This window comes from Sorex araneus, chromosome 8 (assembly GCF_027595985.1).
Source record: "Sorex araneus isolate mSorAra2 chromosome 8, mSorAra2.pri, whole genome shotgun sequence".
In the NCBI taxonomy this organism is placed as follows: domain Eukaryota; kingdom Metazoa; phylum Chordata; class Mammalia; order Eulipotyphla; family Soricidae; genus Sorex; species Sorex araneus.
This window is the reverse complement of record NC_073309.1, coordinates 25,216,866-25,288,954: the sequence shown is the minus strand read 5'-3', so window position 1 is coordinate 25,288,954 and position 72,089 is coordinate 25,216,866.

Sequence of the window (72,089 nt, the reverse complement as noted above, 5' to 3'; positions counted from 1 at the left end):
ACAAACAGCTCTGGAGTTAAAAAAAAAAATCAGATACCATTTTCTCTGCACAGAGTAAACACAGGACAGATCACATAGCATGTGTATCTTAATAACCTGACTTGACTGAGATGAATGGATTCACGTTCAGTCATCATATAAGCCTATTAAATATTCTAGGAGGCTGAAGCATACTTTTTAATGGATGTTGAAACACTGAGAGAGAGAGAGAGAGAGTGTGTGTATGTGTCTGTTTATGGCTCTTTAAATTTTCCAGTTTTACTAATTTAGGAACCATTTCACATTGTGATTCAGATATCAACAGAGAGGCAGAAGTCTCTAGAACATATTGCACCTCGGGCTATTAGTTTTCTGCAACGGAATATTGGCTGGTCACCTCTGAGCCCAGTTAGGAAAGATAAACAAGAACTATTGGAATTCTGGTTTCAGCATCTCTGAAGCAACCCGGTGGAAACCTGCCCTCGCTCATGGTGAAGGGCCAAGGCCATGGGTGCCAATTGTGCGACTCTCCTGTCATTTGGGCCAACTCCACAGAGCTTCAGAAACTTCTGCCCCTTACTGCACTCACATTTCTAGGACGGAGGATCCACAGGGCACGAAGTGGAGGTTCCCCAAGCCTACGACTTCGCAGGCCTTGGCGAACCGGCCCCAGGCCAGGGTGAGCGTCACCAAATGAGGAGGATTTCCCTCGTCAGCATCTGGGGAAATGACTGCAAATGGCCAAGAGCCCCAGTGAGAGTTGTTTGTTCTGGGCATGGAAGGAGGAAATTGTCAGAGGAAGTGAAATAGGAAATGAAGAGATCAAAGGGAGGAGGAAATGAGATTGAATTGAGCCCTTTTTGGATTCACCTTTGCACTCCTCACCCATGTGAGGCAAAAAGATTAGGCTGCGAGCAGCTGGGTTGAGAGAAACACTTTCCAACGGGTGCATCCTGCAGTGGGACAGCTCCCACATCCCGCCTTGCAGGTGGAGCTGGGCGGAGGGAGGCCAGAGCCTTCGCTTTCCCACAACAGCGCTGTCCCGAGTGTCCCCAGCAAATCCCCAAACGGAGATTTCACCCAGAATACCCTGCAACTCTGGGCGGGGAGGAGGATGTTGAACCTGAACTCAGACTCCCACAGAAGGAAATGAGGCCTCGCCCAGAACCAGACACGTTCGTCATGCCACTGTGGGAAAGGGGTTTGCAAAGGCTGAGCTTGTGCTGGTGTGGCTGCTGGGCACAGGGACATTCTGAGTGGCAGGGAATCTAGTCCTGCGCACCAGACTTTGTTCTGGCCTCTATCTCTGGTCATTCCCAGGGGCCGATGCCTCCCCTCCCCTACTGGACTGCTGCTTCCTCAGTCAGGAGACAGGTCATTCAGTGAGAGTTATTGGGGTGGTGGTCACCAGAGCAGACTAAAATCTCTCCTTTCAGGCAGCAAATGTTTTAGTGGGGCAGCAGGCAACCAAATACAATCAACACGCTATAGCTATGGAATGTTCCACGGTGCAAATATGATCAACGTGCCATAGTCATGGAATGTTCTGTGGTCGCAAGAGCTAGGGAGAAAAGTGAAGCAGGGATATGCATGAGAAAGTGTTTGAGCGTGAGGATCCAGGAAGGTGTCCCTGGGAAAGTGATATTTAAGCAAAACTTTGGAGGGGTGAGCCAGAATCTGATGGAGAGGCATAGGGGCAGAGAGAACATCTCTCTGAATTTCTCTCCTTCGAGCAAGTGGGAGTGGCTGTGGTCTGTGATATGAGTCAAGAGTGAGTCCCAAGGAAAGACTTTGTTGATCTCTTTATCTGGCCAACTCTTGAAAACTTACCCATTTGGAATGGTATCTGGGATTTTTCTGCCAAGCCTCCTTTACTTGAAGATCATTTCCACACCATGCATAAGCTGCCAATCACATGGCTCCACCCTCCCTGGTAAGCAAGTGACTCCAGCTGTCCAATCAACAGACTCTGTCTTGCAGAAGTGGGATTGCCCCCTTAGCTGCATTTCACATGTGCCCTGGAGTGGGGGAAGGTGTGCTCCTGACTCCCAGATCTAGCTGTGAGGGGATTATAGATATTCAGGTCTTGTCTTTATGGAGGTTAGATGAGGACTTATGTCTGGTTATAAACGTTGGTGCCAGGCATCTAAGTAATTCATTTGAGATGCTCCTGCTTATTCAGAATTGTCCATCGACCAAGATTTCTTCTCTCGATTGCCAGCAGCTATCATTGTGCTGTAAGTGGCTCCTCACTTCCCTCCCAGGCTGGATTCTTCAACCTCTTTGCCTGTCGTCCCACCTTTCCTCTGACCTGTTCCTGATGGTCATAAGCCATCTGGATTTCATGCTGAATTCCCATGATTCTGAGCTCCCCAAACTTCATGTGTCACCTTAACAGTTTTTGTTTGAATCACCTAGCATTACTTTATTACTTAATGCATGTTTTAAAATAGATTTACAGCTTTTAATTAAACAGTTTGTTTTCAAATAAACTTCAAATCATAATTGTAAAGTGAAGACTAGCATTTGGTATAGGAATATTAATAATGACACACAGAAATAAGTGTCTAAGTCCTAACTAATTTTGTCCCTCAGATTCTGCCTGATACCTGTCCCTCTTCTATGAAGACAGAAAATGGCAAGAATTAGCCAAGTTTTATATATTTATTTATTTATTTATATCGCTGGAGCGATAGCACAGTGGGCAGGCCGTTTGCCTTGCATGTGGCCGACCTAGGTTCGATTCCTCTGTCCCTCTCGGAGAAGCTGGCAAGCTACCGAGAGTACCCCGCCTGCACAGCAGAGAATGGCAAGCTACCTGTGTGTATTCGATATGCCAAAAACAGTAACAACAAGTCTACAATGGAGACATTACTGGTGCTTGCTGGAGCAAACCGATGAACAACTGGACGACAGTGCTACAGTGCAGTGCTTTTTTTAATTATTGTTATTGATTCACCTTGAGCTACAAAGCTTTCATGTTTGCGTTTCAGTCATACAATGATCGAACACCCATCCCTCCATCGGTGTACATTTTCTACCACCCATGTCCCAGCATCCTTCCCCTCCCCCACCCCATCCCAACCCCTCCCCTTGCCTCTATTGCAGACAATTTCCCTCTTACTCTCTCTCTTTATGTTAGTCAAGTTTTAAAGACACATTTGTTACAAACTTAGATTACCACTTGCCATTATTAACTTTAGATTTGAACGAGAGAAATTGAAATGAGTTACTTTTCTCATCAATTTATTCACTAATGTGGTGCCTATTTGCAAATACAGGTAACTTGAATGCCACCAGATAAACACGAAATATTTATGCCCTTCTGTTTCATCTCGTCTTGCTCTATCTATACTCAGATTTTTCCACTCTAGATTGGCCATACATCTCTCAAGTGCACAGGGTAGATGAGTAATTCTTGCTAGTTCTATACAAGAACTTACATGCTGAGAACCATTTAGTGACACTCTGTGTAAGCTTGTATCTTGCTCAAATCTAGCTGGGATTTCAGTCTGGAAGTCTTGGCAGGTGGGGTCTTTTGAAAGGAGACTCTCTAGCATTCTCCCATGTTCATAAAAACCTCTAGGTCGAATTCTCAGAAAGTGTCACCTTCCCTTGAACACTCCCCAGAGATGAGTTTTCTGGAAGGACAGTATCAGACAGATTCTCTCTGTCCCCCTTTTGCACCCCCAACTGTACTTTTCACACCCGCTATAGTCCTGCAGTAGGCCAGATCAGCTCCACAGTCCTCCCTCTCCAGATGAGATCAAACAGTCGAATTGTTAATGCTGCAATGAAACTGACCCAGAATATGGCTCTCGTGCCTATCATGGCATATGCTGCATTCTGAGCTCAACCTTGATCCTTTTCCATGAGCGTTTTATGATGAGATCAAGTTTCAGAGGAGAAGGTACACAAAGGCTCCCGAGTAATTTTGTCTCATTAATAGCCTGGAGACATTCTAAGTCTGTCTTCACTGTCCTGCCTGGTTTGTTTAGTGACCAATTTTGGAGTGGGGAGGGATGGCAGAAGGGGAAGTATGTAGAAGACAAATTGGTAGTGCAAAGTATACTTGAGGCCATACATCCTTTTTGTGAAGCGAGACGAGGCAAGAACATTGATTGATCAGAAGGATCGATTTCTAGCCTTCTTTGACTAGGAAAAAAAAATCCTAAGTTTTGGTTTTGTTTTTAAATTAGCTTGATGTTTGACATTTAAGAACAATGCCATATATTGCAATAGTGAAGGCCTGCATAGAATCTCAATGAACCCCTCAACAGAAGTGATTTGTTAGCAGGCACTTGAGATCACCCGCGACAATTCATTTCTGTAGAGTAATGTAAACTAATTACCTACAATGCAGAAGCGGGGATGGCGCCTGCATGATAAATTGCAGAATATTGCATTATAAGAAGAAATATTAATTCACATAACATAACATTAAAATTGATGACAAACGTTTCCCTTTTTTAATTGTTTAATTTTTAAATTACTATTGTCTTACAGCAGCCGGCATCACATACCTCAAGAGGCGCACAAATGTATTTGCCTGAAAGCATATTCTTTGCAAGAAAAAGAAACCAACATGGTTGTTCAGAAAATGAGTGTCTCTCAGTTCTTTCTTTCATTCTATGGAAATTTATTTTCTCTCCTGGGAAATAAATTTTAATATGAGGAAGGGTTTTTTTTTTCCCCTTTGCCTATTAGTCTGTTTTTCATCAGAGAAATTCTGAAACTTCGAGTAAGATGAAGGAAGCATAACCATTAAGAGAAACACAACATTCCAAGAGTTAACATTCTGACTGGTGGATGGCACATTGCACTTTCTCTCTATCACCAATTGTTATTTGTCCCCATTTTCTGTCCCTGAGCACCTAAGATAAAACTGACAACTTGATGGAAAGATTCCTATCACTTAGTTTTCTCCATAAGTACATCAGGGGGAAATGCCTAATTGAATTATTTACTTCTTTGCTGTTCCAAATGAAATTAACACTGTAGGTCCAGAATGAGAGGCTCTTGCCAAGAATGTCAATCAAGCAAGTGGCTCTGGGATCATTATGCTTAGATTGAATAGGTGGGGGAGGGCAGTTTCCAGGACTTCATAATGGCAGCTCAAGAGCTGAGTTTCCATGCATACCAATTCATCCCTGGATTTCCCTACCATCGGGACACCTGTGACATCTTGGAAACTTTGGACATGGAGCTGGGAACAAGTCCCTTCCTTCCCACGCACAGGTGACTAGGCCAGAGGTTCTGACTCAAAGGCATCAGATATCTAGACAGCTTTATGAATAGTCTGTGCCAAAAGTGATGCCTAAACTGAGATGAGTTGATTGATTTGAGTCCTCTCTTGGGAAAATATGCTTAGAGGCTGAATAAGTGAGGTCATGCAGATGGGCGCCTTGTTCGGTGGGCTGGTGGCCATATTGACCCAGATATCAGTCAAGGGAGGGGGGAAAAGGGAAAGATAAAGAAGATAGGGAGGAAAAGAAGGAGTGAGGGAGAGGGAGAAGGAGAGGGAGAGAGAGTGTGAGAGAGAGAGAGAAGTAAAAGCATAGATAAGAAGTGATGTGGCTCATGGGGGCTAGATAGTGATTACTGACTACCTGGCCCAATGTACAACAAAACTCCCAAAGCTGGCTGTCCAGTCTTAATTGGCAGGGACCACTGTAATCTTGCAGAACCCCTTTTTCATTTTTCTTTATTTCTTTGCTGTTCTTTATTTCTTTGCTTTTATTTCATTTTGTTTTCTTTCTTTCTTTGCCTGCCTGTTTTCCTTCCTTCCTTCCTTCCTTCCTTCCTTCCTTCCTTCCTTCCTTCCTTCCTTCCTTCCTTCCTTCCTTCCTTCCTTCCTTCCTTCCTTCCTTCCTTCCTTCCTTCCTCTCTCTTTCTTTCTCTCTTTCCTTTTCTCTCTTTCTATCTTTTTTCTCTCTCTTTCTTTCCTTCTTTCCTTCCTTCCTTCCTTTCTCTCTTTCTTTCTCTTTCCTTTTCTCTATCTTTTTCTCTCTCTTTCTTTCCTTCTTTCTTTCCTTCCTTCCTTCCTTCTCTTTCTTTCTTTCTTTCTTTCTTTCTTTCTTTCTTTCTTTCTTTCTTTCTTTCTTTCTTTCTTTCTTTCTTTCTTTCTTTCTTTCTTTCTTTCTTTCTTTCTTTCTTTCTTTCTTTCTTTCTTTCTTGCCACACCTGATGATGCTATGGTGCTCAGGGCTTACTCCCGGCTCTGTGTCATTCTTGGCAGAGCTTGGGGACCATATGTGGTGCTGGGGAACAAACTCAGGTTGATTGTATACAAGACAATCACCCTACACACCTTACTATCATTCTGGCCCCGAAGTCTCCATTTTCATTTTCATTTGCACTAGCCTGAGAGGCTTTCTGTTCCTTGCTCCCAAAATCTTCATGGCCAGCACATCCTTGAGGAAGCACATAACCACATAGGCTGTTACTTGACAGTCTTCTCTTTCCACTGCTATCTCTTCGCTCACATAGCTCTTTGCTTGGAGCATTTTCATTCTGCTTTCCTTTTCTAAGTGCATGATTCCCTTCTCTTATGTCTTAGCCAGGGACTCTTTCTCCAAGCTTCCTAACTCACCATAAGTCATGTTCCCTGTTTTTCCCACAGTCCTTTGCTGTGGCTCTCACCATGCATGCAACAATTAATCAGCATCTTACTTGTCCAACTTCCATAAAGGCCCATTTTTTTCTTTTTCTCAAAACTAGGGACCACTCCCAGTGGTGCTGGAGAGAGGGCTGAAGAGGGGTCACCTGCAGTTAGGGGGGGGCAAGGCTCGTATGGGACTAGGGATTGAAATCTTTGCATAAATTGGGTATGTATTCTACCACTTGAGTTCCTCGCCAGATTCCCATTTCTTAAATTTAAAATCCTTAAACTGGGGCCAGAGCAATGGTACAATGGGTAGGGCATTTGCCTTGCACGCGGCCGACCTGGGTTTGATCCCCGGCACCCCATATGGTCCCCCAAGCACTGCCAGGAGTAATTCCTGAGTGCAGAGCCAGGAATAATATCTGAGCATCGCTGAGTGTGATCCAAAAAGCAAAAATAAAATAAAATAAAATCCTTAAACCCTGAGGGACTCCAACATAAGGTTCAAAGTCTAAAAGTGAACTCTTGGTCTTGTATATACGTTCTTTGGCTTGCTAATTAAAACACCAATATTCTGCCACCATAGACACACACTGTCACATATTCTCACTTATTTCTCACTCTGAGCCCAACATTTCTATTAAAGAAAACCAAGACACCAAGAGTCTACTTACACTGGGTTAAACACACAATTGCCAAGCTAGATAAATATTTGCTGGCTGTGAGCACTGCGTAGAATAATTTCCTCACTTCAGACCTTTACTTGAGTATCTTTCTGTCAAAATTGTCTCTTTTCGTTCAAATTTGACTTTTTCCCTCTGGAAAGAAGCATGTTCTTTCTCTAGGAAGTGTCTAAGTAACTTTCTGACTTAAGTAAAAAGGACAAGTGCCCCCAGGCCTCTTTGGACTGAGGACCAGCAGGCAAAAGTCAGTTGAAACTCTCTCATCTGCCATCCCTTCAGCCTCACTGCCTCATCTGACTTCTCAACTTAGTCTTGTCCAAAAACTATCCATCAATCATCTAATATTTACTTAAAAATCGATTACCTTATTTATGTTAAAATTATTTTAAAAAGTAGACATTTGATCCCTCTCATCAACAAAACGAATTCATATCCCCAAAGTACAACCACACAGAAAGGCAGTACAGGGCCAGAGAGCTAGCACAGGGGTGGATACTCTTGATTGCTCATGGCTGATCCCAGTCACATATATGTCTCCCCACTGGCAGGAGTAAACCCTGAGAACAGTCATGAGTAAGCCCTGGTGTGACCCCAAAGCCAAAGAACAACAGCAACACTAATGATAAAAGCAGCAGTTTCTAGCTAGCTGCTATTTACTCTCAATATTCTAAATCCTCCGTACTCTTCACTAAAACAGAGAAGTGTTTAAAAGTGTTAAAGACGTGTTAGAAGTGTTAAAGCCACATAATGAGGTGCACTAATTGATACAATCAGAAGAGTTTTGGGAGAACTGTTAAGGGACCTGCAAATTTATGTGATCAGAAACCCCATTGAAAAGGTGGATTTGTGTATTTACCTACTAAAAGCAGTGTCTCCCCCAGCAACCAGTAGCAAGTAGCTCCTGACTCTGTTTATAGACCCCAAGGATGCCTTGGAGATACAACTAGAATGCAACAGAAGGGATGACTCAACTAGGGATGACTAAAAGCTACAACAGGCCACTAAGAAGGAAGTAGCGTGCCACTCACACATGAAATAACAATCCCTCCCTTGTGCAAACTGGGCAAATAGGAGCAGCAGACAGGTGGAGCATCAAGGTAAGCAGCCATGCACACAGAGGTGTCTGAGCTGGTGAGGCTACGTGTGTGTGTGTGTGTGTGTGTGTGTGTGGTGTGTGTGTGTTGGGAGGTGGTGGAGGGGGAGGATTAAATTTAACCAAAGTCAACAGTTAAAAGTATGCGTGCAGAGACACTTCTTGGATAATGATACCAACAGCACGAACAGCTTGGCAGCCATGGCCTCTTAATCCCACTATGTCAGCTGGAACCTTGCGTTCCTTGGACGTACACATTCCTGGTAGGTGTGCCAGCTGGTTTCCAAACACTTGTTCAAAGCATGTCCAAGGGCTTTCTTTTGTTGCGTTCCTCTAGCCCTGTTGCTCCTGCTGTGTTTTATTAGGCAAATATAAAATTAACAACACAGCAATAATTATTTCCTAAACTGGTTCCAACACAAATTTCCAATTTGAGGTCAGATGTATTGCCTAATAAAATTTTTACAGCGGCAGTCAAATTGGGGTAGTTAATTCCTGGAAAATACAATTCTTAATTCTCCAGAATTAGTTTTAAGTCTTGATTCATCCTATAAAGATGAATGTGTATTACTGCAGTTTATACAAAATGTTCAGGCAGTAATATCCAATATAATAGCTTGCATAATTTCAGCTAATTCTTTTCGAGGTATTTGACCTACTTATATTTTCACTGAACCATATATCACGGCTTTAAGATCATTGTGTCTGATCTTTCTAAATTGCCCTTTCTCGAACCGTGTGAGTATTGCTTAATTTTATGCAGCAAAACACAGAATCATGTCAAAGAGGAAAGAATAATTAGAATAACCATGAAGCAAGATTCTATTTATACTCCTATTGCTACCAGTCATTTGTTACTTTAAGACCTATGCCTTAATCACACACTCTGAACTCCTGTTAAATTTAAGAAATTTCATGTACTCAAAAACTCAAATGAGCAGTCATCCTTTGAGGGAGGACTGGCCAGTGGTTGGAAGCTTGCCACAAGGGGAGCGAAGGGCAGTTAGTATAGAGAAGAGACCAGAATGAAAATAATAGTTGGAAATGATTATTTTGGATAGGAACTTATGTTGAGAGTAGGTAAAGGGACATACCTGATAAACTTTCAGTGTCTGTATTGCAAATCATAATGCCAAAAATGAGAGAGAGAGAGAGAGAGAGAGAGAGAGAGAGAGAGAGAGAGAAGAAAAGTAGCTCTCAGAGGTGGGGACTGGGGGGCGGGAGGGAAACTGGGGACATTGGTGGTGGGAAATGTACACTGTTGAAGCGACAGGTGTTGGAATATTGTATGACTGAAACCCAATCATGAACAACTTTGTAACTGTGTATCCCACTGTGATTTAATAAAAAATATGTATAAATTATTTTTTAAATCCTAAAGTAAAAAAACCTCAAATGCCTTAGATTTTATTTACAAAATTTGAAAGAATAGTAAACAAAGAAGGTGATTTTTAGCTAACAGAGCACCTACTATGTACTAGGCTTTAACTGTTTGCCATACGTTAACATTTTCCTCATTATAGAATTCCAAGAGTCATGGAATTTTATACCCATTGCATGGGTAAAGAAAAAAAGAGGGACACAGAGATAGTAACTTATCACCTTAAGGTAAGTTGTATCACAGTGACTGAGCACAGCAAGCTCAGGATATCTTGCTCCTGAATCTTTCCTTATATACTATGTATGCACCAGTGCTGGTCATTTTGCAGTCTTGCATAAGAGAAAGAATCAGGTCTGAAGTGAGCAAATGATCACAACTCCCCTGAGTAGGAAAGTCCGTCTTTTCTTTTTAAACCATCTGTTGAAGGAACAGCAGAGAATGCCTCCCACACAGAGCTTTCAGGGAAAAGAGAGCTGAACAGAAGGATTGTGTCTCAGTTTGTTTATGATTGGTTTCATTGAAATCCTGTTTCCTAAGTACCCAAGACAAGCTATGATGTCAACAAGGATCTAGAAAATTCTCCAAGACTCCAAGAATTCTCCAACTCCTGGACTTATCTTCAGCAAGGAAAAGGCAGGCCTTGTTCTTGGTAAGACTCAGGCTGCAAGTTCAGTCATGCTTCCTTTAGCCTCCAGAAATAATCTGCCCCTTTGCTAGAGTCTTGGCACATAGTGGGAAAGGGGTAGAGGGCCAAATTTCTGGAACTTGACAGATCTGGGTTGATTCCGGTGAGGCGACTCCTTAGCAATAACGCCTGAAGGGAAGCAATGAATGGGTTCTGAACCATCATTCTCCACATGCATAATATCACACCTTCCTGCCCAGCCCACCCGTCCTACTTTCCAAAGTGCTCATTCCTTCGCCAGATAGGGTTCTTGAGTTGGGAGCAACAGAAAGCCGTGCTGACCAACCTAAATTCGTTAGAGAGACACGGAGTGACCACATTATAAGTGAAAAGCTCAAGAAGTAGCCAGAAAAGAGATGCGAACTATAGCTGGTTCTGATGTCAGCAACAGCTGAAAGAGATAAAGCTGCCAAATCTACTGTACTTAGAAGGCGCAGAAGAAAAGTCCATTCTTCGCCCTACTGTCCCAGCTCCTTTTCACCCAATTCTTCATCTATTCCAACAGACACTGCATGCCTCCTCTGCGTGAAGCACAATGATGGCTCTAAGAATGTGAAAAGGCATAACTCAGTCCCTGCCAAAAAGTCAGCCAGGCCCTCACTCAGAGCATTATTTTATGTTGTTGAGAAATACCCAAATGAATCATTCATCTCTGAAATAAATGGCTAATGTCAAAACATTTACTAATGCAGACAAAGCTGACTGAAATAAATGGTTGAATAACCCATTGTTTGAAAATCTACAAGAGTAATATATATTACAATCAGATAAATCAAAATTACAAAGGATTTTCTGCTGCTTTTCAAAATGCTTGCCAGAAGTTGGTCAGATGACAGTAAGAAGGATAATCAGTTTAACAAGTGGTTGCCAGTTACCTCTAGGGAATGAAACTGGGGTGGTTGGGGGCGGGGGCGGTGCAGAGGAAGGAGGAAGCCCACTTTTCTTTTTATAATCTCCTGGAGTGATTAGGAGTTTATACTTAATGCATTTATTTTGGAATAATTAAATAACTAGTTTAAAAAAAAATACACTTCTCACTACAGCGACCTGATTGAAAATCCCCAGCTTGGGTTAGGTTATCTAGAAAAGAGGGATTGCAGGATTTGGGACTGGTGGGGGGTGGGGGAGGACGTGGGGGTAGAGGTAGAGTTAGAGCCTGGGTCCACTCCCTTGAGCTCGGTTTCCCTGTTCATACCTCTTGTCTCTATATCTCCTACCCTGTGGGTCTCTGGCCACAAAGTGAGAATGTCTACTGATGGCTAATTCTGGCCTCACATTCTCACAGCTGGTGAGGATACAATCCCTTTCCCCCTCCCCCCCACATACACTCCTTTCTCTCTCTGTCTCTCTCTGTCTCTCTCTGTCTCTCTGTCTCTGTCTCTGTCTCTGTCTCTGTCTCTGTCTCTGTCTCTGTCTCTGTCTCTCTCTCTCTCTCTCTCTCTCTCTCTCTCTCTCTCTCTCTCTCTCTCTCTCTCTCTCTCCCTGTCTAGACCATCAGCATGGAAAGGCCCTGAGTTTGCTAAAGGTCCCCCTGCCCCATCCCCCAGGACTGGGACTAGAGGCATATACGTGGCTGAGCTCAGGTGAGATGGATATGAGACCCCTTTTGACAGTAACTCTCATTGAATCCCCAGAGTGAGGAGCGTTAATCACAATGTGGCTATGAAGGAGTCACCTAACACTGGACGGCCCTCCCTGCAGGAATTCTCCCCTAACAACTCTAACCTGGTTCTTCAGACCCTGTTCCTCAAACGTCTCACACTGAAACTGACTCAGAGGACACCTGAGAAACCGGATCTTTTATCTTAGGCAAGTTTTCTCCTGAGAAAGAACTTGAGTATCTCGTTTGTACAAAGTCACAAAAAGTAAACCTGTCAATGATGGGTTATTCATCACTTTTCCTTTTCTTTTAAAGCAAATCCCATCAGATAAAGGGCAGGAAGCTAAACCCCAGGATGGCTGCTCCTCTCCTTGGCACCCCCAGGGCTTTGTTGTCATCCTGTAAATATTTATTGAGAACCTACTATGCGTCAGGTCTTCCAGGCAAGTTGGCAGGAGCAGCTTGCACTCCACAGAGTGTGTGTTCTAGTTAGTTTATTTTATTTTTACTTTGGGGGCACATACCTAGTAGCCCAGAGCTTACTGCTGCCTCTGGGAATCACTCCTAGAGTGCCAGGGATTGAAGATGGCCAGCCTTGTGCCAGGCCAGTATTTAACCTGCTGGTACTACCTCCCTAGCTCTGAGCATGTATTCTAGAGAGTAGGCCAGCAATAAACATTTCCTCAGTGGTTTCAAATTAAGATGAGTGTCATGAAATATATGTAGGAGGATGAAATGCATCTGGCTTGAAGGAGGGGCATTTTAGAGTGTGGGAAAGACCATCTCTGAGGAAATGAGACCCGAGTAGATGGGAGAGTGTTCCTGGCAGATTCAGTAGCCTTCAGGTGGAAATGGAATGGAGGTGTCTGAGGAGGCACAGGGAGAGCACCCCCTCCCCCACAGCAGAGTAGGGAGAAGCGAGAGAGGACTGCAAGAGGGAGTGATCATCTCTTCCAAACACGAAGAGACTAGGAAAGGGATGTGAGTTGATACATACTTCTTTTTTTTCAAATTTATTTATTTATTTATTTATTTAATTGAATCACTGTGACAATAGTTACAGAGGTTTCAGGTTTAAGTCTCAGTCATACAATGACCAAACACCCATCCCTTCACCAGTGCACATGTTCCACCACCAAGAACCCCAGTATACCCCAATCCCACCCCACGACCCTGACTATGCAGCAGATGATTTTCACTTTACTCTCTCTTTACTTTGATTTCATTCAATGTTTGGACAGAAAACCCACTATTATTATTTGGAATTTTCCCCCAACAATCAGACCTGCTGAAAAGGCATCACTTGATAATTTGTTTTCTATTGCTGGTAATGAAGAATATATGATTTTGGATTTCTGGTATTTTAGTAATTAAATCCAGAGTGATTTCTGCCAGAAGCTGCTGGGTTCTGAAAGTGGTTTGTGTGCCTCTGGGATCATGGTCGTTCAAGAGCAGAGGAGCCGTTCATGGGCGGCCACTCGGGGACTTGTCTGAGCAGGTGGCAGCACCAGTACTGCCCCCCCATCCTGAGATTTCCTGTGCACCCCGTCACTGCAAACTCGTATCTCTGTCCAATGGGCTCTGAAAGATGGCGGTCGCCATGCCGCTGCCGCCCCCAAAAGGAAAGGCCAAGGAACAAAGCCTTTCCCCTCCTCCTCCCCTCAGGGCAGCATGGAGCCATAGCTTAGCTCACAGTCTAGAGGCATTTCTCCAAGAAGCCGCTGTTTTCCGAACTTAGTTTGTGCGCCTCTGGGGCTCTCTCTATAGTTTTGGGCATTATAGTTTGCTTGGATATTCAACACCACCATTCAAGTCTGCCTTCTAGGGGCAGATGCTAGATCATCTATTTTCCATTGCTCACTCTGTATATCAAGAAAGATCATGCGCAGCGCAGCCGCTTACACCTTCAGAAGTGTGCATCAGCACTCAGCAGTGAAGAATCCTGGCCGGCGGGCAACACAACACCGGAGAATGCTCTGGGTCCAAAACCAAGGCGATAACACTGGGGTGCCCCAGATGGAGGAGGTGCAGTCTCCCAGCCTTCTCCAGATGGAATCCCGGCGACACTGAGCTTCTACAAACATGGCTCTGGTATGTAGGGACCAGAACTATTTCTCCAAACCACGCGGCTGTGTAAGCCACAGTTTGGGGCCAGGGGAATCCTCCAGTGTTACGTTGCCCTCCAGCCAGGATTCTTCACTGCTGAATATGCGATACACACTTCTGAAGGGTAGAATCAGAAGAAGATTCTCAATGAATATTAAAACCATTGAAAACTCAGACCAAAGAACAATGGTACTCATCTCCCTGATGGGAAAGGCCCTGGACTGCCAGCGCATACAGCAGACAGACTAGCCTGAGAGCAATAGAGTCCACAAAGCTCCTTCACCTCAGTGATCTCGTCTGGTCTCACATTTGGACACACATCTAGGCCAGAAGAACACCCCAGCTGGGGCACAGCAGACACAGCCCACACGCAGGTGTCCCGATCAAGATACTCCAGGATCCCCACCTCCTTGATAGTCTCTCCTCATGCTTCACCCCCACCTAGAACCTCTCAAAGGCTGTGCAAACCAGGGGCTCAGGGAAACCAGATCAAGAGGAGCCTATTTCCGTGAGATTTACATTATTTTCCCCCTTCTCTTCCATTTAAACATGAGGGTTTCTACAGTGGTTGGAAAAGAAAATGATTTAACTTGTCCCTTCGGCCTGGGATTCAGGCCATTAGAAACAGTGGCAGTGGGAACCTAAAGGAACCACTGATTTAAAGAGCTGGGGTTATGACCCTAGGTGACATCATGAGACCATTTGCTAAGGCAGGGCTGGCCAGTCACTGCCCCCAGACTCATGGCGCCTTGTGCCGTGGCCACAGGATTGACAGTGCTCTGGGTACTTGGCCTTGGTGCAGCTCATCTTTCCTGGCTAGCCCTCAGTCTTACAGGACGGGCAGACTCTTCCCTTTTCTTCTTAGGAGCACAGTGTGACAGACAGACAGACAGACAAACAGACAGACGGACAGAGGTCCCATTCACTCACCCAAAACTTTTGAAATTAAGGACTACGCGCTTTAAATATTATTCTGAGCTGTGTTCTCTGAGTTCCTCTAGATTCAAGAGAATATTTGCCACTCTCAGCTATCGAGAAGGCCAATCTTTAGTCTGGTATTACCCAGATTTCAGGTTTTACTGGAAATAGCCTTTTTGTTACAGAAACCAATTTGTATGGTGGCGCGCTTGTGTCATTCCTGAGCTTCCGGGCCTTTTATATTGTGAATCTCTCCCCTCTCCTGGAAGCCCTAGGCCCTGATCCCATCTTTTTTGCTTAAATAACCTCATATATTGGCCCAATTAACTCTAGAAGGCTCATTTGTGTAGAATCCCCATACATGTGGAATTCAAGCTATTCTCAACTATGAATCTGACTGAGATTGTTAGGATTGTAGGACCAGCAGAGGCTATTCCTTCTCCACCTCAACTTGACCTTGATTGAGCCAACTGGGACACTGCCCAGAAAGCCTGTACCAAATCAGAGATCCCAACTATCTCAGTTTAAAAACCATGAAACAAGAGTGGAACCCCCTGGCAACGTGGTCCAGTGACTGCGGGCCCCTAAGCTGAACATCTTTCACCACCCATTTTCGACACAGGCATTTTATTTTAGTCCGGATATGGACTTCAAATGTCTTCAATCTCACGGTCTTTTCAGACAATTCTTGGTGTTACTTTCTAATCACTTTTCATACGGCAGAAGATTGCGCCTTGGGAATTTGCAGGGTGAACAGAGAATTGTGAAGGAGGACGGCAGTGTGAGCAGTATAGGATGAGTGTGTAGCCCTGGATTCACAGATACAGCCTCAACAGGAAGAAAGCAAATCTGCATTTTCTTGTTGTCAATCATGTTTATTAAATTGGGGGGAAATAGTCTTCTCTCCCAGGCAGTAGGAAAGGGAGGGGGTTGATGGTGGTGGTGGGGGGGAGGAGAGTGGGCTTATTCTATGCTGGAGAACTGGGCTAAAAGTGTCATTAACAGAGGCAATTATGCATTCTGATGCAAAGCGCTTCAAGCTGACAGTCGAGAAACTTCCAGTGCGGCTCCCAGACCACAGGCTGCACATTCTCTAACAACTTTATTCATCTCCACGGCCTGGAGTTCAGTCCCTCTTCTCCAGACTATCTCCTGCAAAGAAAAGGCCCCATTCTTTGGAGTCCCCCCGGCTTTCTTTGCCGTGAAAACACCACTTTGTGCCCATGTTGTGTTAAAATAACAGATTTGTGTTCATTCCTGTAGCTTTCTGATGGGTGGACGGAGGCCTGTGATCCTCACTGCGGATGGCTGGCGAAGAGGTTGGAGAGAAAGAGTCTCCCACAGGGACCCTTTGTCCCGGGATGCAAATGAGCCCCTGCAAGGAGCTCCGGACAATGTCAGCCTCGTCCCCCTACCCCCCTCACCCCCAACCCATCCATCTGCAGTGATTTTGTTAACCCAATGTTCCTACATTCTTTCTCTCCCACAAAATACCCGATGTTGACAGCTGTGCATTTTAAACAACCATTCTGTGTATGTTTTTCTAATTTTGTGTATTCAGATTGTTTCTCCATACTGGGGGCGGGGGTTGGGGGGGGTGGGGGGAGGGAGGTCCCTTGTGTTGGGAAATTTCATGCCTTAGCCATGCTGCTGGCTAAACTCAGAATGCTTGAAGCGTGCCCCCAGCAGCACCTGGAGGAACCAAGGATGGCAGATACATTTTTGGAATGGAAAAGTTGCCCCCAACATTCCAAGCCAAAGTGTCCTGGAAGCCTGGCTCAGCTGTGAGAAGACCACTCAGACATAGTCTGGGGGCCACCTGGAAACCTGGATCCTCCCTTGGAAGTGTACAGCTCTTACCTGTAATATAGGCTTATAACGATGGTCTCAAGAAAAAAAAATGAAATAAAAAAAATGCAGGAGGGCAACGTAGCTTCATTTCCCCTTTCCAGCTCCAATGACATTGTTCTGGCAGCCCATCTTGCTAAGCATGAAGGAAAACAAAAAGATCTCTCAGACTGAGGGCTGTGTTGATAAGAAACCAGATTGGCCTGTGGCTTTTCAATTTGCGTATTTGTTTATTTGTGCCTCCGGCTCTTTGATAGGAGGCCATTCACAGCCCCAACACACAGGATGAAACCCCCTTCCAAACCACCTCAACAAGAACAAAAAAAGTTGCACAGAGGCAATGGACACTCCGTGAGGGTTTGCTGCTGCCATGTGGCACCTGGTTTGTGAGCTGGAGCAGAGGCTCCTGGCAGCCAGATGAGGATCAATAGCAAAGTCTCACCCGACTCAAGCACGCAGCTCTTTCTGAGGGGAGAAATATGTCTGAGATGTCCCGTTTCTAAATAAACTTTGCAGTCAAAGCTCTTGGCAAATGGGCGATGAGAAAGAAATTCAATGTTAACTCGGGAGCAAGCTCCATTGCAAACATTTCCAAAGCTGGGGCAAAAAAAAAAAAAAAAGATGAGGCATAGAGATGTTTTTCTAGGGCTCTCTCCGGTTGCTTGTGGTCAATCCAGAACCCTGTCAGAAGCACTTATGGGCAAGACAGTGCATGGGACTGATGTTTGTAACGCTCCTCATTGGCCACGCATGAGTGGGGCATGCATGAGGCCATCCAACTTAATCTACAGAGAGAACTCTGGAGCCTGGTGGGCTATGGATACTGAGGGGGTTCCTGAATAACGCTGTTCTCAGTAGTCCTTCCTAGAGGCTACTAAACAGTGTTTCTCCCAAGGTTCAGAAGAGAAAGGACGCAGGTAGTGGGGCCGGTCAGCAGCTTTTGCTCTGGAACCCTATCCCGGAACCACATCTAGGTTCAGGGCCATGCCACCTTTGCACTGGTGTGGGCCAGAAGCTATAAGGTGGGGGGGAAAGGATCAAATTGGTTGCAGAACTGGGGGAGGAGGAAAGTCTTTGGCTTTCTTTATTGGTCGAACTTGTTCTAACATGTAATACTTTTTAAACCCTTCTCCCACCAAAGTCAATAGATCATTTTAAATTAGTTGTCTTCATATTCTCTCTCGCTTTCTCTCTGCCTCATGATACCCATGTTCTGAAAAGGCGATCCTTATAGTGCACAAAAACAAAAACTCGATGAACCGGATCCCTTCAGACTGGATTCCAAACATCTACCATCACCAAGCTCAGCTGGCCCTTGGAGAGGGAGAGCGGGGAGGAAAGTCGCTGGCGTGTCTGTGATGACTGTGAGTGGTTCCCAGGCTCACCCAGGCCACCCCAGCAACCTCGACCAATCCGGGGCCCTGGACACCTAGAGCCTAAGGGCTAACCAACAAGGAAAAGTTCCTAGGCTTCACTTACATGCAAGGCAGAACGCGCAAAGAGGAAATAACCAAGGGCAAAAATTGTTCCCAACTGGAATGGGCTAAGCAGAAAAGATGGACTAATACTGCAAGGAACCCCGGAAGCTGCCTTCCTCCTCTGTGTGGGCACAAGTCACTGACGTCTCCTTCAGTCCCAAGACCCGGCACTTCGGAAAGCGCCTGGACACACTTTCCAAAGCCTTTAGAGCAGGGGCGAATTTTCAAAGCTGCTCTCTGGTTAGCTTTCAATTAACCAGAACATCAGATTATTTGTGCATGAACTTCTATTTCCAGGACAGTCTGACCCATGGAATATGCAGATCTGGGTAAAAAAAAAAAAAAAAAGTCAGGTTGACATGAGGCTCCCTTGTATTTGTTTTAGAGCAAGGAAGAATGGAAAAACAAGACAGCGAGGGCCCCGGGCCAAAGAAAATGCTATATTTAGAAGTGAAGGGCTTTGTTTGCACCCCACACCAGTGTAGACACAGCCCGTCAGGAACTAGGGGGCACCAATCAATCCAGCCGACACGCTGCCGTGGCTCCCGGGGCTCCAGACCCGCCCGAGAGCGGCTGTGGATGGAGGAGAGGGAACAGCTGCTCTGCGGCAATTAACCAGCAGTTTCTGTGGCTGAAGGAGATTATTTGGGATGGCGTAAAGAGACTCAAATAAAAATGTCAACGTGCCCATTATGGATGAAAGTTAGAAAAACTTAAGTGGCCCTGAATTCATCACTATTTGACAGGAATGCGCGTAAAATGAGTGCTAAAAATGCTCCCCACCCCACCCCCCTCCCCCCAATCTGTTTTCCTGCCTTTTGGGTCAGTGGAAAGCAGCTCACTGGGACTGGGGGTGGGAGTAGGCATTGGAGGGGTGGGGGGGGGGGCTGCAAGCTTCATTCATCTTGGAGTGAAGATTTAATGGTAAAGTTACAACCCTTATAAAGTGACTGCACGGAGCAGCTAATGAGAGCTCCTAAGAACTCTGGAGTTTTTGCTTTTTTTTTTTTTTTTTTTTTTTTTAAGGCAGCAACACAGGAGGCCTTTGAAAATACCGACCAGACCAGAGGGTGCAGGAGTCCCTTTTTTTTTTTTTTTTCTTCCTCTTTCTCAACAATGACTATTTCGGCTGCCAACCTTTCAGGAATAGGGTTGGTTTCCTTTCAAGGCATGAATGCAGGTTTTGCTTCGGTGCGGGGTGCAGACAGCGGCACACAGGAGGAGCAGGAAATCGCGCCGTCGGAGGGAAGCGCGGGCCTTCCTCACGGCCGCCCCAGCCTGTCTGGGTTTGTGCCGCCCTCCCAGGGCCCCGGGTTTCCAGGCCCTCCCCCTGCTAAGATAACGGGAGCCGCTCCTGGCCCCAGCTCCAGCCCGGCGGGAACAAAACTCGCTGCTGTCACCCCATATCAAGCAAATGAGCCCCTGTCCTGCTGCATAAAGAGGAAGAGAGTTATTGAATGTCCCCCTCCGAGAAGGCTGCATCAGCCCTTGTCCTCTTCTGGCCAACCCTCCCCCCCCCCCCAACAACCAGCCCCCCTGTAATCTTCTAGGCCCTCTTGCCTGCACTCTGGGTCTGTCTCAGGGAACACAGGAAGGAATCGTTGGGGCCAGTCTGCTCCATAAGGATCAAGTTTTCTTAAGTCGGGATTTTTTTTTTTTTTTTAAGAAAAAGAGTAGAAACGGAAAGGGATGCTGTGAAGAAAATGGAAACTGGCAAAATGTTTGACTTCAAATAGTCTGGTCAGAGTTGGGGCGCAGGGCAACGCACAGAATGAGGCTTTGTGACTGTAAATATGGTTGATCAGTTAAAGGAAGTTGGGGGCAGGGGGAAACGAGGACAGAAGTGGCAAACGTCCAAAACCGGGGAACATAATTTCTGATGGCTCAGGTGGGAAAGGAACATTTCTTTGGGAGTAGTTCTGTCCCCTGAAGAGTCTCCAATATGCTCTAACAATACATGTTACAGACTTAGAGAACACGCATCACTCTCTCTCCTGGTGATTTCCTCTCTCCAATCCTCTATTCCTTCCCGGACAGAAAAGAAGAGCTTTGTAATAGCAGTACCACCATTTAGAGAACACTTCTGAAAAGACTGCTGACCACAGCTGCATTCATCCAGGGTCTGGGAGATGTGTCTTATTTGTCCAATCTCTCTCTGCTTGGGAAGACTTCTGCCCCATGGCTCTGGACCAGTGGGTTGGTAGCTGAATTGCTAATTCTGAAACAACTGTTGCTTAATATCACCTGAGGAAGACTAATTCACCCCTCACTGGGGCCATGGATCTTTCTGAAAATGTTTCCTTCACCACAGCTGCATCCTGAAGGTGTTTTCCCTTAAAATGCAGTTGCCACACCCTGCATTTTCCCTCCACTGTTTCTACAGTTCAGTGGGCATTGGGTAAGTGTTTCCCACCTGCCCCCTCTACCACAGTGGCACATAAGTAGTCTCCTGTTCCAAGGAGGAAACAAGGAAAGAGCTGTCACACTTTGTTCTTCTCTTCAGGATGACTGCTGTTGGGTTTGAATCTAACAGTGGGTAATAATAATAATAAATAATAATAATAATAAAAGAAGAAGAGGAAGAAAGAAGAAGAAGAAGAAGAAGAAGAAGGAGAAGGAGGAGGAGAGGAAGAGAGGGAAAAGGAAGGAGAAGGAGAAGAAGAAGAAGAAGAAGAAGAAGAAGAAGAAGAAGAAGAAGAAGAAGAAGAAGAAGAAGAAGAAGAAGAAGAAGAAGAAGAAGAAGAAGAGGAAGAGGAGGAAGAGGAAGAAGGAGAAGGAGAAGGAGAAGGAGAAGGAGAAGAAGAAGAAGAAGAAGGAGAAGAAGAAGAAGAAGAAGAAGAAGAAGAAGAAGAAGAAGAGGAAGAGGAGGAAGAGGAAGAAGGAGAAGGAGAAGGAGAAGGAGAAGAAGAAGAAGAAGAAGAAGAAGAAGAAGAAGAAGAAGAAGAAGAAGAAGAAGAAGAAGAAGAAGAAGAAGAAGAAGAAGAAGAAGAAGAAGAAGAAGAAATGATAACAGGAGTTCTATAATGAACTATGGTTATAGTAGCTTGTGCTTATGTACCAAATAATGAGGTTATACTTTGTATTTTCCAAGTCAAACCATACAATGGTATTTGAAGACAGATGCTGTCATCTTCATCATTTGGAAGAGAATTCAAGAGCTCAGAGGGGTAATTAATGTGATAAGTACACAGAGCTGGTAGCACATGGAAGAGGCAGAATTCAAACAAGAACTGGCCTGAATCCAAAACTTTTCTCTTAATCCCTGTGCTAGTTTGTTCTTTAGGTGGGAATGTGGGGGTATCTATGCCTACTCGCCATTGATTTTGTAGACTCCCTTTCTTCCATCATCTCTGGCCTATGCCCACCATATAAACCTGGAAGGACACAATATTATCTAATGGTTGATACTCTGTGAACTAGAGTCAATCTATCTGTATCTGAAACCTGGCTCTCTTGCTTACCAACTGGAAAGTACTTATCGTCTCTTTGTCTGACTTTGTTGGTTTTTGTAATTCCACAAATGACATGTGTTCAGGGACCATTCCTGATAGTAGTCAGGGGCAGCCCCCGCTGTGCTGGGGATTAAACTCATGACTCCTAACTGTAATGCATGTGCTCCAGCCCTTCAAGTCATCTCTCCAACACAAGTTTGCAAATATTTGAGCCTGAGCTTTCATCTAAAGGTAGAAACTTACCTAACATGTTGGGATTTTTGTTCTGTTTTGTTCTGTTTTTTTTTCTGGGTCACACCCAATGATCCTCAGGAGTTACACTTGGCTCTGCACTCAGGAATGACTCCTGACATTGCCAGGGTGAGAGATGGGATGCCAGGGATAAGACCTGTGTCAGGTGCATGAAACACAAGTGCCTTCACTGCTGTACTATCTTTCTACCCCACCTAATAAGGTTGTTACGAAAAGAAAATGCTCTGATGTATTTAGCCTTTTTTGAGACATCAAGGCTAGATAGGAAGGAAGAGAAAAAGGGGAAAGAGAAGAGAGAGAAGAGAGGAGCAAGAGGAGAGTAAATCAAAGAAAGGGAAACATGTTCTCAGGCCCATTGGACACAAAGGTGCGGAGTTACCCACAGAGAATGTGGACTATAGAGAAGAACACTTGGCGATCACAGCTAACCAGGTAGGCAGCCCCTGCATGTATTGGCTCTGTTTCTCTGGTCGGGAAGAAGAGTCAATGTGCTGCTCTGGCAGGCTCACACTTGTAGACTCCCAAGGCCATGCCCACAGATTTTCAGCCTTAACTTTCTGCAGGAATTTAAAACTATTTTGTTCCAGCATTCTTAGCTCCAAATAGTTCACAGTTCTAACCCTGAACCAGTCACCAAGACCTGTAGAAAGCCATGAGTTGACTATCTTTCATCATATGCCTCTTCCGCTCAGAAGTAGAGTCCCACAGTCTGAAATAGGAGGGAGAGGCATACTGCCCGGAGAGAAACTTGGATGCAGTTATCAGGAACAGAAGGAACAGGAGCCTCAAGGTGATGTCTATGACAAACACAAGTTATCTGCTGTGTACAAAATCTCCTTTGGGCAGTGCTTGTTTCAGCTTCATTAAAGTGGTGAAGAATTTGGGTTCTGGTAGTGGTTGTGGTTAAGCACTGGTGTTCTAGGGTTGGCTGCTTGGGTCTGAATCCTGGCTCTATGATTTGGCTGCTTCCTGACCCTCTGCAAGCTAGTCCACCCCTCTCCACTTTATTTTCTTCTTTTGCATATGTATTTCATAGTATTCTTTCTTGTGGATTGCTAAGGACTATATGTGTCCATGGAAGGTGCTGAGGATCAGAAAAGCAAGAACGAGGCAACCAACACATTTAGCCATGCATCTTCAACAGTATCAATTGAACACTTCCTGTGGGCCAGATTCTGTGCTAGTACATGTGGTACACTGGTGAACAGAACATAAGAACAGAACCAAAATCCTGACCTCACAGCATTGATATTCTAATGCAGAAAGCGACAATGAAAAAACACCTGACCATCCTGTGGAAATTAGGGGAAGTGTACAGGGGGAAAGACACAGATCCATGTAGTCCAATCTAATATGGCAAGATGTGAGGATTGACACTCAGCTTGTTGACCTTACATTCCTGGAGTGCAAATAATTGTCTGGTGGAGCCTAAGGGCTAAGGTCCAAGAAGATGGAGAGTGTTTATGGTGATTCCTAGCACTGAAGGAATCAGAGTGCCAGTAGGGGTAGGCCTGATGGAGGGGACATTCTTTGATTGGACTTTAATAGAGAATTTAATGTAACCTTCTAGTAACTTCATGCGAGTCTTGGAAATACCGAACTATTCTGTGCTTGTACAAATTCGGGTAGAAAAACATCTGTGTTGCCCCTCCCCCACACACCCCTGCTGCCAGAGATTCTGCAACACATCCACCGGCCCTGCTCTTCAAATTCACAACTAAATCTCCAAGGAGATGCAAGTCAAGCAGCCAAAATTCCTGGACACACTGGTCTCCTGGCTGAAATGGAGCATGCTTGGGAAGGGGGCAGGTCAACTCCCTTCCCTGACAAGGCCCTGGCAGCTGCACCCACACCCCACTGCTGCCACCATGCCAATGGCCTAACTCCACTGCTTCACTAGTAATCTCTATAGAGAGACCCAAACTGCAAAAACTCTAGGTACCCTGATGTTCAGACTGAGAACTCTGGGGTCTTTTCGGAATAGAGATGGGCAACCTCTCTCCACTTCCCCATACTTCCAGAAGCCCTGGTGACCATGAACACCTTCCACAGCCACTTCCATCCAACTCATTAACCCAGTTCTACAGATTCTGAACTTTTTGGACTGCACAGTCGCATTGGTGGCCATATGACACCTCCAAAGTCCATAATACTTAAATTCCAGTAGAAGCACGTCAAATTAGATGGAAAAGTAACATAGAAGCCAAAGAAACTCAACAAACAAAAAATAACATAGGGGCTGGAGTGATAGCACAGTGAATAGGGCGTTTGCCTTGCATGTGTGGCCGACCCTGGTTCGATTCCCAGCATCCCATATAGTACCCCGAGCACCACCAGGAGTAATTCCTGAGTCCATGAGCCAGGAGTAACTCCTGTGCATTGCCGGGTGTGACCAAAAAAGAAATCTCATAGCAAGCATATTATAAACAACTTGAGGAACCATGATGCTTAAATAAAGTATTTTTTAAAAAAGGAAAGGTCTATGTTGAATGCTTCTACTGAACACTTAATAGTGTGTTTGTTGAATAGTTAGTAAAATTGCCATGACTGGAACCCTAGTTAGATTTGCAGGTTGTTGAGTTCTCTGCAGGTTTAGGAGGAGAATTCCTTGGAGACCCTTCAGAGGAGAAAGATGCCTATTTAAATGGTTAGTATTCCCAGTCTCTTAGAAGCCATTAAGGCATCTCATTTGCAATTTGTCCAAAGTCTTTTGGGATTCATCGAGGCTTCTGGTAAGTATCATCTGTTAAGGCTAATAAATCCCCTCTGTTTTGCTACCTTTTGGTCATATAAAACCATATTTTTTATAGAAGTATTCCACTTAAACCAACATGCACATAAGTTATAAGGATCCAGAAAGCGACTGTTAGGTTTAGGAGACACCTGCTGTAGCCAATACTTGGGACAAATAGAGCATTTCTGGAGTCCTGGATACCTTTCCGAGGAACCCCACTCTTCCGATAACTAACACTGTAGGGTTGGGCTGTATTGCTAAAACTCTATATCAATGAAACTCCACTTTAACTTTCTATAGTTATATGAAATCATGCAACATTTTCTATTCACTTTCTACAAATTTCTATAGGGCCTCTCTTTCATCTGACTACTTCACTCTTAAGTGGGTGAGAGTCATCATCTTGCTAAGTGCAGTAGTAGTCCACTTACTTTACTGTTCTATCTGATTTCATGAACGAATTATCCAAACCAGAACAGTCCCAGAAAGCTAAGGTAGTTAATTATCCTATGGCTGGAAAATAAATAATCCCAGAGTAAATTTCCAAACAGAGATTCCTCCATTCAAGTTCTACTCTATAACCGTCACGTTCTCACTTTTCAAAAGGGATGTTCTGGAATAGCATAGGAGCCTCACATGGGTGTGAGTTAAAATGAAACACCTCAGGCCCCACCAAAAGGTTGCTCACCTCAGGCCAGCATCCCAGAAAGATGCATATGCTGTGTTGTGTACCATCGAAGCTGGAAAAGTATAACTTTAGGTCTTTAGTTCTCTAACTAGACTACATTGGGAGTGGGCAAGGAAATGCAACTCTTACTGTGGTCTGGATCCCAACTCCAGAGAATCTACCGTAACTTGTCTGCAATGTGGTATGGACAATGGGATATTTTTTAATCCCTTGGGCTACTCTAATACCCAGTTGAGTTTGAGAATCCACATTTTTGTTTACGCCAGGCTATCTTATGGGAATCCCTTTATCATCCAGTCCTTTCAGGATTTTATAAGTAAGTGTGTGTTCAACTTGATCCACACAGTTTAAGGAATTTAAAGATTGAGGTCATGATCTCTCTGTAAACTACCACCTTTCTGGCTCAGGGACCTGGCTTGGGTTTTGCTTTCAACTCTCCCTCTTGTCCTTGAACAAGTCCTTTCAGATGCCACCAAATCTTTCTGCATAAGCATTCACAAAGTCTCTTGGAGAAAGGGTCTTATAGAGAAAGCAATACCATGTTTCTAGAATCATCCACACAATAAGAGTTATGATCTTATATGTTACAAGGACAGAAATGCCTCCAACCCAATGCTGATTTGATGCTGGTTTCATTACCTCTTAGAAACAATCAGTGAAGGCACCTTACTGGTTCTTTGATTAAGCTATTTAATAGATCATTTGAGTCCAAGCCTAAACCTGGACAGTTTGCAGAAACCTCCTCCTGCCTTCTGTCCACTCTACCACGCCCTCCACCAGTCTCTTCTGCATCAAATGACCTTTGAAACTAGAGAAATTTTTTTCTTTGCTCACTCACATTTTACTAGGAATAAAATTATTTCCTTTACCAATAACAATCTCCAGGACTCAACTCTATCTCTGTTCACATTTTGTGCCATGTCCCTTTTTAACTGGAGGGCAACCACATAAGCACTGGATGTTCCAACTTCTTAAAATCATCTTCTTCAAGACAGACAAAAGCTCCCATTTATATTAGTTCAAGGCTTTGCTCAAATATACCTTTTCAGGGGACCCTACTATAACCACTCAAAAAAAGAGCCTCTAGAGCAGAGTAAAGTGGGTAGGGTGCTTGCCTTGTATGCTGCTGACTTGGGTTCTGTGCCTGGCTCCACAGTTGGTCCCCCAAGTCCTGCTAGGAGTAAGTCATGAGCACCACTGAGTGTGACCTAAAAAACAAACAAAAAGCCTTCACTTCTGCTCTCCTCTAGTACTTTATATTAATATTATTAATTTTACTTTTGACAATTGTGTGTACTTATTTCTTTGCTATCTATCTTGTCTACTGTTCCTTGAGGCCAAGGACTAAACCCCAAATACAAAGGTTTGATCACATCTTGTGCTTGTGATAAAAACCACAAAAGTAGATCATCCACAAATTTTTGTTGGATGAATGTTAGTGGATAATTGAATAGATAAATAGATGATGAAAAGATGGATGGAAGACATAATTACATTGTCACTCACAGTGAAAGAATTAATCATTGGTTCTTAAAGTTGGGTCATGAAGGTACATATTTTCTTAACTGAGGGAGAGTGGCCAAACAATGCTCAAGAGGGCCAGGTGACACTCAAGCAACAGTCAACTGGGACGAATAGTTCAATGCTCAGGCCAGGCTGTGGGGAGGCCACTGTGGACTTACCCAACTGTGCTAAGGGCCTTCAGGGCTTCACCCAGTCGTGTCTGAAGGCCCATATAGTAGTGGAAATGAAACAGGTACCTTGAGCATTCATAGCATATACTCCAGCCCTTCGAGGTATCTTCTTGGCCTCCAGCATTTTTGACATGCCAACATTCTCACCTAACTACAATAACATCATAGAGTTCTTTAAAGAGGCAGACTTTTGTTTGAAAATAGCAACGACATTATACACTGCACTGAATGGAAAAGAAAGCAAACATGAAAAGTAAACAAAGCAATATTATTAAATTCAAGGTAGATCCCGTTGCCTACTTAAGACTTAGAAGCTTAGGCTTAGCTGAAGAGATAAGCCAGTAAGTATTGGAGAGGTGTTAAAAGTCACATGACTAGCATTCAGCTGAGACTTTGCTTTCATACACAGGAGAGGAATTAAAGAGAGAAGAAGGAGCCATGTTGCTCTGAGTTCTCTGGTTTTTAATGCCCCACCTAAAATCTTTTACCTAAATTATCCCCCTTCTCCGCTATCCCCTGCTCTCTCACAGTGCCAGCTGTCCTATGTTTGGAAACACCAAATGCTTCTGACTCTGGATCATAGCCTAGTTCTGATTTCATTTATTTTGGGGCCCACACCAGAGGCTACTCCACGTTTCTTGGTGCTTGTTCCTTCTGGGTCTAGTGATCGTGTGGTGCTAGAGATTGAACCCAGTTTCCCATATACGCAAAGCCTGCACAGTACCCATTTAAGCTATTTCCCCGCTCCCTGCAACTCTTCTTAACTAAAGGTTTGTTTCATTTTGTTTTGAATTCCTGCATCTGCCTTTAAATTCAATATTTTTGTTCTTCTACTTTCTTTTTAAAAAATTTATTGAATGATGGTGAAATATAATGTTCCAAAGTTGTTTATGATTGAGTTTCAGTCATACAATGTTCCAGCACCCATGCCTTCACCAGTGCCCACCTCCCTCCACCAGTGTCCCCAGTTTCCCTCCCATCCCCCAGTCTGCCTCTATGGCAGGAACTTTTCTTTTTCCCTTTCAGGCACTGTGGTTTGTAATATGGTTCATGAAGGGGTATCATGCATATCACTTTACCACCTTTCAGCACCCAGCTCTTGTGCAGAGTGATCACTTCCCGCTATCATTGTCATAGTAGTTTCTTCTCTGACCCAGGCATACTTCCCCTTTATGCCAGGCTTCCTACTGAGAACCAGTCCTCCTGGACTTCATTTCAATTGTCTTTGAGTATTGTCTTCCTCTCTGTTTCTTTACATTGCAAAATGGTATGATTATTCTATGTCTGTCCCTCTTGCTCTGACGCATTACGTTTTTTTTTAGTTTAAAAAATGTGTCACCATGAAATTACAAAATTATTTATGATTGGGTTCCAAGCATACTGTGCTTCAACACTAATCCCTTCACTAATGTCCACATCCCTTCGCCAAAGCCTCCGACGCTTCCACCTCCCCCCTAATCCCATTAAGTTTTATTTTAACTTGCTTCATGTTACTTTACTTCTCTCTTCTAAAAAACGGGAAGTAACAATGAAATGACCTAAGTATTCTAAGGGTGTAACTCTCCTTGATTCCATCCTAGAGTTGAAGAAGAAAGAAAAAAGATTCATTCCTGTATATCAAAAAGTCAAAACTCAGCCGTACAGACAATCTCCAACATCTACACACTTCATAGCAATGTGAAAAGACCTCGGCCACGGACCGTTTCTTTTCTTCTCAATCATCTGAGCTGGCAAAGTTGCAACCCAGTTAAAAATCAGGCTGGCAGGAGAGTGGGGATGTGGCTCAGCAGTATAGAGTCTGCCTTACATAGTCTGCGTGAGGCTATGGTTGTCACTCCCAGCACTGCCATTGGGATCCTCAGTGCCAAACCCAGCACACCACAACCAAGTGTGTGACCGCTGAACATTCCAACAACAATGACAACAAGGAAAAAGTCAAGCGAGGCTCACAGCAAGTGGGTCATCCTCTCTCTGGCCACACTCGCTCAGAGACGGGCAGGCCCTGGTTTCGAGCCCATGATGAGGCATTCATGGTTTAGCTTTCAGGACGTGCCCTGGTTTCCAAGTAAGATGATAAGGTCTCCGTGCTCTCTCTCATGAGCACGGAGGATTTTTGAGATGAAGAAATCAGGTCCTAGTGATGGCAAAATATTTACACATTGATTTATTCTTGTCCATGAAATTGAGGATACGGAACATTTCCACCAGAAACAGGGGCAGGGGAATAAAACCAGTCAGAGCTACAGTGACCTCTTGGTGGTATTTATTTAGGCAAAAGAGGCTTTTCCTGTCCCCACTTCCCTAGCTTTTCTTTTCCCCTGGATATTTTGGGAAATTCTCAAGTTTCCAGTACAAAAATAACAGGCATGGCATTGGTGAAGAGGCAGAGAAAGTAACTGCCGTCTGGAAACTGCACTTGTGTGGCTCATCTGAGCCTAGTTTTGCCCACCCCTACATAGCTCTGCTTTCCATGTCACGTTACAGCACATGGTCATGATTGATGGTGTGGTCAATTAAATGTGGCATTTGCCAAATCTGAAAAGATTTGTTTTTTCTATTTCAAAGTAACACGATTTTGAAACAAACTCTCTTGACTGTTTATATTTTATATTATTTTGGAGAGGGGATAGCAGTCTGCACTCAGGACTTACTCTTGACTCTGTGTTTAGGAATTAATCTTAGAGGTGACTGGGGGGCTGTATAGGGTCCCAGGGATCAACCTGAGGTAAGCTGCATGTTAAGCAAGAAGCTGACCCACTAGACTATCTTTCTGGTTCTTGTACACTATTCTTTTTAAAAAATACTTAATGCTGGAGAGATAGTCCAGTGGGTAGGGTGTTTGTCTTGCAAGCAGCTGACCTGGGTTCAATCACCAGAAGCTCATATTGTCTCCCAAGATATCTCTTATATCTGATATAAGAGATCCCTGTGCATAGAACCAGTAGTAAGCACCAAGCAAAGGCAGAAATGCCTTCCTCCTTAAAAAAAAAAAAGTAATAGAAGAGAGAAAGGGAATGAAAAAGAAAAGTGTGGGGGGTAAGAAGATGCTAAGAAGGATATTCATAGAAGCATCTTCCAAGCTCTGGTCTGAGTCCTCATTATTGGGCATTTTTATAATCATTTATTGTCACTGATTCTACAATCCAGAGGACTTTTACTCAAATTTGTGTATTTATGTCCAAGGGCCAGTAATGTGCTCTTATTTACATGTTACAAGTAGAAATGAAGTCACACAAGTGATAATTGAAGGAAGTAGGAATCAAACTCAGGCTGTTTGATAGCCAAGCCTGGAATATCTCCAGTTTTAGCTCTGAAATTCCCAGGTCTGATCAGTCATGTTCCCTATAAGATTAACCAATGTCTTTGAGCTGATTCTGTGCATGGCTTTTTGGACTTACGGCATATTTGTATCTTTGCCAACCCAAATCCCTGTCCCCATTCCATAAGCATCTTTGACCATCCACAGCATTCAGAGCTTTTTATCAGGGGTAGCAGGGACCCAAAAATGAATGAAGGGGCTGGAGCAATAGCACAGTGGGTAGAGTGTTTGCCTTACACTCAGCCGACCCGGGTTCGATTCCCAGCATCCCCTATGGTTCCCCGAGCACCGCCAGGAGTAATTCCTGAGTGCAGAGCCAGGAGTAACCCCTGTGTATAGCCGGGTGTGACCCAACAAGGAGAAAAAAAAAGAAATGAATGAAGACGCAACCCTACATTTAAAACACCCAGAAGTAACAGGAAAAGAAGAAATCACTTATTATATCATCAAGAAATCACCTGGGATCTTCAAGTAAGAATGCAGCACAGACACCAGATTTCTGTGTTAACGTGAGTGTGTCACAGAGAGGGGCTTTCAGCCAGCGGCACAATTATTTACAGTGACAGTGCAACATCTTTGGGAGACCAGTGTGGGGCTGGGGTGCTTGCAGCTGCTCATCCATGCACAGAATTTCTTGTCAAATATTTTAATGAGAAGAAAAGCATGGCAGTTGAGAGGAAAATCCAAGGTGACCTTGAGCTTTGCAACACACTGCTGGCTGCCTGTGGCTTTTCAAGATCTCCTGCGATGATGACACTGGTGATAGGGAGTTGTTTGCTTCCTAGATGAAGGAGAGGAGGAGAAACTCATTTAGTGACTGCCTTCTAGAAGTCATCTTTAATCTTTCCATTATTTTTTCATTCTTATGAGTGTTGGAAACTAGTTGGCAAAGCTCCTTTCTCCTGGAAAGAAACTTCCCAGGATTCTGTCCGAGTAGGAAGTAGAAGTGGCCTCCTACCACCCTTTATCACACCACGGAGGGCACTGGGCAGACCATGCCTTGGCCAGCTTACTGACCCATGCATGACTGTGCATCAGGAATTAAGAACACAGAAAGGAAGGGCCAGGTAGGAAAGCACACTCAGCAATGTGGCTTAGAGTCAGCCTGGGTGCTCCCACCAGAGGTTTATCAAAGATGGCAGCAGTAAGCCATAATGCCCAAAAGGAGAGAGAGAGTATGGGGAATATTGTCTGCCATAGAGGTTGGGGAGGGTGGGAAAGGGGGCGTATACCTGGGATATTGGTGGTGGGGAATGTGCACTGGTGGAGGGATGGGTGTTTGATCATTGTGAGATTGTAACTCAAACATGAAAGCTTGTAACTATCTCATGGTGATTCAATAAAATTTTTAAAAAATTAAAAAAAAATATGGCAGCAGTGTCTTCCCCATTATGTGACTTTCTGATCCTGTCTCCAGCTGCTGTTCTCCATCTCTCCTCCAGTTAGGCAATGCCCCTGGATAATATGAGGAAGGACTCCTGTTTTGAGTAATAATAACCACAACCCTGAGATCTCCAATTGTACCAGCCTGCCATTGCAGGCTGAGCATCCCTCACCCCGTTATGAAAACTACTCAGCTTCTCCAGCATCCAGAAACCTAAAGCTTAGTAATGACCCGAACAGCATAAGACCCCCATGATCCAGCTCCCTTTTGACTGACAGTGTCATGTCCTATCACTGAATGCTTTGAATATCAAGTCTGTGTACTCTATGATTAGCTTTGAATCAACTTCCATCCACTTAATAGAGCCAGCAACTATGTTTGAAACCCAAAGCCCCGACTGATACCTGTACTTACACACATTTAGGTTTTAGGAAGATTGGGTTAGAGGAAAGAAAATCTGCTTTTTGACAGGTGTGCAAAGATAAATTACAGAAGTGTATCTTTTCTGAGGGAATTATTTGAGAGTATTATACCTTGGCATTAAAATGTTAAGAAATGATATTAACTTGGTAAAAACAAGCATTAAACATTAATCATATGCAGAGGTCTTTTAGAAACCGTATTGCATTATTAAACTTACTGTTATACCTTTTCCACCTGAGCTATAGGTTAAGGCACAGTATGTTTTATAGTATCTCAATGTAAAGTAAGAACTGACTCCAGTCACATAGCCAGGACAGGACAAGGGTTTCCATCGATCTTAAATTCTTCTCTGTCTCTTCTGCACCTCATAGCCTCCCTAGGTGGTATGAAATATACAAAAATCTCCTACCTGCCATGTTCAGAAATCCCACTATTTCTTTTCTATATTTGTATTAAAGTTTAACCTCTGAGTCACATTGTCTTTAGTTATGTTTGATCTGGAAGTAACTTTTAGAAGCCAACAAGCTCTTAGCTGAGAGAGTAGAACACTGAGATTCTCCTGAGATCCATGAGGCCTTTGCACTTGCTATATCTTCTGCCCAGGAACAACCACAACAACAACAAATGGCAACTCTGCTCTGATGAAGGCCAGTGGGAGTCTCATGTTGGGGATTTTCCTTCCCCACCTACTACCATCAATCATATCAAGTCACTAACATGGCGGGTAAAAAAATGAAAAAGGATCAGAGCATATGAACATTAAAGTGTCTCTTCTAGTGATATGGACACTAACCCCTCCTCTCCCATTTCAACCCAGTTCAGCTAACAGAACATTCATTTTTTTTAATTTATTTTTTTATTGAGTCACCATGTGGAAAGTTACAAAGCTTTCAGGTTTAAGTCTCAGTTATACAATGCTCGAACACCCATCCCTTCACCAGTGCACATATTCCACCACCAAGAATCACAGTATACCCCCCCATCTCCCCAGCCCCTCACCCCGCCTGTGTAACTGGTAAATTTCACTTTACTTTGATTACATTCAATATTTCAACAAAAAACTCACTATTATTGTTTGGAGTTTCTCCCCCCTAAATAACAGAACATTCTTACATAAAATACTGGCCAGTGCCTATAAATGTTAGTTTCCTGGGGTAGTGGAAGTGATGCATAGAGAAATTAACTTCGTGTGATCAAGGTGCAGGAGGTGCAGAGTTGACTGGGGTGGGAGGGTGAAGCATTTAACTCCAAACCCTGAACCCTAAACCCTGAGAGGACCTACACTGTGTACCATGTTATGGGACTCCTTTGACCTGCCATATACTATTCAAAAGCCTACTAAGCCCCCCCAAACAAAACCATTATACCAAAAACAGAGATGAAAAACAAAAAAATAACTCACTGGAAGTGTTTCAAATGCAAAATTCTGACTAAGCCTTCAAAACTGGACTTTTCACTGTGTCTCTGTTTCTCTGATGTCTCGAGGACTTGGTTAGGTCAGTCTCCCTGGCTCTCTGGCACATCCCCGTGTCCTTGACCACGCTTAGGAACACTGTGGGCCTGAGTGAGCCACGACTTTCTTGGGGATGAGGTGCAAGGTGTCTGCCTGCTTCTGAAGGATATCTGATGCCCCATGCAGGAGGCCATTTATTCCACCTGAAATAGCTGGGGATAGGTGAGAAACAGATAGCAGGGGCATGGGTTTTTTTCATGCTCTGAGAGCCTCAATAAACAATGACTCAAGGGTGTGTAGATGTCTAAGTGCTTCAAAAATATATAAGAGACATTTCTAAACTTTTGAAGGGAGGTCACTTGCAACCTTCCTATGGATAGGTGAGGTTGGGTAAAAAGGCATTTTCAGTTTGAAAAAAAAAGACATTCATGAGTCCATAGAGGGAAGTGAGTCAGTGACTCTCAAAAGGTAAATATAGGGAAACAGAGATCCAGCCCAGTAAGGAGGCTGCAGGGGTCCGTGGAAGGAGGTTGAAGAAGACCAAGAAGCCAGTGTAAACAAAAGCCTGTCCAAACCGTGAGAGAATGCAGTGCAACAGGTGTCCAGAGGAATGTCCCTGAATGAATCCTGGATTGATCAAATATCAGCGGTGCTTAAAAATGCTGACAGGAGAGGCACAGTTTTGTCTGTGTCTGCAGTGAATCACTGAGAGCTACAAAGAAAACAATGCTGTTGGCAACTCCATGGAAAACAAAAAGTCACACAAGACGGAGATGTAACAGGAGTATAATTAATGACTCAGCAGTGGGTCTTCTTGACACCATGTTAACAAGGTAAATATAGGTTGTGACTTAAGTCCTTTGTGAGTGAGAAGGCTGGAGCCTGTGTGGTTTCAGGAGGTGAAGGGGGACACATTCTACGTAAGAAGTTAAAGGATAATAATACCTAGATTGAACAATCAAGCCAAAGCTTTTCAATCATGCTCTTCAGAAACCAGGAAATGAGGTCCCACCAGCAAGTGATTTCTCAGAGCTGGTGAGGGTGGGGGTGAGTGGAAATAATGAAAAAAAGAGGAAGACATTGATTTTTTTTAGCAATGGAGCCGCAGATAATTTTGGGGTGAAGATTTTCATTTAAGAAAGAAAGTGGAGGAGCTAGAGAGTACAGTGGGCAGAGTACTTGCCTTGCACATGGCCAACTCAGGTTCAATCCCCAACATCCCATGTTTGTTCAAGCCCACTAGGAGTGATTCATGAGTGTAGAGTCAGAAGTAAGCCCTGAGCACTGCAGGGTGTGCCCTCTGCCTCCCACCCCCACGCCACCACACACACACACACACACACACACACACACACACACACACACACACACACACAAATCATCAGAATCTTCAGTTTGGAGCTATAGTACAGCGGGTAGTGTGTTAACCTTGCATGCAGCATACCTGAGTTCAATTCTTGGCGTCCCATATGGTCCTCTGAGCACTGCCAGGAGTAATTCTTGAGTGCAGAGTCAAGAGTAACCTCCACCCATTGCTAGCTGTGGCTAAAAGAAAAGTGGGGTCATCAGGGCCAATTAGCAAGAAATGGGGTCAATTAGCAAGAAATGGGGCCAATTGACAAGAGGCAGGCCAGAGGTAACCCCTCACTCCCACCCTGCATGTGCGTATGCCCACATGTGCACACGCACACACACACACACACACACATACACACACACACACACACACGCACACACACACACACTGCCTTCATGCCATTACAAACCAGGAAGAATTAAAGCAGGAGGCACAGAAGCTGATGAAAGGTGCAGCCTCTTCTTGACAGTGGTCCTCTGGGACTGAATAGGTGACAATGAATACGTCTAGCTGGTGCGATCTGGCTGGACTGCAGGGCCAGCGTTCCACCAATGCTAACAACAGGGGTAATAAAGCTGCCACTCCTGGGGCCATGCAGAGGACACATCCGCCACCAGTAGGCCTTGCAAAGTGTCAGGTTGTTCAGATGTAGACTGCTTGGCTCGGGATGATGTCTCTTCCTCTCTGCAAATTACTGCTAATGTTCACAAATTTGATTTCTGCTAATGTTCAAAATTTTGATTCCAGTCTCTCCAAGTGAAACTCTTTTTTAACAAAAAGTTATGATCTAGATCTGTTTGCTGGGAAAGCCCAAAAATTGGTCCGGAAATGGGTTTGCAATCAGGAGCCTAGGTGGGATGTCTTCATAGGTTCTGGGAACCCCTTGAAAATCTTAGCAAGCAGTATCGGGGAGAGGGGAATGTACATTTATTTGTTGAAAACTTTTCCTTAGAAACCCAAGGATTGTAGCTGTCATATGAAGACAGACTCTAGCTCTTTCATAACTGAATGTGGAACAAGTGGGTCACAGAACGTCTTAAACTCCTGTTTTAAAGTAAGTTCTTTTATGATTTATTATCAGGACTTGATTTACATACCAATTTTCTTTTGGTTTCTTTGTTTTGGTTTGGCTTGAGCACTGCACCTGGCTGTGCTCACGCCTTGCTCCTGACTCTGTGCTCAGGAATCACTCCTGGAGAGGCTTAAAGGGACCATATGTGCCAGGGACCAAACTGGACTCAGATATGTGCAAGTTAAGCAACTGACCCCAGTACTATCTCTCTCTGGCGCTGCCTACCTCTCTACCTGGGTCATAGGTGCAAAAGGTTTAAGAAATCCTTTACTAGACTAAAACTACTGGGCAGAAGCCAGGATCCAGTGATATCACCCTTACGGGTTCTCACCATAGAGACTGCAGGAAGGAAACATTACAGGGGCTGATAGGCTTCTAGATCTTTCTGAGTCCTGTTAATTCAGGTCTGTGCAGGGGGGTCAGACAAGTGCATAAGGACAGGTGCAGAGCAGATGGAAGAAGCCAACATGTGTCAATCTTGAATAGGACTCAAGAGGACAACACACTGTCACCTCACCTCCCTGTGGCTGTGTGGCCAGTGTCCTTTCAACAGAAAACAGCATCTTGGAACTCCTTTGAAGGGCAATGAAAGGAGCGTGAAATTCATGCAGCCCAGGTCACTGTGATCTGGCCTTCACACCCAGGAACACCCAGGGGTGTTGGCAGTACTGCCAGCAAAGCCTCCTGGACTCAAATGCCCTAGGTGTGGTATTGGCTAATTGACCTTGGACAAGTGGTTTAACGTTCTCAGGCCTTCATTTCTGCGTTTGTGAAATGGGAATTTTGCATGATTTCTGATGATATTCATGCTATTAAAGCATTCAGTGTCAGGCAAATGACTAGCATTCAATTTCTCTAAAAGGATTTTAAAAATAAAGTGTAAATGAACACAGAATCTGGCTTTTTAAGGAGAAAATAATTTACCAATATGTGTTTATCTGTTTTCATTCTAAAGCACAGCGGTAGGGCGTTCACCTTTCACGCAGCCAACCATGTTCAATACCTCCGCCCTTCTCAGAGAGCCCGACAAGCTACCGAGAGTATTGCACCCGCACGGCAGAGCCTGGCAAACTCCCCGTGGCATATTCGATATGCCAAAAGCAGTAACACAGTAACAATAAGTCTCACATGAGAGACGTTACTGGTGCCTGCTCGAACAAATTGATGAGCAACGGGGAATATTCCCATATTCCCAAATAATTTGTGATCATGTTTTATTTCTTTTTCCCTATAAAAGTTTTGATGAGGGTTTTGATTCTAATAGTATTATATAGTATCAATATTCATGTTCTAAGTTTGTACTGATAAACAGAGGGAGGGACTTGATGTTCTGCCCAGGCTGGCATTTCTTCTCCAATGGCAATCAGTGAGAATGGATGGGGGTACTGCCACACAAGTGAGGGGTGAGGCAGCCCAATGCCAGTGTCCCCCCAACCGCGTGGCTAGCACTGAGGCTTCTCATAGCAGCCACAAGGTCTTGTTCAGCTCCACTTTGTTGCCAGATTGAACTTTCATACAAAATATATTTTCAAAGGTAAATGAGGAGCTAGGATATTTTTAAAGCACCGGAGTAAAACCTTGCAAGCCCAAATTTAAAAAATCCCCAACACCTCTCTGCTACCATTCCCACATAATGCAAACACTCCTGGAGTTTGTTGACTCCATCATTAAACAATCCGGCTTAGATCATCATGGAGGAGCAGTCAGCCATCCTTGCAAATGACCGTCTTGGAGATCATGAGCCACAGACCAAACGTTCTGTTCCAGGGACCTTCGTGGAACAGGCAAGAGCCAACATCATCTTGCTGGCTTCTAGTGGGGTTTTCAAAGATGAAAAGCCTACACTACAGAAGTAATAATCCCATGTCCCCCCCCCCCCGCCCCGACTTTCCCTTTTCTTCCATTATATCCACATATTCAGATATGTTCATGTAAAGACGTACATTACAGAAAGGGTGTTCACGGGACTCGGGAACATCTGTGCATGAAAGGGCTGGGCTGGGCGGGCTCCGGGAGCAGTCAACCTCCACACCTCTCATCAGTCTTTTGTGTAAAAGTCTTTGCTAAGAGTCAAGTCTCAACTGATAAGGCCTTGGAGACATAATCATTTTCCATTGACAGCCCCTTGCAACCAATTCACAAACATTTTCATATTAATATTGAGCAATTTCCCTACATTCTAATCCATCAAAGTAGGCTATTAATCCTTCCTGTACCATTCTCTATTCAAATGCTAACAATTTTCTTCTCACAAGCTAAAACATTTGTCCGACAGCCCCTCTCACAAAGGACCCTGCATTGTTAGCAATGATGGATCAGAGTGTTAATATGAAGGATGCAATGTAAATTATATCATTGATACTGTACATATGTAGAGGAAGAAAATCTTTTTAAAAGATCATTTGTATGCTAAAGATAATGAAAGTGATCCCATGGTACAGCAACTTTAATTTTCCTTTCTAAGAGGAATAAAGGTTCTTTATGGCAGAGAATATGGAAATCTGTTATGATTTATAGTGGCACAAATGCCACCGTTTACCTCGTGGAAAAAAAAACCCAAACATACACTGTTTCCTTTAAAGAATTTATTGAAATGGCTCAAGAAACCTTGTTAAAATAGCTCTTAAGAATTGCATACCCTTCCATTACTAGGAGAACAATGTGGAGAACAGAGCTCATCTTGGGGTGAAAAACAGAAAAATGTTTCCATCTGGGATTGCGAGTGGACTGAGGATTTCTAGTCAATATCAAAAGTCATTGGATGGCATAGAAATGAGGGGAATAACTTAAGTTTGCGTTAAGCCTTATAGCATGTGTAAAGAAACAGATGTAATTGTCAGTTTTATGGTCTTGTTGTTGGGGAGGAGGCACATCCAGTTGTGCTTGGGGCTTATTCCTGGTTCTATGCTCAGAGAATCACTACTGGAGGGCCTCGGGGTACCTCATGGGATGCCAAGGATTAAACCCAGGTTGGCTGGGTGCAAGGCAAGTGCCCTTCCCCTGTCCTATCTCTCCAGCCTACAGTTGTCAATTTTCATAGAATGAATAATTCTTTTAAGTATACCTGAATTCCCCATCGTTGTAAACTCCCAAGGATAGGATCTAGCCACCCACTGGGGGTTCTGTCATATATGGTGCATCTTCCAAAAAGATGGAGCAAGTCAGAGTCTTGAAAAGACACTGAAGCAATCATTGTAACATTTTATTCACTGACCTTTCCCTTCCATCTCCAACTTGGCTGGCCTTCAGTGTTATCTTTCTATGCAAACAGTTGATCCAAAGGAGATATCTGGAATTCACCCTTGATAACTTCTTCTTCCTCACCAGCCCCTCCTCCATCCAGTCCTAACACTTGTCCATTCTTCCTGCAAAAATGCCCCTTCCGCATCTCTCTCTCCATCTAATTCTTGTAGTGCCTTTGACCAAGAGACTTCAGGTGCCATCTTTCATTTGTGTCCAGGGCAAAGCTTCTCTCCTTCTGTCCCTCCCCACTTTGTTCACAATGCAGTCCAAGGGATCGTGATAGCAAAACCTGTCATTCCACTTGACTGCTTTTATAGAAAAGTTAAAATAATAATTTCACAATCCCTATTTCCCCTTTGTCCACAGGATAATCTTTCATGGCCAAAGTCTGACTCTGGCCTCTCTTTTCTTTCTTTCTTTTTTTTTTTTTGCTTCTTGGGTCACACCCAGCGATGCACAGGGGTCACTCCTGGCTCTGCACTCAGGAATTACCCCTGGCTGTGTTCAGGGGACCATATGGGATGTTGGGAATCGAACCCGGGTCGGCCGTGTGCAAGGCAAACGCCCTACACGTTGTGCTATCACTCCAGTCCCTCTGGCCTCTCTTTTCAACCCCATTACTACTACTTGGGATGAACAGTTCATTCAGTTGGTCAATGTCTCTTTCTAAGAGAACTTACAGTTACTTAGCTGAAGACATTTTTTCTCTTGTTCCTTTACTAACACCAAGGTACCAGCTGGAAAATCGTAAGAAAATCTCCTAAGTGTTCCTCCTTCTCTGGCCCTATCCTACCTCAAATTTCAATCAATCCAAAGGTACATCTTTTGTCTTTCCTTCATCTTCAAGAGTTACAATAATCTATGATTATTTACTAGCCTCTGTCTCTGGCTTGACTGCATACTTCAGAAGATGAACTAGAAGATGTGGTTCATTCTAGGTCCTCATCAACACTATAGACTTGGTATATAAACAGCACAATAAATAGTTGAGAACAGAAGAATGTATGTGTATATGTAATCTGCATGGGTCATTTTACTGAAGAATAAATATAAGACAGTATCAAGAAATTACTGTGATAAACTTGACCCTCAATTTAAAACACAGTACAGCAGAGAATCAAAACTTGAACTCTTACTGTTTACAATAGCCAGAATCTAGAAAAAACCCAAATGCCCGAGAACAGATGACTGGTTAAAGAAACTTTGGTACATCTACACAGTGGAATACTATGCAGCTATTAGAAAAGATGAAGTCATGAAATTTGCATATAGGTGGTTCAATATGGAAAGTACCATGTTAAGTGAAATGAGTTAGAAAGAAAGGAATAGACAAAGATTGCATTCATCTGTGGAATATAAAGTAACAGAATGGGAGACTAACACCCAAGAATAGTAGTAGAGATAAGTACCAGGAGGATTACTCCACAGCTTAGAAGCCAGCCCTGCATGCTTGGGGAAAAGGCAGCTCAGATAGAGAAGGGAACACCAAGTAGAGGGTGCTAGGAGGGCCCACTCAGAATGCGAGAGGCGAGCTGAAAGTAGACTATAGACCAAACATGATGGCCACTTAATACCTCTACTGCAAACCACAAAACCCAAAAGGAGAGAGAGAGCAAAAGGGAATGCCCTGACACAGAGGCGGGGTGGGGTGAGGGGGATGGGGTGAGGGTGGTGGGAGGGATGCTGGGACATTGGTGGTGGAAAATGGGCACTGGTTGAGGGGTAGGCACTCAACTATTGTATGACTGAAATGCAAACATGAAAATTTGTAAGTCTGTAACTGTACCTCATAGTGATTCACTAATAAAAATTTTTTAAAAAAATACTTGCACTCTTTTCAGAAATTCGCCCCCCTCCCTATTCTCTGCATGAGTTTAACTAAATTGGAATCTAAAAGGATAATGAACAAGGGTGGTGCTCCTCCCCCATGGAATTCCATTGAACCCTGTTACTGCTTTGGGAAGATTAAGATCAGCCCAAGAGAGTTGGTGATCTGTGAGCCCAAGTATCAGCCACCCCCATGGTGGGCTGAGTTGGATACTGAATCTTTGGGAGTGGAATATAAGGACATTCAACAGCCTCTGTTCACAAAAACAATCAGGTTTCATACTCAGGCAGGCAAGAATGGAAAAGAGGAGCACAGAATAGAAGGGAGAGAAGAAGAGAGAGACCACCAGAGAAAGGCGGACACAAGAGAGGGTTCCACCGACTCTCTTCTAACCTACATGCTCAGGTCAGAGGGAGTGTTCAGACCTCTAGTCTCTCTGCGAAGTTCCCAGCTCACTGGAAGAAAGGGAACCCAGGACAGGCAAGGACCCCACGCCAGACCTAAAGATCCGTGGATGCACAGCCGGAGAAAGAGGAAGCAAGTGTGGGTCTCAGAGGAACCTAGCAATCAGTACTTCAGGTCGGATGCCTCTCTTGGAAGGCCGGCCCTGACCTTCCTTTTTAGAGTCCACTGGATATCAAACTTCTTGGGGTGTCTCCCTGCGGGGGTTGCCTTTCCCCCAGGACTGTCCTGTGATTACACTTGGTGAGAAAGGGGCTCTCCATGTCAGGCTGATGTCCTTGCACAGAGCACTTAGTGATAGGGACCAGGTGAGTAACTTTCATTTCTTTCTCATTTCAGATGAGCAACTTTCATTTAAGGAGAAAACATATCTGCTCATAATGTCACAGTGGCCCACAATGGGAGTTGGAACCCAGTAACCATCTTCCAACAAGGAAACTCAGCCTGAGCTAGTTGATAGAGAAGTTCTGGCATGGGCTCACAAATTTCACCTATTTTTCTTAAGCCATGAGTCTCTTGCTTGCATGCCTGGCTGTCTTTCCCGGGGCCCCTCGAAGGGGATGGGCTCCAGCTTCCCTCCCCACCCCGAGCAGAGCTCCCAGAGGCCGAAGACCACCGGAACTGAACTACAGCCATGCTGGAGGCCCCTCTCCACACGTTCGGACAGGCCTCATGCATGAAGGTACCGGCAGAGGAACCCAGGTCTGTGTAATCCCATCAACAGCCAACATCCAGAGAGACACTTAAAAGCAAGCTCTCAGAAGTGCTATCTTTAGCCTACTTCTCCCGCTGGGAGAAACTGGCAATCTTCTGAGAGTTCCCTGCCCACATGGGACAGCCTTGCAAGCTTCCCATGGTGTATTCATATGCAAAATCCAGTAACAAGCTGGATCTCATTCCCCTGACCCTGAAGAGCCCTCAGTGCAACATCGTTAGGAGGGCCGAGTCGAGATGGAGTTCTAAGATCTCAGGGAAAGGACAAAATGAGATGTTACTGAGCCTGCCCGAGAAATCGTGATTAATGGGATTTCGTGATTCGTGATTTCTTAAGCCATGTGATTCTGGAAGAGAACAGTTACGCATTAAATATGCCTTTTTTTTTCTTTTGGGGTCACACCCGGTAACGCACAGGGGTTACTCTTTGCTCATGCACTCAGGAATTACTCCTAGCAGTGCTCAAAGGACCATATGGGATGCTGGGTATCGAACCCAGGTAGGCAGCATGCAAGGCAAACACCCTACCTGTTGTGCTATCGCTCCAGCCCCTACACATAGCTTTTATTTTTATTTTTCCTCCAAATATCTAGGAAATTATTTTGGACATGAAACAAATACAGGTAGTTGTCACTCCTGCCTATTGATAAAATGGCAGATGGAGAAATGCCCGTACTCGCTGCTTCTCTCACACACTGATCATGGTGAAGAGCTAGAAAGGTTGGTGGGAAAATAGTCAACGTGGCAAATTTTATCCACCAAACATGGAAGCCCACCAAAACAGCCAGGATTAGGGAAAAGGCTCTGTACATTATAAAAGACCCACAGTGCTATGGGATAAAGTCTTTAGCCAAAGTATATGGAGATACCCATCAAAGACTGGTATGGGCATCCCTGGATAGAAAATTTTCTACCTACCATCACCTTAACTGGGTAAAACATGCATAAAAATAGAAGGTTTCCATGGGGAGGTCAGATCATGGACATTTTGCCCTTGACTGAAAACTTTTTAATATTTTCTAACTTTCCTACAAGGGAAATGTAGGACTTTTATAAATAGAAAAAAAAAGTTTTCTCTCTATTTATCTATTTATCATCTATCATCCATCTATCATCTCTGCTGTTCTTCTCTGCAAGAAAATTGATTTACAGAAGCCACCGTATATTGATCTAGATAATAAAAGATTAAACATCAGCCCCAGGCTTAGTTTCCCCTGCTCAGCTCGTCTCACGACAGGCCTGCGCTTCAAAAGATAGCATTTCTGGGCTGAAGAAACAGTGCAGTGGGTAGGACGCTCGACTTGCATGCGGCTGACATGGGTTTCATCCCCCTGCAACCCACATGGTCCCCTGAGCACCCCCAGAACTGATCCCTGAGTGCAAAGCCAGGAGTGATGCCTGAGCACAGTCAAAAGCAGACCCCCCAAAAAAACAAAACCAATAAAATACAGCATTACCAATCATTCTCCTCCCTCTCCTAAAGGCACCCAGGGCCCTCCCGAGAAAGCCAGCTCGCCCAGAGGTGACTCTGCCATGGCTAGTGAGCACCAGGCACCAGGTCAGTTTAAGCAGGAAGAGGCTCACAGTCTTTCCAGCAAATGGGATAGCCATTTGGGCAGTGGAAGCAAGAGGAAAGAAAATTGGCCCTTTTTTTTTTTTTTCCTGGCCCGTTGAGCAGGGCCTAGCTCATGCAGCTGCATCTAGCAGGACTCATCTGTAAGCCTCACTCACTCACCACTTGCTTACTTCAGGGCAGCCTTCCATACCTCACCCCACTGCAGCAACCAGGAGACTTTCAACTCCAGCGCTGAAAGCCAGTGGGTAGATAATTATTCAAGGTCAGATTTTTTAGAGTTGGATGCCAGGAGGGGAGAAAAAAAAAAAAGGCAAACGTTAAGGGTTAGCCAATACTTTGCAAACACTTGTTTAAGGATTTCCTAATTACTTTAAGTGGTTCCTCCAAGCTCTGGCACTTAAAAGGCCGCAGTTTTGTATGATGTCATCCTTTGCCCATTATCTCTGCAGTCAATTTGCAGTATTAGGAGAGGCTGCAAGAAAATATTTGCAAACATCAACATTCTCAAGTCTTAAAAGATAATCCCCCTTTCAACTCCCTGTGAGCGTATCAGCAGTGCAGTTCGGCTTTCAGATTCCTCTCAACGGTAACACCACCAGCTGAATTGTACAGAAACCCTTTCTTCTGAGGAACTCAAAGACATTTCTAAGTGATATCACATCCATCACCGAGCAAGTCCTCAGAGGACTGGTCAGGCAGGTAATTAGAAATGCAAATTGAAAAGCCCCTTGCAAACAGCTCCCAGAGGGGGACCCCACCTGAGTCAATTTTGCATCTGATCTTAGTTGAAGGATATCGGGTGCGGGTGTAGATGGACCCATTGGACAGTGTTTGGCTTCATTAATTCTTCCCAGGCACAGTATTTATCCTCTTTATGTTGGGTTGGGGGAAACCGAGGCAAACCGTGGTTAATGCCACATACGCCAGGGCTTGCTTGCCATCTACGTGACAACCCCAATGATGTTGGCTCTTAACCAGATCTGTCTGACTCTGAAAGGCTGACCTCTCACCAGCAGCTTGGCTACGCGATTTCCTTTCCCTCCCGCAGGGAGAAGGTGAGGATTTTAACCAAAAGCATTCCTCTGGAAGTGCAAATCTAGCTAAAGTAGGATTCTTGCACAGTGAAAAATGCTTTGAGGCCAAGCTGGTTTCATAGCTCAGCTTCTCTGCTTGTGAGGTGGGTGGCCCAGGAAAAATTACTTCTCTGAGCCCCTTTTCTTTCAGTGTGCAGTGGAAGTTGGAGTGAATCAGACCTTGCAGGGCTGTTGCAGAGATTCTTTTTCCCTTTTTCCTTTCTTTCTCCCACCTTCCATCCTCCTACCCTCCTTCCTCCTACCCTCCACCTTCCTTCACTCCTTTCTTCCTCCTCCCTCCCTCCATTCCTTCCTCTTCCCTCCCTCCCTCCCTCCCTCCTTTCCTTCTTTCCTTTTTTCCTCCCTCCCTCCCTTCCTCTCTTCCTTCCTCCCTCCCTCCCTCCCTCCCTTCCTTCCTTCCTTCCTTCCTTCCTTCCTTCCTTCCTTCCTTCCTTCCTTCCTTCCTTCCTTCCTTCCTTCCTTCCTTCCTTCCTCATCTGGTAGTACTCAGGGCTTACTCCTAGTTCTGTGCTCATTCCTGGTGATATTCAGGGGACCATATGTAATACTAGAGATCAATCCTAGGCTCATTGTGCAAGGCAAGCAACTTAATCCACTGTACTATCTATCTGGTGCAGAGGTTAAATGAGATAATACACATTAGCTATGTAACATAGGACAAGAGTTTTTAGCCTTGACACAATACCATACATATGTATATACATGTATACATATTTACTTATATCCTTGCTTACTATTAGATGTAAGCATATATGATATATGATATCATATAATGAAAGCACACAATTTTTTATTACTCTGATTATTGTTATTCTGAGATGTTTGGCCTTTGGAAAGAAAAACGATCATTGTCCCCCCCCCCCCCCGCCAATCAAATCTTACTTTTAGGAGTATTTGACCCAATTCATTCTCAGACTGATAATTTGTGTAGAAAATTTGGTTTGTGGGTTCTGCTCCCCTAAAGCCTCACCTGCTCGGAGGCGGGAGGGAAGCACAGTCACAGCTTTTCCTTGGGAAAGTTCTCCCTCAGCTAAGTAGGCGAGTATTAGCAAAATCCTCCCTCACTTTCAAAGCAAGGAAGCTACAGTTCATTTCACATGCAAAGAGAGCGCCTAGGGCTCACGTTAGTGTCCTAATTTATGAATAGTGAAATAAACTCCAGGCCTGGCCAGCCGGTTTAGGTAAGGGGATAATAGAATAGCAAGCAACATCAAGCTGAGGAGCTCAAATTGTATAAAATAAAATTCAGCAATATTTAAAAGTAATTCAGCTCATTTGAAGCTTCTAGACATTCCAAAACTCAATAATAACTAAAGCACACAGTGTAATGAATAAAATGAAAATGTGACCCGGGATCTCACTGTTTATTTAGAATTGAGAAACTGAAAATTGCTCTCTAACCGATAGGCTTGAAGTTATTACTTCATTCACTTAAGCATTTTATATAAGGTAATTCCCTGACGATAAATCACATTGAAATTGATTTCAGTTTAAAAATGCGGGGGGGGGGGGGGGGGGGAGGGGAGAATCTACATTAACATTTGAAAGCTTCAAGATCTTCAGATCTGAATTATTGGGGAGCTCATGCAAAGAATGGGTGACAAATTGAAAAATAAGCATGTACTCACTTTTAGAAAATAAATCTGGTCCTCAGAACCACCCATTATGCAAGGAAAAATAAACTGCCTCTCATTTCATTAGGAAAACTCATTTGCATCAACATTTATACTTACATATGTAATAATGCATGGTCCCAGCCTGAATACAAGGTGGTAATTCAATCAGAAAGCTCCGTTGATATGCTATCATAAACAGCAAAAATGGAAACAGAGCCTTGGGAATAAATCATCCTCTTACTATTCAGCTGGGACCATACCAGGCTATTTTACAGCACGTGCATTGGTGCAGTATTTCACAAATATAACAAACTGTATTTTCCTTTTATTTACTGGCATGTGGCTGTCTGAACTGGCAGCTTGTGGAACTCCAGCAGGCGCGGGGATGGATCCCAGTGGTGGAATCAGACAGCCAGCGGTGAAGACAATAAGGCAATTAAAATTTCTTAAATTAAAATAATTTTAATCAAAAATTTAAAAGCACTTGAAATTTTAATCCGAGCCATAAGGTTTGTGCACACGTCTCCATGTGGAGAGAAGAACCCTCCTGAAAATTAGCATCATTTTCAAAGCAGCAATAGTTTCAGTTGCTAATTAGATGTCTTCTCTTGGCTGATCATATAATTTAGAAAATGTGCAAGTGGCATTTTACAAGGCTTTCCAAGGTTATTTCTTAGACAGTGTCGAGTGCTTTCGGTGCCTTTGTATTTGTTGTTCCCCCTGCCTGAATCCTCCTCCTGGTACCTCATGTGACTCCCTCCTGTCACTCAACTTTGAATGTCACTTCCTCAGAGAGATTTCCCTGACTTCTCTCCCTATCTCTAACCCTGCCCATCATCCTGGTTTTTTTTTTAATGATTATAGAAATTTCAAGCATATTTAAAAGTAGGGAGAATGACAGAATGAACGTCTGCTTTCATTCCCAACACCCACCAATCCTTGGCCATTGTCTCTTTCTTCTCTACCGGCTGCCCACCAGCTTATTCAAGGTTTATGCAGTACAGCATGCCATTTCATCTGAACATATTTTGGCATATTTCCCTAAACAAGAGGGATTTGGAAAAGCATAATCGTTATACTATGATCACATGTAAAAAATTAAGTGGTTACTATCAACATCATTCCATAGCCAGTTGTGTTCACCTTTTCCCGATTTGTTTGAACTGGGATCCAAATGAGACCCATACCTTGCAATTTTCTTCTTTTTTAAAGCCTAATTTGAGCTCACATTTCATCTCTCTCTCTCTGTCTCTCTGTCTCTCTCTCTATTCCACCCTCCCTCTCTCCCTCTCTTCTTCTCTTCCTCTCTATCTCTCCAAGGTCAGCTCCTCTCATTTCCTCAATTTACCTATTGTTTCCTGTGGATCTTTTTTTCCCTTTTTGAAAAAATTCTTATTGGTGAATCACCATGAGGTACAGTTACAAACTTATAAACTTTCATGTTTGCATTTCAGTCATACAGTGATCAGTGATTGTTTACATCCCTCTACCAGTGCCCATTCTCCTCTGCTTGTGGATCTTTATAGTTTTGTTGTTTGGGGGACTCACTCCTGGCCCAATGCTCCCCCAACCCCTGCCCAGGGATCACACCTGGCAGTGGGGAGTTGAACAAAATTGAGCTGCATGGAAGGCAAGCACCTTAACCCTCCTGGAGTGCCATTAATATGCCCCTCCCCTCTGTTCTTCATTTATCTGTCAATGACTAGTTAGTTCTACAGGTTTGATCAGATCCAGGTTCAATTTCTTTCAAGGTTATTTCATTGATAGTGTTACTTTCTTCCATTAGGAAGTGTATGAGATCTGTTACTTCTCATTCCATGATGGTCCTAATTATTAATGATAATTGCCTGGATCGATTGATTTATTGCTTGCAAAATAAAACTGTTCCACTTCCCTCATTTCTTAGCTAGAATACTTTTACAAAGAAAAACTTCTGTCATCAACCATCTGGATACACTGAGACAAAAGTCTTATAGGAAAAACTCAATAAGTGCTTGACTGATCAGTTTTTCACACTATTAAAGTGAAACCCTAGAATCTCCCAAAGGGACCTTTCTTGCCTATCTATGATTATGTAGCCTTGTTTATAAATATGTTTATTTAAGGAAAAAATAGGGCTTTATCTAAAAGTATTCATTAAATAATAAAGGAAGTATCAGATTAAAGGAAGTATCAAAATTGCAGTAGTCTTGGGTATGACTGAAGTTTGGGAAAATACGGCCTTCGAAAGCACCTCTTCCCGGGATAAAATAGAGGATAAGAAGAACTTGATACAAGTTAAACAAAAGTTTGATCATACCTAAAATATATAGATAGTCCTAAAAAAGTTTTTCTCATTGGGAGGCAGAAGACATCACTTGTGATGTCCCCAGGATAGTCATAAAAGACCAAAACCAAATATGACAAGTGCATAAATGATGGGGTCACAGCACAAGACTATGGGCTAAGCAATAGAACAGAGGGCCCACAGGAAGGAAACAAGGTTAGAAGGAGGCCAAGATCAGGAAAAGGTTGATAAATACTGTTCAAAAGGAAGGAGACTGGGGATGTGAGAGATGGTACAGTGGGCAGTGCACTTGCTTTGCACGTGGTTAAGCCAAATTTGATTCTTGGCATCCCATATGGTCCCCCAAGCACTGCCAGAATTGATTCCTGAATGCAGAGGTAGGAGTAACCCTGAGCATTGACAGGTGTGTCCCAAAAACAAAATAAAAGGAAAGCAGTTGACTTGGAACTTGGGAAGCACTTAGATGAGATCACTGTATCACTGTCATTCCTTTGTTCATTGATTTACTCGAGCAGGAGCCAGTAACGTTTCCATTCATCTGAGCCTTGATATTTTAGCAGCCTCTCCTTACTTATCTTTCCCAATAATTGGAGGCTCTTTCAGGGTCAGGGGAATGAGGGGTCAGGGGAGCTTGCAAGGCTCTGCCATGAGGGTGGGATACTCTCGGTAGCTTGTCAGGCTCTCTGAGAGACATATGTATATATTTATGTATGTATGTGTGTGTATATATATATATATATATATATTTCCCTCTATGATTTTGTGGAAAATGGGTATGATGTGTTGTGTGGCCACAAAGTGGCTGCATGGTCCAGGAATATGTTCACTCATGTGTGAGATGAGGAGGAAAAATCAGGGAGGGCCAGAAGAAGAGTTAATTTTAGCCCCCTTCTATCAACTTGAGGGTTCAAATGTCTTTGTAGCTCCAGACAATAGAGGGGACCCAGATACTGAACTGTCACTACCCGCTGCTGTGATTTCTTGCCAGAGAGGAGGCAAACTTTGCTTAGAATCCTCTTCCTTCTGCTCTTCTTAGAATTAGCAGTCACTGATCCACGGTTTCGGAAGTTCTTGTCTGGACTCCACTCCTTGCCAAACTCTGGGTTAGGTTTTGGTGACACAGAGTGACTGAGAAACTCACTGTGCACAAACCTGGGTGCCACCAAAATGATGAAAGTTATAGCCACGTAAATCCATGTGGGAACCCAAGCAGGATTCCCCAGAGAGTGGGTGGTTGGTATAGATTTCCCCTTGGAATACACTCTTTTTTCAAAAGTAATTAATTTTGTTGGGAAATTAAGCTTTTTTTGGACAAAGAAATGCTATATATGAGCCATTCTAGTTTTGGCTAACAAACTTAATTCTGTATATGACTTTTATCCTTGGTTTGGCCATTATAAAAAATTAATTATGAATGTAATTCTGCCCACATGGGAAAGCCTGGCAAGCTCCCCATGGCCAAATACAGTAACAATTATGGGTCTCATTCTCCTGACCCTGAAAGAGCCTCTAATGTGGCACCATTGGGAAGGACAAGAAAAAAGAAACTGCTAATCTCAGGGCTAGGATGAATGGAGACATTACTGGGACCACGCTAGCAAATCGAGTATCAACGGGATGATAGTGATAGTGATAGTGAATTAATTTTGTTAATTCTGTGGTTTACAATACTGTTAGTAATGATTTCTCATGCACATAATTCCGTCACCACACCCATTATCAGTGTACCCATCTTCTTGAGGATAAGACTGATATAGGTGTGAAGTGGTTGTTTTTGTAAGGCTGTTGACAAATAATCAACTTCTCTTTTTCTATGCACATAAAAAGATTATAGCACTGAAGTAACACTGTCCTCCCATTGTTCATCGATTTTTGCTCAAGCGGTCACCAATAATGTCTCCATTGTGAGACTTGTTACTGTTTTTGGCATATCGAATACACCATGGGTAGCTTGCCAGGCTCTGCCATGTGGGCAGAGTACTCTCAGTAGCTTGCCAGGCTCTTCGAGAAGATGAAAGAATTGAACCTGAGTCGGCCGTGTGCAAGGCAAACTCCCTACCCGCTGTGCTATCGCTCCAGTCCAGAAGAAAGATTATACTGATCATTAAAATCATAATTATTTTTCCAGATTGACACGTAATGGATAAATAACATTATGCAAACTCAGATGTATAATGTGACAATTTGGTATATATATATATATATATATATATATTGCACAATGATTACCAAATAAAGTTAGTTAACATATCTATCATCTCAGTTATCTGTGTGTGTGTTGTGTGTGTTTGTGTTTGTGTGTGTGTGTGTGGCAAGGGGTGGAAATGATAATGGTAAAAATATTTGAAATCTACAATCTTGGGGCTAGAGCAATAGCACAGCAGGTAGGGCGTTTGCCTTGCACGCGGCCGACCAGGTTCGATTTGCAGCATCCCATATGGTCCCCTGAGCATGGCCAGGAGTAATTCCTGAGTGCAGAGCAAGGAGTAACCCCTGTGCATCGCCAGGTGTGACCCAAAAAGCAAAAAAAAAAAATACTACAATCTTGACATCTTTCAGGTATATAACCTGGTAATTCTAACTATAGTCAATCATGTTGCTCATTAGACAGACAGAACTTGCTAATCTTATAACTGAAAGGTTATATCCTTTCACCAACATCTGGCAAGCCAAACCCATTCCTGGACATGACAATCACCTGTCTACTCTTTGTTTCTATGAGTTCTGTGTTTCTGGGGTCCATATCTCAGTGAGATTGTGCAGCATTTGTCTTTGAATGACACTGAACATAACACAGGACTTTCAAGTGTCATCCATGTTGTGATAAGTGATGAGATTTCCCTCAGAGGGCTAAGATCTCATTGGGTCCACTTACACATTTTCTTTATCCATCCATTGGTCAATGAGCCCAGGTTGTCTTGGCAATCATGAACAATGCTGCAGGGAGCACAAGGGTGCATATCTCTCTTCAAAACTCTAGTTTCACTTCCTCTGGACAAACACTCAGAGGGGGATGGTCAGATCAATTATTTGTCTTGTTTTGTTTTGGATATTTTGAGGGAACCCCACACTCTGCCATAATGCTGACCCCATTGACATTTCCACCCAAAAGGCACAGGGGTTCTATTTTCTCCACATGCTCACTGACACTTGTCACCTTCTGTCTTCTTCATAATAGCATTCTAACAGATGGGGGGCGATATGTCACTGTATTTTGATTAGCATTTCCCTGATGATTAGTGATTCTGAGCACCTTTTCAAGTACCTATTAACTATTTGTGCATATGCCTAGGGAAAATGTCTATTCAAATCCTTTGCCTATTTTTCAATCAGTCATGAGTTCTTAAATTATCTATTTGTTGTTCTATTTAGGAATTCCTCATATCTTTTACTTTTATTAGCTTTTATCAAACATATGGTTGATAAGTATGTACTGTCTTCCTGGACTTTGCCTTTTCATTTGGTAGCTTGCTTCTTTTATTATGTAGAAGCTTTTTTTCTCTCGTTTCAAAGTCCTACTTTATTTTGGCCATTGCTGATTTTCTTTTGAGGTCATATTCTTAAAAATAAATCACTGGCAATGTCAAGGAGAATGTTGCCAGTTTTCTCCATTGTATCTGAGGTTAAACATGATCATGAGCCTTTCATTGGCCCAATAAAGTCAGAGGACTATAGTGAGCAACACTAGAGTCTCATTTTTGCTCCTCTCACCTGGCTGTTGCTATAATCGGCAATGCTCCCAGGAGCTTGCTCCCTTAGTCCAACTGTCAGAGTGGGACAATGTGAGCTCACACAACCCCAAAGGACAAGGAATATTAAAAAACACATATTGCAGAGTAAAATCATTAGATAACGTGTGTGTGTTCCTGCACTAGACCTCATCTCTTTCAACTGATTGAGTATGCAGATAGATGATGGGTGATGAACATGTTCTCTAGAACCAAGTCCAGAATATTTCAGCCTTAATTAGCTCTGTTAGCATTTGGGCTCCCTTAGTCTTCGTTGCCAAGGGCCTTTGCTGGGTAGGGTATTCCGTGCATCCCTTGCCTCTACCTATTAGAATTCAGTTGCATTCTCTCTTCACATGTGATGGCCGCAAATGTCTAGAGATCTGTTCCCTGGTAGGAGCACTGTCCCCTTAGAAGAAGTATGGCTCTAGACAAAACATGGCAAATTCAGCAAGCACAAGTGTGTACTTGGGTGGGGGAATGGGACAGGAGGAAGATGGGAAGAAGCACAGAAAGGGAGCGGGTTCAGACAGCAGTTAGGCCAGGAACAGAAATTACTGAATTTGAATTGGGGAAGGTGAGTGCTGGCTACTTTTGGATCAGTCTGCAGTTTCTAGGCTTCTGCCTGCATGCCCTGGTCCTTGGGGAGTGCCACATGTTTTTTCTGGTTGGCACATAGCTGCCAGTGAGCATGCATAAGCTCCCTGTCTGGTACCTCTGGGGTGAAGACGTGATTATGCTAGCCTGTGGAGATGCACCCACTTTTGAGAGGAGGAAAGAAAGGCTCAGCTTGTGGGAGTAACTTTCTAGGTAGCGTAACTAGAACACCCTGCAATGCAAGTGGCCCTAAGGATTTACACATACACAGCAGCCTTGCTTGGTTTCATAGGCACCACATATGGATGTGGATCAGGAACAGAAAGAGCTTTCTAATGTGGCACAATCAAAAATGAACAATGTACCAATTCCAGTTTAACAGAAGACCTCCAAGTCTCCAAATTATTTTCTCTCTGAATCCCCCCCCACTGAACCCTGTTTTTACCCCCAGTTTATGGGTGGAGAAATGAGGCTGGAAGCACTAAAGTAATCCATTCAAGGTAGATCTGGAACTCCAACAAGATCAGTTCATGGTTCTGATCACTTGGTCGTGTGACTTTTTAGTAGCATCAGCCTCTTAGGATGTCATGGGCCTCATCCACAGGATGTTTGAATCATGCCAGCATTTGACTCCAGGAAGCAGAATGTGTTTACTGTAGTAGATGTGCAATCTATGGCAACCCACCTTTCTGGATGCTAAGAGCAACTGAATTCTCCTGAAGAATCTACCAACTGGCAAAGAGAATCTCCTTGCAAGCACAAAGGTGCACCTTGGCATAAGATGGCCACTGTGGATGACACAGTGACTGTAAAAGCTTCCACATAGCAGGACCTGTGCTTAGAATGGTGTGTTCGCTCGTTCCTGCCAGCCTCCAGCAACCTGGCTCATCTGTCTGCTGTGTACAGGGGAGAAAGCCAAAACTCAAGAAGATGAGACCATGCAGCCAAGTGACTTAATTGGAGGAAAAACTGGAGGAGATGCGATTGGCAACCAAATCTTGCTTGGCGGGGCAGGAAAAAAGCTCTGTGGGCTGAGCATGTGTTTGGCATGCAGGAGGCCTGGGCTCAAAACCCTGTACCGCATGGTTCCCTGAGCTCTGGAGTGATCCCCACGCCAAAGGCTGGAAGTAGCTCCTGAGCACCGCTGGCTTATGACCCCCCAAACCAAATGAAATAAACCAGGCTCAGGTTGGGACTCAGACCCCTGGTCTTGAATCATCTGTTGAAAATTGAAAGGAGGGGCCAGAGGGTATGAATTCCACAGAAGGACTCTTTTTTTCAAAAAAAAATTTTTTTATTAGAGAATCACTGTGATGTACAGTTACAAACTTATGAACTTTTGTGTTTGCATTTTACTCATACAGTGATTGTTTACCCATCCCTCCACCAGTGCCCATTCACCTCCACCAATGATCCCAGTATCCCTCTCACCACCCCCACCCCATCCCCCATCACCCCCACCTTTCCTCTGTGGCAGGGCATTCCCCTTTTTTCTCTCTCCTTTTGGGTGTTGTAGTTTTCAATAGAGGTATTGAATGGCCATCATGTTCGATCTATAGTCTAATTTCAGCTTGCATCTTCCAACCCGAATGGGTCCTCCCGACACCCTCTACTTGGTGTTCCCTGACAGAAGGACTCTTAATGGGAAATATGGGGAAAGTCCAAGGGGAATGTGCTCACTTGCCCGTGTAGTCTGGAGTCCTTGTGGCCCAGGCCCTGAGTCAGGGTGGGGAGCTGCTTTGATAGCAGAGACCTGGGGTATGCTTTAAAGGAGCCAGGTGGAGGAAAGGCAAGGTTGGCAGGAAAACACAGAGCCCACTGCTGAACTCCCTGGCTCACCCAATGGGCGAGCCCGCCCCGCCAAGCAAGATTTGGTTGCCAATTGCATCTCCTCCAGTTCTTCCTCCAATTAAGTCACTTGGATGAATGGTCTCATCTTCTTGAGTTTTGGCCTTCTCCCCTGTACACAGCAGACAGGTGAGCCAGGTTACTGGAGACTGGCAGGAACGAGTGAACACACCATTCTAAGCACAGGTTCTGCTGATGGAAGCTATACCAGTCACTGTGTCACCCACAGCAGCCTTCTTATGGCAAGGTGCACCTTTGTGCATGCAAGACTGTATATTCAAGGAGATTCTCTTCGCCAGTTGGTAGGTGCTTCAGGAGGAAGGTGCTTCTTCTGACTCTTGAGCTGCAAAGCCAACTTTGCAAGGGGAGTTCTGAATGGCCACAGTAATTCACAGAAGCCCGATGCCCTGGAGTTCAAGAAAAGTTCCTTTTCTCTGTAAATGTAATAAAGGGTGATGCTTAGGTCAAAGTTGACCCCAGAGCTAAAGAAGGGGAAGAGATAGGGAATAAAATCAGGGAGGATAAGGAAGAAGATGAGAAAGGAAGTAGGAGTGGAAAAGGGGTTGGGGCTTCATGTGATGTGGTGAGAGTGGTATAGTCAGGTATCCAGAGCACAGACTCAACAGCATGGATAATAGGAGATCTAAGCTGCAAGCACCCAAACTTTGTCATGTCCCCGTCAAGATTGCAAGGAAGGGTGGGGTTGGAGGGTGGAGGGTGGAATGGAATATGGGAACACTGGTGGAGGGAAGTTGATGCTGGTTGGTGGGATTGGTGTTGAAATACTATTTAACTAAAATTCAACTATCAATAACTTTGTAAATTATGGTTTTAAATTAAATTTAAAAAATTTTTAAATAAAAACAATTTCAGCCATAAAAATATATTTCATTTTTTAACTCTGTCTCCCACTAGAGGTGTATCATGGTGCATCCATGAGTCAGGATAAAGTACTGAGTGAGGCACAATCAGTGGAAGCTGTAAATTCTGTCCTAGATCCTAGCCACTCTTAAGATCCCTGGCCCAGAAATAACCAGCAACAAGCTCTTCCTTCCCTCCCTCCCTCCCTCCCTCCCTCATTCCCTCCCTCCCTCCCTCCCTCCCTCCCTCCTTCCCTCTCTCCCTCCCTCCCTCCCTCCCTCCCCCTCCAACCTCCCTCTCTCTTTCTGAGTGTATATTTGGCCCTACACTCAGTTCTCAGGGCTTACTCCTGGATCTGTGCTCAAGGATCACTCCAGGCAGGGTTTGGGGGACCATATATATGTGGTGCCAGGGATTGAATCAGGTCTACTGCATGCAAAGGGCCAGAGAGATAGTACAGCGGGCAGGACTCTTGTCTTGCATCAAACCTAGATTTGCTCCCCCACACCCCATATGATTCTCCGAGCATAGCCAGGAATGATCCCTCAGCACTGAGTGAGGAGTAGGCCTTGAGTACCACCAGATGTGTCTCCAAAACAAAACAAAACAAAAAATAAATATGACAAGTGCTTTACACTCTGTACTATCACTCCAGCCCCAGAAAAAAAATCTCCTGACCAGATGAATGAGGTGCACGTGACCTTGGTCAACTTTTTCCCTGGTATTGCTGCTCAGGGAGAAGTTTTGCAGATTCTGGGGAGGCGGATCCACTGCCAGAGATCCGCCAAGAACCCAAGGGACCCAGAGGGAGAGAATCCCTTTGTTGAAACTTACATACACACCAGAACCTTTATGCCAGTAAAGTTCCTGGCACAGTTTAAAATGTTTGTCCTGGGACTGGAGTGATAGCACAGCGGGTAGGGCATTTGCCTTGCACATGGCCAACCCGGGTTCAATTCCCAGCATCCCAGATGGTCCCCTGAGCACGCCAGGGGTAATTCCTGAGTGCAGAGCCGGGAGTAACCCCTGTGCATCACCAGGTGTGACCCAAAAAGCAAAAAATTAAATTAAATTAAATTAAAAAATAAAATAAAATGTTTGTCCTTTGTGAGTGCTGGAGAGATTGCATGGAGTTAAGGTACTCTCTTTGAGTTCAAAGAAACCCTGCTTCCATGCCTGGCACTGCATATAGTCCATCGTCCTTCTCCAGGAGTGACCCTTGAGCACAACAGAACCAGGAATAAGCCCTGAGCGCTATTGGCCTGGCCACCAAACCAAAATATAGGACAATAAAATGTTATTTCAGTGACAGTTCCAATAAACCAAGAGAAGCTTCTTCTTTTTTTATTGTTTTTTGCTTTTGTAGTTTTTTATATTGCTGTCACTATCACCGTCATTCCGTTGTGCATAGATTTGCTCAAACGGGCACCAGTTACGTCTCCTAGTGAGACTTGTTACTGTTTTTGGCATATTGAATATGCCACGGGTAGCTTGCCAGGCTCTCCCATGAGGGCTGAAACTCTCGGTAGCTTGCCAGGCTCTCCAAGAGAGGCGAAGGAATCGAACCTGGGTCTGCTGCATGCGAGGCAAATGCCCTGCCCGCTATGCTATAGGGCTCCAGCCCAGTTTATATGGAAAGGTTTATTGGAAAGCAGAAAGGAAAGCAGAAAGGAAAGCAAAAGAAACTCCCAAACCAGGGAGGAGCTTAGGGTAGGACTAAGTTTGAGAAGCTTAACCTTTTAACTCACCACTGGGCAATCTCCCCACCTGAGGGTCCTTGGCTGCCCAGGGTTCCCCTCTTCCTGAAGCTCCTTCATTCTTTCACCTCTTCAGCAGAGGCAATAAAATCCTTTCACTGGCTGACAAGGAAAAGGCAGAGCTGCCTCAACTGCTGGGTAATTCAGGAAGCCTCTTTCTCATTTTAATTGGTTTCCTAATTGGAACTGTTTATGGGTGGCTGAGGCAGCCTGGGATGAAGACTGGGCAGGCAATTATGTGCCTGGCATTCCTGTCCAGCAGCAGTTAATAGTTTAATAACAAGAAGGAGGACACCCCCCCTCCCCAAGTTCACTGGAATGCCATGATTTTGTTTTCCAGAAACACCTCAATTCCCAGCCACCCCCCAAGTCAGGAATGATGTCAAGCAAGCCTCCTCCAGCAGCTCCCAAACTGGCAGTTCATGGGGCTTTGGGTTCCTCTTTGATTTAGGGGATGGTGCGGAACAGGGGCCCTCTGGGGCCTGTCAGGTTTATAACTGCTCACTCCCTCACTGGCTGGAGATAAGGGGTAAGCAGGGTCCATGATGGGCCTGATTGATTCCCCGGAACGAAGGTTTGTCTTCCCTGGCGGATGGATGGCTTCATTCTGGTAGATGAGGTCGCCCGAGTCAAGGCAATAAAATGTCTGATATTCACATGAAAGCCCATTTTCAAAGCCCACTCAGAAGGAGAATCTTCTCAGCCCCGGTGCTCGCCTGAGCTCCATCAGAAAGCTGCTTCTGCTCTAAGCCCCTTCTTTCTGCCCTAAGGTTTATTCCAGAATGTAATCCTGCCCGCTGCCCCCAACACCCCCCAGCAGACCAAAATTGAATGGTTCTAATTTATGAAAATTTGGGTCAGTTGGTGCGGGGGCGGGGGGCATACAGAAAAATTGTCCATAACGACTTGAACATTTGGCTGAAATAAGCAAGCTGAGTGTCATTTTCCCAAAGGAAATCATATTCTAATTGTTGCCACATCATGGCAACTGGGTCCTTGGTTGTTTTCAACAAGCTCACTTTTAGCTCTCAGAGTCCCTGGTATCAATTTTCTGGTAGAGAAACAGCAGACTGGGAACTCGGCTTTCCTCTAATCCTACAGATTACAAATATCTTTTTCTTAATGCTACTGTACCAAGGTGGCATTATCTAAAGTGAACACTAAGAAAAGGTTTGGATTGGGGGAAAGACAGAACTTTTTTTTTTCCCTCCTAAAGTAATGAGAACAGATGATCTGTGTGTAAGAACATAGATTAGACATTTTAACCAGAACAGTGCTGTCTGTTTATGATTTGGCGGGAGAGAGACTTTGAACTTTGAACTCCTAGATTTGATGTACTTGGAGGGAAAAGGTGAGGTTCTTTTTGTTCTTGTTTGTTTGTCTGTTTGTTTGGGATCACATCTGGCAGTGCTCAGGGCTTACTCCTTGCTCTGTGCTCAGGGATTACCCCTGGCAGGAGACAATATTGGGTGAGTCAAGAGAGAATATAAGGTGCGAGGGATCAAACCCAGATCAGCCACATGCAAGGTAAGTGCTTGACTCACCATATTGTCTCTCCAGTCCCAGAAGTTTATGTTTTTTTTATCCACATGGTTCAGCACTTAGCATTTGGTGGTGGGGCCGGGCAAGGAGTAATTTCCCCAGCATTGGTAGGTTTCCCTAAATGTTCCGTAGTATGCAGCCTAGCCATACTAGTAAACATCTTTTGTTTACTAGTAAACCAAACAAGTAAACATCTTTTGTGTATCTCTAACAACAACAACAAAAACAATAAAACACCTCCAGAGAGATGGTGGAGTGGACAGAGCACTTGTTTTCCATGTGGTCCACCCTGGTTTGATCCCGACACCCAATAAGGACCCCCCGCATCACCAGGAGTGACACCTGAGCACAGACCCAGGGGTGAGCCTGAATATGCTGGGTATTTTCCCTCCACCAAAAACCTAAACAAGGTTCACACCCCCCAGAGATGAGACCACCTCCCCAAACTAGATATAGATTTTCACCATCTATCACCCGTGACCTTCATAAAACACTAGATATACCTGTGTAGGCGATGGCAATCAGGTCCTGACCACAGTTTAGACCTGCGGTCACAGCGATGGGAAGAAGCCACCAGATGAAACTGCATCCTGCTTTCTTGCACCAGAGATGTTCAAATGGGGAGTAGTGTGAATGTGAAAAACTAGGGGCTTGGCCCTTCTGGAAAACAATATGGACGATTCTCAAAAAATTAGATATTGAGCTCCCATTTGACCCAGCAATACCACTGCTGGGAATATATCCCAGAGAGGCAAAAAAGTATAATCGAAACAGCATCTGCACATGTATGTTCATCGCAGCACTGTTTACAATAGCCAGAATCTGGAAAAAAACCGAATGCCCTAGAATGGATGACTGGTTGAGGAAACTTTGGTACATCTATACAATGGAATACTATGCAGCTGTCAGAAAGAAGGAGGTCATGAATTTTGTATTTAAGTGGATCGGCACTTGTGAAATGAGTCAGAAAGAGAGAGACAGACATAGAAAGATTGCACTCATCTATGGTTTTTAGAATAACAGAGTGGGAGACTAACACCCAAGAATTATAGAAATAAGTACCAGGAGGTTGACTCCATGGCTTGGAGGCTGGCCTCACATTCTGGGGAAAGGGCAACTCAGAGAAGGGATCACCAACTATAATGTAGTCGAAGGCCATGTGGGGGAAGGGAGTTGCGGGCTGAATGAGGGCTAGAGACTGAGCACAGTGGCCACTCAACACCTTTATTGCAAACCACAACAGCTAATTAGAGAGAGAGAACAGAAGGGAATGCCCTGCCACAGTGGCAGGGTGGGGTGGGGGGAGATGGGATTGGGGAGGATGGGAGGGATGCTGGGTTTAGTGGTGGAGAATGGGCACTGGTGAAGGGATGGGTTCCTGAACTTTGTATGAGGGAAGCATAAGCACAAAAGTGTATAAATCTGTAAATGTGCCCTCACGGTGATTCACTAATTAAAAATAAATAAATAAATTTTTTAAAAAATAAAAGTGAAAAAAAATTTACAGAGTACTTTGAGACAAAGACCAGAGGTTCAATAAAAGGTGACTCTTAAAAAAAAAAAAAAGTTAGGGGCTTGGTACTTAGTAACTGCTCAATTAAACACTGCTGTTACAGTACTAATCATTACTTCTAAAGGAAATGCATACAATGTGTAATCACACGTTTTGGCTTTCTCCACATTTTATTTGAAAGGAGGTTTTTTTGGTTTTTTTTTTCAACATGGTTGCAGTGTGATTTTGCTCAAAGAAAGGCAGCCCTCACTAGAACTGTTCACTAGGCTTAGTGGACTTGCTACTACGTCAATCCAGTGTCGGGATTAGTTCAACTTAGGTCACGTGCCCATGTCCGAAGCAGAAGAAAGGGGTGTTTTGATTGGCCAGACCTTGATCATGTGTTTGTCTCTGCAGTCAGTGATGATTCTGCTCTACTGAGCCTTCTGGTGAGTTAGTGGGGAGGAACGTGTTTCCCAAAGAAAGATCGAGGTGGTGTATTATCAGAAAAAGGATATCATGGGATAGTTAAAACCTGCTTTATTTGGTGTTACAGAGAACTCAAGACTTTGTAATTCACCACAGACCCACGCCACACCTACCCAGGGATTCATAGTGTCCCTGTGAATCCCAGACTCATAAGAAGTCTGGCAAATATTTCTGGAAAATAATATGGACAGACATTCCTCAAAAACTAGAAATTGAGTTCCCGTTAGACCCAGCAATACCACTTCTGGGAATATTCCCTGGGGAGTCCAAAAACACACAGCAGAAATACCTTCTATGTTCACTGCAGCACTATTTACCTTAGCCAGAATCTGGAAACAACCTGAGTACTCGAGAACAGACTACTGGATAAAGAAACTATGGTACATCTACTAACAAAATACTACACCGCTGTTAGGAAAAATGAAATCATGAAATTTATCTATAAATGGATGACATGGAGAGGAGCATTCTGAGTGAAATGAGTCAGAAGAGTGACATGTTGGTTGAATAGAGGGAGAGTTGTCAAACAAATTAATATGCTGTAGGTAGTAGTGTTAATTTATATAGTTTTTTGGTAGATAATCAAGTAAGAGAAATTAGTATAATAGTTGGAATGATGATTTTTAGCATTGAAGGAGGTTCAGATTTTGTACATAATCAACTCCGTACATATTGGAAACCATTACTAGGAGAGATAAACCTACAGCTGCCTTGCAGGAAGCAAATCCTCAGAATGACTGCATTCATATTTGGGGGGGGAATATAATAAAAATAATATGAAACTAATATTGAAGCCAGGAAAAATGGGCCAGGAGGACTGGTCAATCAAAAGTTGCAAATTACCGCAAGGGGTGGGGGTGGACCGGAGTTAAGTTAGAGGAGGGCCTATTATGACAACATTATTTGGAATTGATCACTCTGGACAAGAACTGAGTATTGAAGGTAGGTAGAGAGATGTACATGAGAACCTTTCAGCATCTGTATTGCAAACCGTAATGTGTAAAATGAGAGGGAAAGGAGAGACAGAGAGACAGAGGGAGGGAGGGAGGGAGGGAGGGAGGGAGAGAGAGAGAGGGAGAAAGGAGAGGAGAGGAGCCTGCCAGAAAGACAGGCTGGGAATGAGATGGAAACTGGGGACATTGGTGCTGGAAAATTACACTGGTGGAGGGATGGCTGTTGGAATATTGTATGACTGAAACCAAATCAGGAACAGTTTTGTAATGGTCTATCTCACAGAGAGTCAATAAAAATAAAAACAAAGTCTGGCAAACAGTAAATAAAGTATCTGTATATGAAAGCTGCAACCCCTCACCAAAGGCGGGGCTTCCTACCACAAGGAGCTTTGCATTTCTTCAGAAGCCCAAGCAGGGCCTTGGTAAGTCTTGGTAAGTCATCTGCTAAACTCAGCAGTTCCCTACCCCACTCTGCTCCTATTTCTGCTCTCACATTGCCATTGAAAAGAAGTAGCAAAAGACAGCTGAAATACTTTCATCAAGGTGAAAAATTCCACCACACCCCACCTCACCCCCGAAGGACACTAGCCATCAGTTAAAGAGATTTGAAAGAGAAAAATGTGTCAGTTACTCATTCATGGACCATTTCATCCAAGAGATGAGACTCCAAAAACCCCTCAAGAATTCAGCTCGCTTTAAAACACTTTCATACCTTTAAAACATCTCCTTTGTCCAATCTTTTATAGCCATGTTTCCCAAAATGCAAATAGAAATTAATAAATGTGAGGTTAAATATTCAACTTTTAAATAATTTTAGAAAATACTGTGATCATTTGTTGTAGAACTCCTCTTTGATGATAATCTTTTTTTTTCCTTTGGTCATACCCGGCAATGCTCAGCGGTTATTCCTGGCTCTGCACTCAGGAATTACTCCTGGCGGTGCTCAGGGAACCATATGGGATGCTGGTAATCGAACCCGGGCCAGCCGCGTGCAAGGCAAACGCCCTACCCGCTGTGCTATCGCTCCAGCCCCTTTGTTGATAATCTTTGAAGATAATCAGTTCATATTATCCCTGAATTCACCTCAATAGTCGGTGCATACCTAACACATCTCGGGAACTTTTTAAAATTATTTTATTCATCCTCTCAACATAAATGTATTATTCCCATTTTCTGATCAATAAAAAAAGAGGCACATGTGTTTAGTGACATGTATAGGCTATAGCCAGCATTCAAATTCAGCTTGTCCCAGACCTCACCCTTTTCAAGCTCTCTGCCACACTGTGTATTCTATTTAAGTGTTGATATGTATTAGAGGCTTTCCAAGAGGAAAATGAGAAAACATTTTCTTTCAAACATATTTGACCCTAAACATTCCCTATACAAGATCTCATGAAGTCAAGCTTGCATGCACCCTGTGTTAGAGGAAAAATGCCTAAAACAATTGCTCATTTTTCTAAGCTTCTCTGAGTCAACATTTATGGACTATAAACATCAGGCACATTCCGAGTCAGGAAAGGGCAGAATGACTGCCCTAGGGGAGCCCAGTGTCCAGAAGACAAGATGACAGACTCATTAGTGTTGAGACAGACATAAGAATAATAGACCCTAGGCAAACAGAGGGGGGGGGTGGATAGATCCACACTACCTGGAGGCACCCTGGAACACTTAAAAGAGAAGATGAGTTTGAAGTGTGGGCCGTAAGAGATGAATAGAGCCTGCCAAGCACAAAGAAAGGGGGGAGAGGCTGCAAGCAGAGGGAACAGGGGGACCGCCTCTTACCCCTACACTCCCACCCCATCTTGTGGCAGTGCTCTAGAAAGAGTGGAGGGGTGGCATATGCAATAATGTTGAGACTTTCTTATGAGCCTTTCTCTCAAAGCCCCTGGAAGGAAGAAAATGACATTACAGAAGAAGTGATGAGCACCCTGGGGAGGGCGACTTAGCAAACCTCACTGCCTTTACATTGCTTCCTCAACATGCCAGTTGGGTTTGGCAAAACTTGGGGCACCACCCAGCAGCTAATCTCACCATCAACAGGGATAAGTCAGCTTTTATTTTCCCTGGTTCCCAGGGCTTCCCTGGTGGTTTAAAGTTGGGTCAACACCTTCTTAACACTCCTTCCTTCAGCTGCTGGCACCTTCATTCTCCTGCCCTTGATGTCGATCAGCCTTTGTGAACTCGATAAAAGGAAGACAGCCACATTCCCTCTCCATCCCTCCTTTCAACCTGGTTTCTTGATCTCTCTTTCTCCTCACGTCTCCTCATCCCCCAGCTCTGGACACTCACTTTTGGAATGTGGCCACCATGCTGTGAGGAAGTAGAGATCATCAGCGGAGGACATGAAATATAAAATCATTCCCCTTGCCCCCCCCCCATAAAAACCCCTCAGCTCTCAGAATCTTTGTGTGAAATTATTTTGCTTGTGCCTCTAGCTTACCCACAGTTAGCTGTAGAGGCTGGTGGTTGCAGACGAGAAGCTACCACATGGCAGAGAAAGCGTCGTCTCTGAAAGTCTCTTTGCATACTGTTCTGATTCTCTATGCCCAGGGGAATGAGATCCTCAATGAAAATGCAGAAAAAAACACCAGCACATTTATTGGGTGGCTCTGGAAGCCTGTGCAGACTCAGATCTCCTAGTCATAAGGTTGCACTGAGATTTCACACTGAGATCATCAAAACGGAGTTTTCAAAACCTTTTTCTAGCAGGTACTGTGCAAAATCTGCCTGTGCCCCTGACACTCGTGATTCAAAGTGGGAGGCCTCCATGCTCTGCCTGGCACTCACCTTTTTGTTAGAGCTGCTCTGCTGAATCGTCTCCGTAGGAAAGAAGTTTCTCTTCACTCAAGACTGGCCCTGAGCTCCGGACTGATGACAAGCAACTCTTTTGGACTAGGGAGACCCTCAAGATAGTTTCTGACAGTTGCGGAAACTGCAGCCCGGAGGGCAAGTGCCAGTGGGTCTGTGCAGAGGCCTGGAGAAACCACCCTCCTGGGCTCCTGAACCTCCCAGCCAGGCTGTCCTCCCTCCTCTGGGGGCAGAGTGGAGGCTGTCCAGGAGGAAGGGATGCGGCAAGGCTGTCCGTGTTCAATCGGGCTGGAAGCATCTGGCAGGATCTTTGTCCCTGGAGGGTAATAGATTCTTTGCAACTTTTCTAAGTGTTCTAAACAGCCAGTACCGAAATGCAAAGCGTTTCCTTTCAACTCTCCAAGAACAAAGAAAGCAGAATTCACCGAGAAAGGCGATGGGTCAAACAACGTTTCTCCTCAATGTTTTCTGACCTTGGCTCCCTTCTGACCTTGTTTTCTTCCTCTCTGTGGCTCCCTAGTCCTACAGGTTGGACCCCTAGTCTCATGCGGTGCCATTTACTTGGTTTTCACCTGCGTTCTTTTGGAGGGTCTCCACCAGGGTCGGCATGCCCCCCTCCCCTACCACCACCAGGTGAGAAACACTGGTTTAAAGCTTTCTGGGAAATGGAGGGGTCAAAACTTTCTGGGCCACCCCCCCACACACACACTCTACCTGTATATTCCGCAGCTTTCAGTTGTGAGCACAGACAGAGTCCACCTACAGAGAGCCACAGGGAAGCCAAAATAATCACTGAAATCCTCCCCTTGTACAACAGGGGAGTTGCAGAGAAGGGCAGGAATACTGAGGACACCTCACCCCAAGTGAGCCCATTGGGGTGGGAAGGATTTTCTTGCCTTTCTCAGCTACCCCAACCAGATCAGAACTGAGGCCAGCAGTGCTTCCTGGAGCTTTGCAGCAGCCTCGTGAGGGCACTGGGAGAGGAGAAGGAGGAGGAGGAGGAGGAGGAGGAGGAGGAGGAGGAGGAGGAGGAGGAGGAGGAGGAGGAGGAGGAGGAGGAGGAGGAGGAGGAGGAGGAGGAGGAGGAGGAGGAGGAGGAGGAGGAGGAAGGTAGCACTGCTCTCCTTTTCTTTTACCACCAGCATCCAAATCATTTTTTGCAGGATGCCTTTAGCAGGTGCGGGAGCCACCCTCCCTCCCAGCTCCCCCACCCCCTCCAGCCGTCCACACAAATAAAATCCTCAGAATGGCCAATATATTCTGCGCAAAGTCACAATAGCCCGCAAGAAGAAATGCATTAACTTATAACTTGGAACCTAGGCTATTTAGCATCCCATTAAAAATATTCAAAATATAAATCAAAATTCATGGGAATAAGTAATATTCAATTTAGAATTTATGGCATTTTAAAATAGGATGATTTCCGCAAATGCGCAATAAATTTGGTTTTGTGGAATTGCACTTGCCACCTTATCATGACAGTTGCTTTATCTACACAGCCCACCAAAGCGGAGTCACTTTATAGAATCTAAATTCACAAATCAACTGTCGTCTTCACTTCACTGATTCATTGCTGATGGGCCTTTCACAAGGTAAAAAAAAAAAAAATCGCCTCTGAGTTGACAAGAGTAATAAATGGGAGGTGAGCGTTGCCCATCCATCCGCTGGCCCGCTGACCCGCCTCGAGTGATACATGGCAGAATAAACTCGGAAACCAACCTCAGCTTTTGACCTCTCAGAGTCAAGGGAAACAGAAGAGCATTTATGATGATCACTGTTTAGGGATTATGGTCCAGCCAGAGGATGAGACTAGTCCAAGGAGCACCTGGAAAACTGGAACAGAGGCCAGACTGACCCTTGAGAAGCCCCAAATCTGAAATGTTAGAGAGCCTTTTCCTTTATCCATTCTCCCAGCACTGTCTTGATTGGTGGTTTAATCAGGTGAGAGCGTCTGGTTTCCGCACATAGAAAACCTTTGTGTCTGCAGAGAAAATAGAACCAAAACACAAGATAAAAGGAAAGAAAGGGACCAAATCAAGGGCATGGTTTGGCTGCAGGTAGCCCTGGAGCTGTCTGTGAAGAAAAGCTTTGCTAAAGGCTAAGTTCTGCTCCACAGTACAGGAAGGAAAAAGCTCTGCCTCGTTAGGATACTGCTACAAATAGCAAATACACACAAGCATAAGCTCTTCCTTTAAAACGTAAAATTGGGAGTGATTGGCAAGGTAGTTCAGAGATAGACCACTTGTCTGCCTTGCTACGTGAGGTCATGGATTTGATCCCAGGCACACGAGAACAAACAGAACAACTTAAGATCACCTTTTATTTAGTACTCGTTGCTAAATTGAATAAAATGTCCTCAGTTTCTTTATGTGTAGTCTTTACTACCTGGCTTTTTGATTATGTTTGAGAGAAGAGGAAGAAGTCAGGTCAGTGGCATCTAAACACTGGTATATACAAGCATGCAGATCTCCATATCCGTACTCAGTCCTGGAGCAGAAAGAAAACATATGGATTCAAAATAACTCATAAAAGTCTAAAATTCAGTGAATATTGAGAAATTAATGTCTGCTTGTAAGAAGCACTTGACAGGAGGGACGTATCTAAGGAAGAGTGAATTTGGCCCTCCTATTTGGACTTGCGGGACTTGGGGCTGAGATCTCCAAGCCTGCTCGGATCGGGACTGGGCCTCTTCCACCAGATCTCCCATTTTCCAGTAGCTTGGCAGCCACATCCACAAACTCCCTCTCCCCACACACAGTGTAATCCCATCAATGACCAAGATCCAGAGACTATAAAAAAAGCTCCCAGAAGCACACAGCCGCAAAAGCAGCCACGCAACCTTTTATAGCCTAGTTGTCCCTCTTGGAGAACCTGGCAAGGTACTGAAAGCATCCTGTCTGCACAGCAGAGCCTGGCAAGCTCCCCGTGGCATATTCGATATGCCAAATACAGTAACAGTGATGGGTCTCATTCCCCTTACCCTGAAAGAACCTCCAATGCGGCACCACTGGGAAGAATGAGTAAAGAGAGGCTGCTAAAATCTCAGGGCTAGGACGAATAGAGACATTACTGGCCCCTGCTCCAGCAAATCGATGACCAACAGGATGACAGTGACAGAGTGATACAGTGCTTTAGACTTCGAATCCAAATGCTCTATTAGTAAGATAAATGTGAGTTTATTTTGTTTGTTTGTGGCCACACCTAGCTATGCTCAGGGCTTACTCCTGGTACTGTACTAAGGGATCACCCCTGGTAGTGCTCAGGGGATCAACTATATAGGATTCCAGGGATTAATCCCAGTTGGCCCTGTGTAAGGTAAGTGTCCTACTCACTGTACTATCTCTCTAGCCCCAAGGTTAAAGTGTTTTAAAGTATTATAGTTAACAGTAAGATAATGTCATATCTTTATAGAAATGCTGAAAAAGGAAATAGTCATCTGAAATAAAATCTTCCCATTGAAATTATTAGTTTCATATATTCTCTTATAATTTTAATTACATTCATTCATAAGAATAGTACATACCATCTCACTATTTCCCAAGCTTTTTTCCATTTGCTTCATGCTTTTTGTAATTATACCTTTGACTACCTAATTATCAAGTGGGTGCCCTACAATTCTATTAATCAGCAATTAGTTTATAATTATTGAATATCTGGGCAATTTTTAAAGTTTCAAATTATAAATACTATTCAAGTTATCAGCTCCATATTAATGAAAAAAATCCTCATTGACTTCCATTTCAAAGGACTAATTAAATAGTAAATTAAATACAGTGTGGGAGAAAAGTGAGTGAGCTAAATTTGGGAGAAGTTACTCAGGATCAAAAATGGAGGCAGGGAACTTGTATGTTTATTGCAGCACTATTTACAGTAGCCAGAATCTGGAAAAAAAACCAAGTGCCTGAGAACAGATGACCAGCTAAAGAAACTTAGGTACATCTACACAATGGAATACTATGCAGCTGTTAGAAAAGATGAAATCATGAAATTTGCATATAAGTGGATTAACATGCTGAGTGAAATGAGTCAGGAAGAGAGGGTCAGACATAGGAAGACTGCACTCATCTGTGTAATAGAAAGTAACAAAATGTGAGATTAACACCCAAGAATAGTAGAGATGAGGACCAGAAGGATTGCTCCAAGGGTTTGAAACCAGCCTCACATGCTGGGGGGAAAGGCAGCTCAGATAGAGAAGGGACCACTAACCAAAGGATGGGAGATGTGTGCTGAAAGTAGACTATAGACCAAACATGATAGCCATTGAATAATACCTGCATTGCAGACCACAACACCCTAAGAGAGAGAGAGAGAGAGAGAGAGAGAGAGAGAGAGAGAGAGAGAGAGAGAGAGAGAGAGAGAGAGAAAGAGAGTAAAAGGGAATCCACCCTCTACAGAGGTGAGAAAGAGGGGGTGGAGGGGAGGGATACTGGGAACATTGGTGGTGGAGAATGGGCACTGGTGGAGGGATGGGTACTCAATCATTGTATGACTGAAACAGAAGCACAAAAGTTTGTAAGTCTGTATCTCACGATGATTCATTAAAAAAAAATAAAAAATAAATAAATAAATAAAATGTAAAAAATTGGAGGCAGGGAAAGATAGCTCAATTAGACAAAAGCTGAGGATGGAATCAGAAAATGCAATATATCGATGGGGAGTTCAGGAGATGAGGGAAGGAAGAATGCAAGAGTACAAAATATGTAAATTGCAACTAAAGGCTGGGAGTTTCCAAGAACTGAAGAGTTCTGAAACCCCAAATAAAAGAAACATATTAAGTATTGGGAAAAATAAATTTATATTCACTCAGGTGATAATGAAGCTATAGAAACCAAAGACAAAGGAAAAGTCCTTTAAGCAAACAGAGAGGGAAGGACAATTAGAATGACAACAGACTTATTAGAAGCAATTAGGGCTATAAAACAATAGGAAAATATCTTCAAGTAGTTGAAAAAATAATTTTCTAATGACGCACAATTAATCACTTTGAAGTAAGGACTGAATGAAACATTTCAAAGACAAAGATAGTTTACTATTCAAAGATGCTTTCTACTAAAAGTTAAAGGGTATAAAGGACTGACTTTGTGAAAGAGTAAGTGGGAGTTTATTTCACTCCCAGAAACATGAGCGTGAAATTAACCTCAAACAGATCACATTCTATATAACCATAGTACAATTAAGCTACAAAGAGTCAATCCTAATATGTATTTGGAAAGGAAACAATGAAAACAATCCAAAATCTCTACATAGCAAGGGTCAAAAATAAATTTTAGTTATAGTGGACTGGAGTGATAGCACCATGGGTAGGGCGTTTGCCTTGCATGCAGCCGAACCGGGTTCGAGTCCTCTGTCCCTCTCAGAGAGCCTGGCAAGCTATCAAAAGTATCCCGCCCTCATGGCAGAGCCTGGCAAGCTACCCATGGCATATTCAATATGCCAAAAACAGTAACAAGTCTCACAATGGAGATGTCACTGGTGCTTGCTTGAGCAAATTGATGAACAACAAGAGGACAGTGCTACAGTGCCATTGTGAAGTATTTTAACACTTGTATAACAAAGAATTAGTTAACTTGCTACAAAAACTACAATATAGTAACTTAACTAATTGTGGCCATAAAGTCACATATTATAGAGAACTAATGAACTGTGTATTCAACTTGAGAACTTGGACAACATATAATTCTACAGATAGTCAGAATAATAAATAACTTTAAAAATGAATAAAATGAGAAAGACAAGGAAAGTTTTAATTTGGTTAACCAAATTAAAAGTTGCATCTTGAACAAATTGGTAGACACAACTCTGGGAAGAAGTGAAAAAAAATGAGAGAAGGTCTAGCATTAAAAAAACAGGAAACGAAATTATGTATACTGTAAGATTTTCAATATTATGAAAATGTCAGAAATAGTTTGTGAATGAATTTTAAATCTCAGAGGGAATGGAACATTTCTAGAGAGAAATAATAATATTAACTCACCAGGAAATGGAAAATCTAAATAGTTTATTGAGTATATTGCATTAATATAATCCATAGTCACAAAAATATTTTCCAGAAATTCCAGGCCCACAAGGTTTTAAATGGGTTTTATCAAATTATCTATTAACTGATAACCCCAGTTATACAGAAACTATACCATGGAACAGAAACAGGGTTTAAAAATTTCTAAATATTTGGCTGGATAAATAGCTCAATGATCTGAGCACATACTTTGCATATGGTCAAATCCAATCCCTCGAATTGCACAATTATAGTCCCCTGAGCACTACCAAATATAACTCCTAAACACAGACACATGAGAAACCCCTGAGCACTGTGGGTGTGGCCCCAAAGCTGAAAACAAAATATTTGTAAGTCTTTTGTGAGACAAGTTCATCCAGGAGCAAAACTAGACAAAACTATGACAGCAAATTAAAACTATATATAAATCTTATATATAAATCCTTAAAAAAAGTCTATAAAGGAAAACATATACACATAAGCAGGGTGGACCCCCTCAAGGGCAATTTAATATTAGAAATGCATTAATAAATGTATCATGTTAAAAATTACTTATAAAGCATAATAATAACAAATTATTAGAAAGAAAATTCTCATGCAACCCAACACATTCATGACAAGTCATTGCAACCTGGAAGTAGGAAATGTTCACCAAGAACTTGGCAAATTCTGCACATGAAGGAAAAACTTTAGGTATAGAAAATAAGACCAAAAGAACCTCTTTTACCATTTTTATTCAACATTGTTCTAGAGGTCCTACAAAATGTAATAAGATAAGAAAAATGAAGACGTAAAAGAATTTGAAAAGCTAAAATGCAACTACATAATTTATATAAATTATTAATATATGCAACTATCCAGAAAATGCAAAAGAATTTATTAACAATGTAAGAGCACGAATGTCTATGGATTCAAAATCAACATGTCAAAAGCAGTTACTTATTATTAGTGACAAACTATCAAAAATGTAATTTAAACAGTTATGAAAAACATGGG